We start from the raw sequence: 72089 nt of genomic DNA, 5'->3' as shown, positions 1-72089 counted from the left end.
TTCCTTGCAAGATGGCGCGCTGAAAGCGTGAAATTAGCCAAGAAGCCTGATGAAGTTGAAATGGTAGATAAGTTCGTAAAGAATCTACGACCTATTTACCGCAATGCTCTAAAATACCAGAATTTTAGCTCTTTCAAAGAATTGATAAGAATCGGGATAAAGGTAGAAGATGATGTCATAAGGGCAGAGGCTGAAAAGCCGAAAGGGTACCAAGGGGCATCATCATCTAAGGGCAAGGCCCAAGCAGCGACCCATTTAGATGAAGGCATCAATCTCTTAGAAGGGCAATCGAAGAAACCGCAGCGCCAAACACCTAGGGCATTCACCGATATCGGATGCACTTATACATACGCTCTCCAAAGGCTCATAGCCCAAGGAAAGCTGAAGCCTATTGGTCCAACTCCGGACCCTCCCGCTGATCAACATGGTAAATGGTATAAACCAAATGCCTACTGTGCCTTTCATCAAGGGAAAGGCCATGATACTGAAAGGTGCTATCGACTGAAGCACAAAATTCAAGACATGATCGAGAATGGAACACTCCCGATCCCAACTGTTAAACCCAATAACATCACCAATCCATTTGGCGATCACACTAACTTTGTTTCTGTCGAAGACTGTGTCGATTATTCCCATCTTATCCATAAAAATTGTGGATTGATCTAAATTTTTGCGAAGCCCGAAGAATGAAATTCAAGTCGGGAGTCTCGCTCTAGAATGTACTCCTCTCGTTAACGAAGTTAATAAAGGACGATTCGATTCACCAACCTTCATCACTGGCGTAGATCCTCAGAGGCCTACCTCGGGATGGAGGCAGACCATCAAAGGGATCAAGGACTAGAACCGAGCATCTAAGCTGACAGCTGAACAAGAGAAAGCTCAAGACCAGATTTGAAAATTATGAGTCGGGATCTGTTTTCTTATCTTAGTCAAGTCGAGTCTAGGACTTTCCTTTATTTGAATTTGAGTCGTTTGTTCCACGATGACCTAGGGTGTGTCCTAGGAATCGTTTCTTCGAGTCTGTTAAGCATTTCTCATTCCAATAAAAAAGTTGCAGTTTCGCTTCCAAATTTGTCTTGTTTCCAATCCTCAATCATTCTGAAACATGATAAAATGCACAACACACTCAAAGGCATCCCTGGGATGGAAGCAGTCCAGCCTATCGAATTAGAGGTACCTTCTTTAAGGATTCTGTTAGAAAGTCAGGTTCCGGAGGCTGACTGGCTGCAGGCTAGGTATGATTCTTTGGTCATGCTCGACGAGCGACGGTTAAATGCGCTACACCATGTTCAACTCTATCAGAAAAGGATACAAAGAGCATTTAATAAAAAGGTGAAACCTCGAGGAATAAAGGAGGGGGATTTGGTCCTAAAGTCTGTTCGCGCTTTACTACCAATCGACCCGAGGGGAAAGTTCAAGCCGAACTGGGCCGGTCCTTACCTGGTAAAGAAAATGCTATCGGGAGGCGCAGTCAGACTAACAGATCTAGATGGAAACGACTTTGCCAATCCGACGAATTTGGATCAGCTGAAGAAATACTATCCTTAGAACTCACTCTCAATGTCGCGAAATAAAATTTTGAATTGTAGTGCTCGTGAGCGAGTCTAGGCCGCGGCATTTTTTGCTTCGCTGCTTTTTGTGCGTTATAAATTGATGATTGTAGCGCGTTTGTTTTGTGGAACTACGAGCTCGATTTGATTCTGTTGACAACAGATACGTAGGCAGCTCTTTATAAGAGTACAACCGACCCTTCCTTTAATAAAATGAAATTTTATGCAGAAACTGGGAATTTTAATAAATAGTAAGTCTTATTTAAAATCGGGCGATGCCCATTACAACCTTCAAAAAAAAAAGAGAAACAGCAAGCAACAAATAAATAGTAGTAGTAAATAATAGATTGGAGTCGAAGGCTCCTACATCTTCCTTTTCCCTTTGCCTTTTGGGTCACTTGGCCGAGGCTCCTGTGGAGGAGGGGTAGTTGCGTTCTGTCTAGCGCACTTCTTAGGAGGGATCATCATTTCCTCCCGAGGGCCCAGCCTATCTTTTGCACTCAAGCGAGGGCCAAGTCTTCCTTCCAAGGCTGAGCCCGAATGTGCTTTTGAACCCAACCGTTTCCACACACCTGACACCTGTGAGTCAGTCTTAGGAGTTTTCTCAGTTTTAGCTTCAGGTCCAGATGCAGACGAAAGATCATTAGCGAAGAAGTCGCGACTGTCTCTGCCTTTGTCATAATATCTGATGTCGACAAGCTCGTCCTTCCGACACAAATCCTTACCTGAACCAGTTTTCTCTTTAAGCCACTTAGTGTATGACGGGGATACCCAAGTAGTCTGAGGGCGCGCGGACACGTACCAAAGACGCCTTTGGTGCCACCTTTCGAGCCAATCATCACATATAGAGGAATTTAGCTCTCTTGCTCGTCCCAATGACCTCACACTTGGGAATTGTTTATCTACGACCCATCTGACGCAGGACGCGGTCAGAATAAATGTGAATAGACCTCTCTAAACCCAGTAGTTGCAAACGTCTGGTCTTATCATCTTCCGGAAAGATAGTAAAAGATTTGAGGCGAAGCCAAGGCATGAACCAGCAAAGGGGGCGACCTCCCCCTTATGTCAGCTTGTTTCGCCAATAGGCAAGGTCATTTTGATGCTCGTCTTCGTACCGTTTGGCACGCATAGTCAGCATACGGGCGAGGTACGAGTTTGGCTCACGAGGCGGGGCAAAGAGCCAAAATCTCTCACAAAGCCACACCTGAAAAAAAAAAAAAAAAGAGGAGAAAAAAAAAGAAGAAAAAACGTGAAAAAAAAAAAAAAAAAAAAAAAAAAAAAAAAAAAAAAAAAAAAAAAATGAAAAAAAAGACAAAATCGTGGCAGAATACAGCAAACTCGTGGCAGAATACAGCAAAATCGTGGCAGAATGCAACAAAATCGTGGCAAATCATAGATAAGTCGTGGCAATAACACAAGAATTGTGGTAAAAACATCAAGAACGCGAAATCAAGAGGATAGATTTTGTTACCTGCAATAGAAGGGAACTGTTAGGTTCATATACCTATTATTAGACTCCTCTAATAGTGAACTAATTAACTTGTTAATTATTTGTTCTTTAGATCTAGTGCATGCATAACAAAATGAAAGATTTATAAGAAAAACAATGTTCCTTACATTGTTAGTTGGTTCGAAAATTTGGGCACAAGTAAGGTCACCTTCCTTCACTTGTTCTTGAGCTTATAATGATGGATGATCCTCCTAAGACTCCAAGTTTAGAAGCCACTCCAATAAATTGCACCCAAGATGAAACCCAAAAATCTCTACTAATATTAACTAGATATGTAGTAGAAATATTACCTTAATAATACTAATATTCTTATATTACTACTTCTAGTAATAGATTTGGTATATTAGTATTTGTTGAGAGTTTGAATGAATTTTGCATGTGAGGAATTTTAGAGAGAAACAACTTAAACTAGCAAAACAAGCAAGTGAAAATAAGCAACCAAAAATGCCCATTTATGGTGCCAAAAACCGGTGGCCTTCTCAAGCCACAAGGGAATCTTTTTCCCTTTGTTTTATTCACTTTGTTTTTGCTTTTGGTAGATTGTAGGATGTAGGTGTAAGATGTAGTATGCAATGCTAGTATGTAGTGTCTCTTTCACACATTAACTAACAACAACATAAGACAAAAGAGCATCTTTGCTCATCTCATATTTGGCCGAAATATTGGTCTTTTATGGACCACTTTTGCCTTTTGTCATTTGTCCCACAAATGCTTATAAGTCTTATGTTTAACAATCTTACATATTTAATTATTAATGTAATCATTTAACACTTAAATATTACAATTAATAATATAATATACACTCCACTTTTGAGTAGTATACTACCATTATATCAACATATAATGGGTCCCTTAATTACTAGTTAGTTAAAATTACAACTTCTTGTAACTTTAAATAACTAATTACCTCTACCTCAAAACTTATATTAATACCTCAACTAATTTAGTAATATAACACTTAATTACTAAATTTAATCTTTATTTAATCACATTAAAATAAGACGCAAAATTGCACTCCCATAATTAAGGAATTAATTAATCAGACGCATACAATTAATTAAATATCTATTTGGGCTTCATCCTATAGGTGTGACCTAAAGGGATCAACCGACCACCACCGTCACACGACAGTAATGTCAAACTCTAGTTAGCCAATCATTACCGATTAATGACGATTATCGATCGTATAAAGAATCATCCCTCACGTATTCTTAATTTGAGATTTAATTATGATATTTAAATCATGTGATCGCACTATTGTTGAGGACACATTTCCCAACAATCTCCCACTTGTCCTCGACAAGTGTGCGTCACCAATTCTCTTGTCCTATTACAATCTCCCACTCAATGCAAGGTGTCTTGCAGTCGTACTTGCATTTGATCATATCTTGAGTGGTTTCCTCGATCCGGAGATTAAGCGTCGGACCGGAATTATCTATCATAGATACCTTCCGAGCGTGGCCACGCATTTCCGGTTAACTACTCCTCGAGTGGCCTTGAGATTTCAAACAACCCCGACAAGGGGTGGACAATTCCTATCGCCCTATTCCCTTCGTTCACCCACAGTCCATCATAACCCAAAATATACCCAGTTTGACCTCATTTACGAAATCGTAGAGTATAAATCAAAGCTAATCGTAAATTGTGCCAACTTGGGCGAATAGTCTCTAGTCAAAAGAATTGACTCATAAGAATACTATAGTAGCTCTTGCCACGACCAGGCTTTATGAATTACGAGAACTCTATAAGCGGTCATCGCTCGACAGATTGTCCCATACTGATCGCCTATGTGATCGACTAGTCATCCCATATGACTCTATGGCACTTGAACTTGCCATCAATCGCATCACACTCTAGTCACTTCGAGACGTCACCTCATATAAGTAACTAGGGGCCAATACCATGTCAATCCAGTTCACTTTAATGGGGTTCAATTTGTCTCTACAACCCATTCGGATACGACAAAGTAGCGGGTGAGTTAAAACTCAAACGATAAATGTGATTATCACATATGAATAGTCAATACACTATTACTACTTCATATTCTATAATCTTTAGTGTATTATTAACACTAATTAAAATGCAATACAAGCTTGGCAAGTGGATATACCCGATATCCATATATTCCAACTTTATTAATTGCTATTTCCTTTCATTCAATGTCATCTCTTATGACATGAATTTCTCTAAGTATATGTCTAGACTTCATACTAGACCTGAGCTCTTTAACTTGAAAGAAGCTCCCACTGTTATCGCATAACTTGTGATAAAGTCATTTGTTGAGGGATTCACCCTTAATCCCTATGTTGACCATTTTATCACAATTTACTTAGATTCCTTTTGTAGTATTTGCAATGCGCGAAATTTAAAACACCTTTCTTAGTTTCTTTCTCCTTTGTCAATAAGACATCCTAGGATTTCAACAAATCCGTTTTGGTTTGGAAACTAAAGTTTGTGTATCCCATCAACACCTAACTTAGTTTATCATCCAAACATGTGAACGACTCCTTCCCTAATTCTTCTCAAGAATCTCAAGGATGTTCTATAAGGCTCTCACAAACCATATCATGGGAATTATCTTGTTATTGACTTATTATGCCCTAGGCATATTTTTCATCACAAAGACATGCGTCTGTTGGCATACATAATCGTTCTAATGGCGGAAACATTAGCAATCGATTTCATGTAATCAACAACTTAATGGGTTCAGTGAACGACTATGATTCCATCATAGTAATTCCACTTTCATCATCATGAATAAGCCATTCAACCTTGTTGATGTTACAACAGATACGAAAGATCTTATCCTCATAAGACTCTCAACTCTATGCCAATATACTCTCACATAGATTCTGTAATCTAACGTATATTGCACCCTTTCCTAGTCTCCCAATCACTCTTGCCAGAAGAGAGCATTGGTACATTATTCTCAATAATTAATATGTCATCAACATATAAGACATGGAAAAACAATTCTAGCTCCCACTTAACTTCATGTATATCATGATTCTTCAATCATGTGAATGAAACAATTCACTATAATCACATGAATGAAAAGTATAATCCTTTAATGCTAGCTTAAAACCAACTTGTGATCACTTAAGATAGCTACGCATAATATGTTAGGATTCTTAGATCTTAATCTAAGGTTTTGTGTTTGAAACACTTCCTTCTCTAAATTCCCATTTTAGAAAAGCGAATTTTTATTTGCCATTCTTCATTAAAATGAAATGCGGCAATTCCTAACACAATTTGTCTTGATCAACATCTTTATGTAAATCTTATGCATTTGTGTACTCTAAAGCTCTATTTCCCATTAAAGAGACCCTCACTTTAATGTAAATCTACTCATGAGCAACAATTTTCGGATTGTAATGCTTCGGCTCGTATGTAACAAGGTCATGATACTATCACTTTCACAAAGTAATATTTTTGAACAATAAGACATGTGCGATAAACTCCCACTGAACTATGCTCTCATACTATCTTCATAGATAATAGTTCAATACCAACTCCCACTCTATAATTCAATTACTTTCACAAAGTAACATTTCAACTATAAGAGATGTTTGTGACGATTCAATCTACTCCCACTCTATCTCTCAGAAATATATCAATATTCATGAGAGATAGCTTTGTGAGTCACAAACATATATATTTAACGGAGTATTAGGAGTTTATCTAGACTATGTATTAGCTTTCAATGGGCCATCCTAACATGGCAGCTAGATAATATACGAGTCTTATCCATGTCATCTGTTTAATAGACTCTCTATTCTATGTATCTCATGGTTGACCATCCAATTAGAATTACTTGTCCGTTTTGGATTGCAAATTCCCAAAATTGAGTTCATCAACTCAAACCGACTCATATTAGTTTGATCTTATGGGTAGTGACGCTAGGTCATAATCCATCTTTAATAAATCAAATTTATTACTTAGATCTTTGCCACTACGATTGGGTCGTAATGCTTAGAACTTTATTCAATTGGTTCTCTACGTCATTTTAGAAATTTCTCAAATCTCTCAAATGCTTCACCTTTTATTTGATCAAGTAAAATATACCCTTATCTACTTGAATCATTGGTAAAAGTGACGAAGTAGTCATAAATTCCCCTTCCGGTGATGCTCATTTGAACACATACATCGGCATGTATTAGTCTCAACAAATCACTTGCTTGTGTCCCTTTACCTCTAAAGGAAGTACAAATTATATTGCAAAGGAGACAAGATTCGCATATTCCATATGATTGAAAATCAAATGGTCTAATAATTCTAGTCGACACTAGCATTTTAATGCGTTTCTCATTTACGTAACCTAATTGAAAAATCAAATGTACAAATCATTTGGATTACTTGTTATGAGTCTTTTGGTGCGTATTATGTAGATATCTTTACATGAGTTGGAACTGTCTAAAACTTGTGTATCATAAAGATAAGTGACATGGCTCACATCCACGTCTATTTTCAATAAAATACAATAATTGTCTTTGAGGACAAAATATAGATCATTTCATGTCTCACATGGAAATAATGTTTTAGACTAAGTGGGAACATAATAACAATTATGTAAATCATAACTCAAAGCTATTAGCAAAAACAAGTATATAAATTTCTCTTGAAGTGGCGGCTACCCGAGCTCCAATTCATTGTCGGAGATTCATATCACTCTTGTTTAGCTTTTCCTCATTTCCAAGTCCCACTTGGAGTAATAAGTCCAACTTGATATCTTCCAAATACTTGGGGCAATTTCGCCTCCAATGGCCCATGACATTTAAAATAATGATATTCATGGTAGGATTGGATACCCATCTTGGTTTTGTGGTAGTCTCACTATCAACTTCCAATTCACAATCGGATTTGGGTTTCTCACATATCTTTGCTCTTCCTTTACTAACACCAATACTACTTTCATTTGCAAGGACACTCTTGCTAGAACTCCCACTTAATTTGATATTACTTCTTGTTTCATCAAACAAGGATATCTTGGAATCTATGAGATTCCCCTCATATGAACCTCTTACCTGAGAGGTAGGCATGAGTATGAGGTGTAGAAGTAGTAAAAAGACAAAGATTCCCATCTTCACCAATGCTAAAGCGTAGTACTCTAATCGGGTCGTTGATATACGAGAAGCATTTTTCATAGAATGATTGGAGCCAAGAATTAATGGTGATCGGTGTATGATTATCAGATGATATTGGAGTTGTCATTGCAATTGATAAAACAAATTTGACTACAAAATAGGAAATGAAGGAATTAATTATCATCTATCGTTTTAATAATACTCGTAAATTTAACTACAAGCATTGCATTTATATAGTGACCTCCACCCAACTACATAAATGATTCCGAGATCCAAATTCATATCAACTCGGGCACGGTGAGCCGATTCATCCCTTATTAATATAACTCGGTGGATTAACTCTTTAATCGATTCTACTTTTAGAACTCTCGGTCGATAAAAATTACTCTAATTCTCATCTTTAGCCCGGAACACATGCGACTACGGTCAACAATACTTCCGTTGAGCTCAATCCAAATTTCGATGTAATAACTTTTTACTACCCCACTTCGCCAACGTAACAAGGTTTGTATTACGGTGAAGCCGGATTAACTCCCTTGTGAAATTGGTACTTCATGGGTTTCTACTATTTGGTAAGGCTTTTTCTCAATTTTTAATATGTGAGAGGTCTTGTCAATTTATTATCTATCACGTTTTAAGTGAACTAAAGCGGTGAACTACGATAATTATAATTGACACGGTCGATGACTCGATATGAAATGCATGTGTTGTTATGGCGATTTGGCAATGCATGCAACATATTAAAAGAAATGCAAAGCAATAAATAAAATTCCTAGTATGGCCTTCCTAAAATAGAAAATCAAATAATCTATTACATATTCGGAAACCAACTCCTTTGGTCCCTTGAATCTTCAAATGGCACGCCTCCCAAGACACCGTCTTTGTCGGATCACCCTTCCGAATGGCACCGTCTTTGAAGATGCTCCATAATTACAAATAATAATAAAAATACAAAGCTATTCCTATTATACATTTGTAAAATGGAAAAACTACTGAAAATAAAATAAAAGTGATTCGAGATCACATTAAATTACAACCGTATCAATATTCCCTTTCATTACGGGTAATATTGATTAAAACTAAGGCCATACTAAGATAAAAATTACATAATTCAAAATTATATAAATAAAATACATTCAACAATTGAAATATGCAGCATTATAATATGTACCTATCATGCAAAATGATATGCCAAATCGCCCCATTTAACTTATGTCGACATATAACCCGGTTTTCATGGAAATACGTGATAATAACCTTTTAAAATCACTAATTAATACTTAAATCACATCTAAGCTCAAGTTAATTATCCTAACACATTTTAGGACTCAAAATTCAGTCAACACTAAATTTTTGACAATAATTCAACTTGATTTAAGTTTATGCTCATTTTTGACCTTAAAATCATTATTTATATGAAATAAATCCAAATTAATTCATAAAAGTTTCAAAATTTGAATTTTAAATTTTTGAACATTCTGGAATAATTCCATGACCCTCATAATATCAAAAAATATGGTTAAAATTTTCGAATTAAGTTTGAGAAAATATAGTTGCATTTTATCGGTTTTATCTCATAAAATACATAAAGTATCCGAAAATTAAACCAATAATTTTTACAACTTTATATCTGATTAGTGGGATATTTATGCAACTTAAAATAATTTTCTCAAGCCATGCAATATGTTTTAGCTAATTTTTGCTAAAATAGTCACTATTTATGCCATTTTTACTCAAAAATCCATAAATCATGCTAAAGAAGATATTTAAATCTAAAAATTTACATACTCTCTGTAAATCTTGCATGTGACATCATATTAAAAGATCATGGCTTAATTCGAAATTTAACTAATTTTAACCATTTTACCTCTTTTAATCCATTTTTATCTCATAAAAATCATAAATCATGCAAAATTAATCAAATTAACTCGTCCTTTTACATACAACTTGTAAAATATGCATGTGAGGTCATATAAATGTTCCAAGGTCAGAAACGAAATTTAACTATTTTTAGCATTTTAATTCCCATTTTAGTCGTAAAAATGTAATAAAATGACCAAAAATCCTTAAAATGAGCAATAAATTTCCATGAATCATAAAAATGACCTAAAAACATTTTAGGACCAGAATATATAACATGCATGGTGATTTCGTGGCTTATACTTATAAATCACAAATTTTTAAGTTTTATATGTTAACCTTTTAACTCGGAAAAACAATAACCGATTATGCATGCAACATCCTATGCTCTGATACCACTTGTTAGGTTCATATACCTATTATTAGACTCCTCTAATAGTGAACTAATTAACTTGTTAATTATTTGTTCTTTAGATCTAGTGCATGCATAACAAAATGAAAGATTTATAAGAAAAACAATGTTCCTTACATTGTTAGTTGGTTCGAAAATTTGGGCACAAGTAAGGTCACCTTCCTTCACTTGTTCTTGAGCTTATAATGATGGATGATCCTCCTAAGACTCCAAGTTTAGAAGCCACTCCAATAAATTTGCGCCCAAGATGAAACCCAAAAATCTCTACTAATATTAACTAGATATGTAGTAGAAATATTACCTTAATAATACTAATATTCTTATATTACTACTTCTAGTAATAGATTTGGTATATTAGTATTTGTTGAGAGTTTGAATGAATTTTGCATGTGAGGAATTTTAGAGAGAAACAACTTAAACTAGCAAAACAAGCAAGTGAAAATAAGCAACCAAAAATGCCCATTTATGGTGCCAAAAACCGGTGGCCTTCTCAAGCCACAAGGGAATCTTTTTCCCTTTGTTTTATTCACTTTGTTTTTGCTTTTGGTAGATTGTAGGATGTAGGTGTAAGATGTAGTATGCAATGCTAGTATGTAGTGTCTCTTTCACACATTAACTAACAACAACATAAGACAAAAGAGCATCTTTGCTCATCTCATATTTGGCCGAAATATTGGTCTTTTATGGACCACTTTTGCCTTTTGTCATTTGTCCCACAAATGCTTATAAGTCTTATGTTTAACAATCTTACATATTTAATTATTAATGTAATCATTTAACACTTAAATATTACAATTAATAATATAATATACACTCCACTTTTTGAGTAGTATACTACCATTATATCAACATATAATGGGTCCCTTAATTACTAGTTAGTTAAAATTACAACTTCTTGTAACTTTAAATAACTAATTACCTCTACCTCAAAACTTATATTAATACCTCAACTAATTTAGTAATATAACACTTAATTACTAAATTTAATCTTTATTTAATCACATTAAAATAAGACGCAAAATTGCACTCCCATAATTAAGGAATTAATTAATCAGACGCATACAATTAATTAAATATCTATTTGGGCTTCATCCTATAGGTGTGACCTAAAGGGATCAACTGACCACCACCGTCACACGACAGTAATGTCAAACTCTAGTTAGCCAATCATTACCGATTAATGACGGTCAGTCGACTGTATAAAGAATCATCCCTCACGTATTCTTAATTTGAGATTTAATTATGATATTTAAATCATGTGATCGCACTATTGTTGAGGACACATTTCCCAACAGGAACATCCCGACCAATCAGCACCAAGGTTCATTTTCTTAGCATCTAAACCCCTGATGGTTTCAGCAAGAATAATCCAGGAAGGGTTATGTCCCGTCTCCATCTGAGACACGATAGACAAAAGCTTCGCTTGTCCTACACAAGTTGTCTTGTTCATCCTACCTTCGAAAACATAAAGATGTAACATGATCAATCCAAACGCCCTGCGGCAGTATGCTGGCAGTGAAATATTGTTTCGCAAGATGCAAAATTTCCGATGAATAGCAAGAAGGTTGACTTCGTCACCAGTAACTATCTCCTCCGACTCCGTCCTGGAAAGGCCAAGACAGTCTAGATACGTTCCACGCCACCCCGAATGAAATTTTGGTATAGCCGGTATGGCCTCAGCATCCCATCCTCCCAGGGCAGAAAACTCTTCGGGTAAAGGGCAGATCTCCCCCTCAGGAAAAGCAAAGACATGGTTACAAGGATCCCAATAGCTAAGGCAGTGTTCCAACAACGCAGGTTGAAGGCGGATCTGGCGCAAGGGAAGTAATTGCGCCAGTTGAGCGGTCTTTAATTCTTGTCTCTCCGCACCAGTGAAGTCTGTCTCCCACGCTCGCATAGGACTCGCTAGATTATTCATAATGATTTATGTTATTTGCACCAGTTTGGGGAAAGCAGAATAAATTTGGCAATACAACTCTTCCTTATATATAGAAAGTATAAGGGAAGGAAACACCTAGGGTGACACCCCTAGGGTGCCGTTTTTTGAGCCGTGTGGGCCTTGGGCTGCGCGCCTCTTAGCCCCCCCGATCCACACCGAGTCTTTGGCACGATGCATCGGGTTTTCACTCATCCATCGCATTTTGGGGAGCGCCAGAACGGCCAATTTACATTTCTACCCTCAACAAGTCAATAATTGAATTAAAACCCGTGCACACTTACGGTTTTATTTTCCTTTTTTGTTTTACGGTAGCGGGCTACGCCCACGTTGTTTACGAGTCATACAGAGTGTCTGTGTCGTATTTCATGCTCACCCATCAAGGTTTGATTTCAAAAATTTCAAAATGCCGAAAATTTCAAAATTTCAAAATTCCAAAAACTTTTTGCGAATTATGGATAGATGATCCAAGTAGTGGAATCTTTTCGGGTCGATGACCCCAATCTTTGGAAATTCAAAATTTCAAATTCAATTTTTGAAGGGTCGATGGCCCAACATACCAAGTGATGTCAAATTTAAACTTCGGGTCGATGGCCCAATTATTCAAAATTTTCAAATTCAATTTTCGGGTCGATGACCCAATCTTTCAAATAATCCAATTTTAAGATCGATGATCCAAATGTGCTTATGTGATGATTATTGCTAGTACGTTTTTGTGTTTCAAATATAGCAAGATATGCTTCAACTGGGGGCTCTAAAGTCTTCGACTTTAGAGCCATTGCAAACTGGGTGCTCTGAAGCCGTTGGCTTCAGAGACCATTATCAAGATGAATAGGATGACATCCACTCAGAATTCAATTCAATACAAGAGTATGAGACGGAAGAATTCCGTAGCTGAAAGCAAATGATGAAAGCGGCGGCAACCTCCTCGGAAAGTCCCGTCCCATTTGGACACCTGCCAGCAGATGATAAGCTTTGGGCAAGTGTCAACAGATGAATTTCGGACAAGTGCCAGCAGATGATAAATTTTGGGCAAATGTCAGCAGATGATGAATTTTGGACAAATGCCAGCAGATGATAAACTTTGGGCATGTGTCAGCAGTTGCCGAACTATGACGTGGGTTTGATTCCGTCAGAAACGGATACGTAGGCGCCTAAGGATAAGGCTCAATCCACCATTTATGCAATTTATGGGTCGACGACCAACGATGATAATTCGACGCAACAGAAGCAAGAGTCAATCCCCGACGAAGTTTCAGGTATGATCTCTTCTTATGGCTGGCCAGCTTATATACGCAAGTCTAATGGACTATAAACGACCCGCAGAATCCTCAGGTCGAGAGGGACCTGGGGTATACTTTGACTTTCGCCTTGTCCAAGCCTCAGTCAAAGTGGGGGCTCTGTAGATACCCGTATCCGTCGATATTGGAATTTATAGAGAACCCGACAAACACCCGATAATGATAGGACACATGTATTCTTTAGTTGTCATTGTCATTATTTGGGTTCGTTTTACGATGTAGAATGAGCGTTGTCGATGGAGTATTTTAATATAAATGATATTTAAATTAAAGTCTTTTTTAAGGTGATTTCAATTTATTTTATTTTATTTTGAATTTATTTTCTTGAGTTTATTTTATTGAAAATAAAATAAATAATTGATTTGAAAAATCATTTTATGAGTATATTTGATTTGAAAAGTCATTTATTTTAATGTGTTAATCGATTTGAAAAATCGATTTAAAAATCGAAAAGCTCGTTTTAAACACGTGTTTTGGAGCTCGTTTATAGCTCGGTTTTTTAGCCCGTTTTCTTTACGAGTTGGCACGAATCTCGAGTACACTAACCAACCTAAGCCTCTACCCATCCAACCCCAGTTCGAACCCCATATCCACGGCCCAAATCCCATCCCAAACACCCCCCAAACAGCCCGCATACACAAAGCAGCCCCCCTGTTTCGCAGCTCAAACCCGAGTCCAAAACCCGCTCCAAACACCACCAAAACCCGTGCCCATTAACCCTAACCCATACCCTAATATCATACCCATATTAACTTACCTTAACCACCAAGAAAACCCCCATACAAACCCTAGAAAACCCCACCAAAGCTGCTGGACAGCAGCTATGCTCAAGGGAGCCCGTCTGCCTCTCCTCCCTTTTACCCTACTTTAACTCCTTATAAATACGACCCCTTCACCATACATTCATTCCTCTAAGTTCTCCATACATACAACCGTCACTTACAAGCTTTAAACTCCAGAAACAAACCTTAATTGCCTCTCAAAAACCCTCCACAAAACCGACTTACAAACTGAAACAGTTTGTGTGTCCTCTTCGAAAAACAATTCGTTCCTCCTTCAAACCTCCATCAAAATTCGAGTTTCTTGTTCCTAATTAACCATACAACATCCATCTACACATTAGACAAAGATTTACGAGCCAAATTGCCCTTGAGAGTACACGAATTCCCTCGAAAAAAGAGTGTTATACACTCTGTTTTTGCTTTTTCCTTTCTGTCGACCAGTTCTGTTTGTGCTCGTTTTTCGTGCCCAATAACTCAAAACGAGCAGGGATTGTTTTAAGATCTATGTTCTCCTCTCTTTCTAGTTTTCAAAACATCTTTTAAATCGAATTTTCATCGTGAAACGAGAGAGAAATCGCTGTTTGAAAGTTGCTGTCCAGATTCGATAAAAACGTGTTGTTTGCTTTGTTTCTTCGTCGACGACGGCCTCTCGAGATAAAATCTACCATCGATTACGACCCAAGACGGTGTCAACGATACATGTAGGTTGAGGGTGCATCAAATCCTCTTCTTTCTCCCTTTTATTTCGTTTTTTATGTTTGTTTTTTTGTAGTTTGTTTTTGTTTATCGTTTTTGTTTATCGATTGTTCTAATTAACTACGAAACTAGTTTAGTCCGAGTATGAGTTAAAGTACCACCATGAACACCCGCGTTGACTTGAGATGGGAAAGAAACCGCTACATCAGTCGGTCGTACACCCCCGTCTCATTTACATATCCTCGTGTTCAAGGTAGGACATAAATAAAACGAACTTCTAACGTCGCTCCTCGTTTTTGACCCTTTGTTTGTTTCGGCCGATTCGACACACCCTAGGACCATTTACATGTTAGTATGACCTCTGATTGTTAACATATAACTCATTTAGATGACATTAGATCAATTTGATAACCTAATTAGACACATTAGGGTACATCGACGTAGCTTTAAAAATCAACTAACAATTCTGTAACTTAATTGAATACATCTCTCTCTTTCACCTAATTTCTCGCTAGTATAAGAGTGCGTGATTAGCACCTTCTTATTAACACTCGATGAGTTAAATTAATTAGCAAACTTGACCTAATTGGACCCCTTTAGGCCGTGTAGAATGCGCGTTTGCAAGGTATCTTTTCAAATCGATCAACGTCGTTTCTAACTTGTTTTCTAGCCCGCTTTCGAACTTGTTTCGCAATCAATCGATCTAACTAATGAACCTGACCTAGGACTTAGGGTTGGACGTGGCTTTAGGCCGTAAGGCTTGGCCGTGTCCTTTGGTTTTTTCTTGTTTCGTTTGTTTTACAACGTTCGTTCTTTATTTGTTTTGTCGCTTGTAATTTATCGTTTGTTATCGAGTTGAAATTTTCGAGTTAGCTTTCTTTTATCGAGTCAAAACCTTAGTCTTGTTTGGTTAGATGGTTGTGCCCCAATGCATGTAGGAGCGTAGTAAATCGCATGTTGTTTAAAGCAACATGGCCCGATTTATGCTAATGCATGCTTTGGTGTGTGACCCAATGTCTAATTCGATAAGATTAAGTGAAAGCACACATTACGAGGAGTGACCCAAGGCCGTGAGTCATGTAAGTCGTGGGCCACCCCTTTGTGCACGTTTCCCAAGGCCGAATTGGCCGTGTAATGTGTCGTGTACGGTTTTGTGTATAGCGTTGTATTTTAGATCGAGTTGTACCTTTAATTTATCGTTGTGTCGGCATGAAATGCCTGGGTTGTAATAGGATAGATCCCAACGGCTCCCCCATTCCCATCAAGCCTTGTTTGTTTCGCTTATATGTTGTTAGATCAATCAACCCACATGCTAAATTACAACTTTGACAAAGTTATTTTAGTTGCATCTAAATCGACATAGAAACTTCACATGTTAGGGTTTTAAAACGATGTTTGCATATCATATATCGTAGTAGCTATGACCTTGTTTGAAATCCGATACTTGACTTAGTAGAGGCCGTTATCGACGGGCGGGGTTAGGTGTCCTTATGGGCTTCCTAACACGTACCCTCACCCCTTACTCAAGATCTATGGTTTGTGGATCCGTCTAAATACCATTGGATTACGAGAGTCATTCAAATCGAGTGATATAGGGTACAAGTCTTTATCTTTAATCACTCATAGTCGATTGGCTTTATGCTTTTCGATGAAAGGTGTAAAGTTGACTTGAACGGTTCCAAGTTCCCAAAAAACTTGGTGGCGACTCTAATTTGTCTTAATTCGATTCGAAAGAACCTCGAGTCGATTATGCCTAGTGTGGATCCCGCGGACGCAGTTCCCGAGGGCTTTGTCCACAGATTGAAGAAGTTGGAAATTAAAAGAACTGAAGAGAAAGATTATTAAAGAGAGAAAATGAGGAGAAATTGCTTTGTTGAGTTCAACTTAATGAAGCACGCAGGTATTTATAATGAAGAAGATTAGGGTTTCAGCCGCAAAAGAAGTGGATAATCATTAAGGAAGTTGCAGTAAATATCACACGTGTCATCAACTGCAGTAAAATAGCCGTTACAGGAAACTGACTAGGCAAAACTTAACCGTTGGGTAATCTTCCTAAAAATAAAGTTATCTCCTCATTTTTTTGTCCTGGCACACTGCAAATAAGGAGATAAGGGGCAATTGTTAGGCCTGGAAATCCGCAGACCTTCCTGGTCAGTATCTCATCTAAACCCGACTGTCAGGCTGTCAGGGTGCCAGGCTATCAGGGCACATGAAGATAGGCGCCAGGCTATGGAGAGGACAACGGTTAAAATATCAGGATGATATTAGACCATATACGCGTGTTATAAAGGAATTATATACGCAGCATTAAGTATGAAGATTTCGCAGTAAATGCAATAATTAAGGGAGGAATAATTGGCAATTATTACTGGTAATAATGGAGAATAATCTGCATTTAATACCGTATCAAGCAGCCGTTCAGGGAAGAAGCCTATATAAAGAATACTTTGAAGATATTGGAGGCATATGGTACACACACAAGAAGAAGCATACGCAATACATAGAGAGAAATAAGCATTGTTATAATCATATAATTATTCTCCCAAATTACATAGTGAAATACTCTCCTGGCTTGGTGCCCGTGGTTTTTTCCCATTCAAGGGTTTTCCACGTACAAAATTACTTGTCTTATTATTGTTGTTGTTATTTCATTTACAGCTTATTATTGTACCCTGACGACTTGACCAACAGACTATCTAGAGCTAGTTAACCTTACACAACTCTACCCTGACCTGATTTCGCCTTGCGCAAAATCCACACAAAACAGTGTGTAATGCGGATTTTTGATCATTAATGAGAATTCTTACATTTTATCAAAAAAAAAATATCAAGAGGAAGGCTTAATTTCAGTTACCCAAGATGAAAATTCGAAGTATTGACAAAACCATACATAACTTTGAAAACAAAGGAAGGAAATTGAGTTAAAACCTTACCTTAAATTGGTTTATGGCAAGTGAGGACAAGTACACTACCAAGAATTCACCCAAAAGCTTGAGAAAGAAAGGGTATGGAGTTTTAGAGAGAAGGAGATAAGAAGATGGGAGGCGGAAATAAGGAAGAATGGGATGAAAATAGGGTTTTTGTATAACCCGCTTAAGTCCCGATAAAACAGTACTCGGCCGAGTATTGGGCATACTCGGCCGAGTGTTGACTACTCGGTCGAGTATTCCTACTGCTCGGTCGAGTTTTCAAGGACATTAGCGATTTTAATTGTCACAAAATAGACACTCGGTCGAGCACCTTCATACTCGGCCGATTATCGTCTACTCGGTCGAGTACAAATTTCTACTCGGTCGAGTTTTCAAAAATGAAGACGGAATTGAATTTTCTTTGTTCCTGCAAAATAAATAGCATAGTTCGGAGTTCCGTACAATCGGCTCGTCACTGTTAGAGCTTATCCTACCACATAAACACACATCCACACGAATTTTGTACATCCATTACCAATTCGATCATCATTTCTACCTTCATTCCTCACTTTGCTATGAAACGATTACATTACACCTTTAAGCATACTTAGCAATTAATTACTGTACCTGCAAGGTTTAGCTCCTATACTACATCATCACACATTCCGCTAGTCACAAGGTATACACCTTAACCACATTTACAAGACAACAATCATCACACAACGCAACCATCGTCAAACAAATTAATTGACTTACCTCTGGTCACACATTGCAACAATCCAATCACCCACTCTAAACTTTTCCACACACACCTTGACACACATTATCATAAACACAGATGCACACGACAACCATCACTAAGCAATCAACGACTCTTACCTGCTACCCCTTTTTCCCGTGCTTGGCTTAAGCTCGATGGGGCCATGATTTTGAAATGAGGGCGCCTACTCACCCAAAATCTAGCATCGGCAGGGGCTCCCAACGCACATACACCAGGTTCATTTTAATTGACACCCTACATTTATTAGATTCATTGGTTCAGGTTCCAAAATCGTCGGCTCTGATACCACTTTGTAACACCCCCGCACACCAGGATGCCTTACCAAGGACCATTCCAGTGTATGGAGGTGTCACCATCTCGGTTTCCCGAGGAAGTAGATCAAATTAGACAACAAAAGAACATTTATAAAATATTAATGTACCTTATACAATACGACTCTATACAAACTCTTTATACAAAAGATAAAGACCACAACAACTCATGTTACAACACTTCTAGACTGGTAGCGTGATAACTCGGTCCCTCCAATCCTAGCAGCCACAAGCACAGTACCTGCTAAGCCCACTGCTCACCATCCCCGAATGGATCACCGCAGATACCACAAAAAAACACGGGGTCAGTACCGACTAATCAAATGTAAAGCAAATAAACAATGTAACCAGCTGATCATCCTTTAACCCAGTCTCCCGAACTCGCACAGTAACCGACTACACACGGAAGTGTGTAGCCCTGCCAGATTACCCATCCCAACAGGTAATCCTCGCCGCCAGTGGGTGACCGCAGCCCATCCCACCTAGTCCAGCTCATCAACGAGCGACTAACAATCCCTGTCCCTTAATATGCACATCCCCTCCCGTGGCGGGTTCCACGGGGGGCGAACTAGGGTGTGAAGCCACTCCCGCAAGTGACTCCACCACAAACACAACACACACAGCATCACAGCTGTCACAACACCTCCACACCCACACCGTCACAACAACGCCCGGACACTGATGATCATCAGATAACAATAATTATGAAACAATAACAATCTCAATCAATTAACAGTACTGAGTAGGGAAACCCTACCTCATCAAAAACCATGAAAGACATCCATATACAGCCAAGCAGGACTCCAATATGCATCCTACAACGATAACCACTTCCTATTACACAACTATCCTCAATAAACTACCTAAAAGAAACACAAGGCAGAGACTTACCTAACAAAGCGCATCGACGGCGACATAGACGACCACCATTTACGCCATCCTTCCTAAGCGAATCCCGTCCTTCCCATGGTGGAGGTTTAGGCTATATGTATGAGGGTGTGTATAAATGGGGTGATAGGAGAGGTAGGTAGGCTAGGGTTAGAGAAAGAGGAACTGTCGAAGAAATGGCAAATGAAATGAATCTCGCGAACTTGCGTTTTATATTAACGCGTCGACAGCAGCCATACTCGGTCGCGTACTGGAGTACTCGGCCGAGTAGGCTCTACTCGGTCGAGTATAGGTGATACTCGACCGAGTAGCCTCTGCTAGGTCGAGTAAGCAATCCTATAAAGCTCATGTTATAAGCCTGATCCCTCACCCATTCATCCCTACTGTCTGTCTTGGTCAACAGGGTCGATCAACAGAGTCCTTGAATATCCTGGGTATTACAGTAATGACCATTAAGTTTCACTCATCCAGTTGGACCTGCTATAATTATAACCAATTACTGACACCACGGAAGATTGCATTAAATAACCAAGCATATATACGTATAGGACTTATGACAGCTACGACACCTTCTTGTCATTACGTCATCATTCACACATCATGTATATATATATATATATATATGTGTGTGTGTGTGTGTGTGTGTGTGTGTGTGTGTGTGTGTGTGTGTGTGTGTGTGTGTGTTTATATATCGAATTTCAGCACCTTGAACAAGATAAGAGCCTTCATGTTGACCAGGGCAATGTGACAAAACATTCATATTTTGACATATTATCCAAGCACATACATACATGTAACATGACCGTAGTCCATTCTTGGACAATTGGTTACGCTAAGCGTCACTATGAGGCACCCACACACTTTGACACACCAATAATCAGATAGATCTGATGGTTCGAAAAATATCAAACATAAAAGGTTACTGTAACAGTAACATTCGGCCGAGTATGAGTGACTACTCGGTCGAGTATAATAGTATACTCGGCCGAGTAAGCTTTACTCAGTCGAGTAGTGTCTTTACTCGGTCGAGTTTAAACAGGCAGAGAGCTTTCTGAGGCACTTCAACACAATGCATCCTCGAATTCACCTGCAACCAAACTTACTACCACCATACTAAACATAACCAACTCAAACGAGTCACTACACAATAAGCTAAATAAGTAATGGCCTTATGGCCGAGTACAGTCATCCAACAGTAAGAAATAAATCCGGAAAGTAAACATCCAACAGAAAAGAAACAAATCCAGGAAATACAACAAAAGGATCAATTGCTAGGACCCTCCTCCATGTTCTGATCACCACCTCCACCAGAAGTACCTGCACCCGAGCTACCTGCTCCCGGAAAACCTGCTGCTGCTGAGTAGTCCCCTCCTAGCTGGCTGCCGTAGTTGGCTCCCCACGGTCCCGCGAGGTAGCCAAACTCGGTCTCCTCAGGTGGTCTCCAAAAACCGGGATCAACTCCGTAGCTGTGGAAGACTCGTGTGTCCACTCCAGGTCCTCTCCATCAAACAGGCTGCGCTAGCTGTGCCCTTATGCCCTGATTAAGGGCCATCTCGTGCATGTTGCGGAGCACCAAAGTAGTGGAGATCCGCTCAGACAAGTCACTCGGCTGCATCCTAGGGTCATGCACCATGGGGTAAGGCGAGTACTGGTGAGAGTAGAAGTCAGGGGCAGAGTAAGAGGGCTCAAGTTCGACCGAGTCTGCCCTAGACTGCCTAACCCTACGGCGCTCACGAGGTGGGGGAGGTGCCTGCTGTCCCTCAGGTACCGTGACAGGCTCAGGTAGATCCAAGAGAATGGTAGGTCAATCAGATAGGTCTGGGGCTCAGGTCTAGGTATAGCACAGGGTTCCCACTCGGCCAAGTGGTCGACAATAGGGAGATGGGCAGGGTCATGAAGTACCATCCACATAGATCCCATCACCCTCCAGGCATAAAACCCGTCATCCATCTTCCTCAACCATCTGTTCTGACGTCAATACTGAGCGTCCATGGTAGGAACGGTCTCAACATACTCATCCCCCTCTGGAGGTGGGGCCTCAAAATCAGCCAGACGCTGAGCTAGGCGGGTCACTATGGCCCCGCAAGCAACATGTTGGGTCTCAGACTGTGCCATGCGCTCCAGACTAGAGCACACTATCCCCGGAGCGCTATAATAAAACGGCTTCCTACGGTGCAAGTTAAGGTAAGACATAAGCAACATGACATCATGAGAATTAAGCTTGCTAACATCATCTCTCGCATACAACAAACAAGTCATCATCCTCAGGAACATACGAAGGAAAACATGCTGCACATCATTGATCAGCATAGCACTGGCACTAGGGCAGGTCGGCCAGTCAAGAAAGGAAGATAGAGAGGGGCACCACTATTCTTGGCCACGTCACTATCGTATCCCGTCCCGTCCTCCTCCAAACCCAGATGACCCGCAAACTCATCCAAAGTCAGCTCGTGATCCTCATTCATGAGGCGGAAGGAGACGGTCTTCCCCTTCGCATCATACTCGTAAGAGCTCAAGAACTCTAAGGTCGGGTGGGGGTAGGACTTCTTCCTTAAATGGTATAACCCCTCCATTCCCAAAATCTCAAATATGTGAATTATGTCTCCCTTAATCCCCAAGGTCTCTAAAATCTCGGGGTTCACACACCGAGTAGGTCGGAAAGGACGCTTCATCAAGGCTACAAAGGCCTTGCGCTACTTGAAATCAGAGAAAACTACCGATGGATATGCCTCCACCGGTGGAACCACGGGCTCATTGCTAGACTGACCCGTCTCAAGTTGAACATTTGGACGGGTCCTCTTGTTGGTTAGACCTCTGGTTTTCACCATACTGCAAAGAGACAAGCTTTAACAAGGGAATTGACACACTAACAATTTTGCAAAAGATGGACTGTTTTTCAATTGTATACAATTTTGAGACGAACTTTTAAGACAAATTTTCTCATCCAAACACCAAATACTTTACTTAAAACATCGTTACCGACATCCAAAAGCTTGAAACCGAATGATAATCAAACAAAAGATGAGGTATTTCGATTTTAGCAACCCCAAAACTCAAAAATCCAATTTAAACCCTGAAATTGCTCTGGTAACGGTATAGTCGAGGTATATATACAATTAAATCCAAGGAATAACAAGAAGAAGACTTAATTTCAGTTACTCGTGATGGAATTTCGAAAAAATTGACAAAATCATACCATAACTTTGAAAACAAAGGAAGAAATTGAGTTAAAACCTTACCTTGAATTGATTTGTGGCAAGTAAGAACAAGTTGACCACCAAGAATTAACCCAAAGAGCTTAAGGAAGGGGAAGTATGGAGTTTTAGAGAGAAGAAGAAGAAGAGATGGGAGGCGGAAATAAGAAAAGAAGGGACGAAAATAGGGTTTTTGTATAACCTGGATGAGTCCCGATAAAGCAGTACTCGGTCGAGTACTGGGTATACTCGGTCGAGTATTCTATATACTCGGTCGAGTTTTCAAGAGCAGTAGCAATTTTGATTTTCCACAAATGAGCATTCGGTCGAGCACCTTCATACTCGGCCGAGTGTGGTCTACTCGGTCGAGTACGAATTTCTATTCGGTCGAGTGTCTAAGAGCTGAGATGAAATCTGAATTTTTAATGTTCCTGCAAAACAAATAGCATAGTTCGGAGTTCCGTGCAAACGGCTCGTCACTGTTAGAGCTTACTTCAATCACATAAACACGTATCAACACGAATTTTTTTTGCACATCCATTACCAATTCGATCATCATTTCTACTTACATTCCTTACTTTTCTATAAGAACAACTTACATGTCACCCTTAAGCATATGTAACAATTAACTATTGCACCCGCAAAGTTTAACTCATATACCACATTATTACACATTCCACTGATCATATTGTACTCACCTTAAACTAAACGTTTACAAGATAGCAATCATCACATAACGCAGCCATTGTCAAACAAATTATTTGACTTTCCCCTTGTCACACATTTCAGCAAACCACTTCACCGACTCTAGGCTTTTCCACGCACGTTGATACACATTATTCTAACCACAGATGCACACAACAACCATCATTAAGCAACAACTCTTACTAACTACCCTTTTTTCCCGTGTCTGGCTTAAGCACGATGGGGCCATGATTTTGAAATGAGGGCGCCTACTCACCCAAAATCCAGCATCGGCTGGGGCTCCCAACGCACATACACCAGGTTCATTTTAGTTGACACCCTACATTCATTAGATTCATTAGTTCAGGTTCCAAAATCGTCGTCTCTGATACCACTTTGTAACACCCCCGTACACCAGGATGCCTTACCAAGGACCATCCCAGTATATGGAGGTGTTACCATCTCGGTTACCCGAGGTAGTAGATCAAATACACAATAAAAGAACATTAACAATACATTATCGTACTCTTTACAACTCGATACAAAACTAACTACAAGTGATTAAAGAGACTACTATAACTCGTAACGCTGCACTTCTAAACCGATAGCGTGATGACTCGATCCCTCCAAGCCCAGCAGCTACAACCAACTGTACCTGCTCAGCCAACTGCTCACCATCCCCGAATGGATCACAGCAGATTTTTCAAAACAACAACGGGGTCAGTACTGTATAATCAATAAAGATAAACAAACAATGTAATCAGCTGATCATTCTCCACAGTAACCGACTACACACTGGAGTGTGTAGCCCTGCCAGATTACCCATCGCAACAGGTAATCCACTCTGCCAGTGGGGGACCGCAGCCCATCCCCATCAAGTCCAGCTCCTCAACGAGCGACTAACAATCCCTGTCCCTTAATGTGCACATTGTAACACCCCGCGCTTTCCTTATATTTTAAATAAATTTTTAAGTAATTTTTATTAAATAATTATTATTTAAAGCTTATTTTCATAAAATATCGTCATAGCCGTGTAACGGTAATAATAGTGTAGATTTTAATAATATTATTCTCCGTCTCGAGTTATAGTAGACTTGGGACGAAAATTCTAGTGGATACCGACTCATTTTGAGTTATTGGGCTTAACTTGACTCATGGGCATTTTCTCTCCTCTTTCCTCTACACTAACCCCCAACTAAACCCTCACAACTTCATCTCCCTCATTCTAATTTCTGAAATTTCCCCAACAACCACTCCACCATTGTTAAACCCTTGCTCTCAACCCTAAAACCACCATAACTCACTCAATTCTTCACCAATCTCGTTCCTTTTCGCGCCATTCTCTTCCTTTTCTCATTTCCCTTCTTTCTAAGTAAGAAAGTTGCCATCTTTTCCTCTATTTCGAAATTCTCATCTTACAAGGATGTGGATTCTTGACTTAATACCTTTATTTTTGTGTTTAGGGGAGAACTTGGACAACCCGGAGGAGGATAGCTACATCATTGACGAGTCTTTAGAAGATTGAAGTGCAAAAAGGTAACGGTGATGGGTTACTCGACTTTTATGTTAAAATTGTGTGGTTTTATGTAGTTATAATCTCATATGAATGTTAAAAGTTGTATCTTTCATGATTGGTGCTAATTTGGATGTTGTATATCATGCTTGTTTGCAATTCTCACATGTTTGGATGAAAATCTCATGCTACATCTCTTGAATCCGAAATTACCCATTCACATGCTCAAATATGTTGTTTTTCCGAGTTAGAATCATGCTAGGATACGTAAACAATTGATGGGAAATGATTTTTGTTGATTTCAAATGGTTTGGAAGTGTTTTGCCTTGAACCCATGTGTATGTACTCCCGGCCGGTCGACCGGCAGCCGGTGTTCTGCCCGGCTGGGAGATCCCTGTAAGTTTTTGGACATAATTTCGTAAGCCTGTATTCCCAGCCGGGTGACCGGCTGGGAGTACACTGAAGGTTTTAGGTGATTTTGAAATTTGACCGTATTCCCACCGGTGGCCCGAAATGGTCTCTTGGCCGGTGGGAGTTTCTGTAAGATTTTTGTGAAATTGGGATTTGGCTTGCACTCCCAGCCGGTGGGCAGCAATGGTCCACCAACCCATTTGGGAGCGCACTGTAAGTTTTATTAAATTTCTGATTTTGGCATGTTGTCCCAGCCGGTGGCCCGGCGGCCGGTACACCACCCGGCTGGGAGTCCCCTGTTTGCTCTATTTCACTTGCGACTTCTAATAATGATTGAGTTATGCATGTATCTTCTTTCCTATCGATAATTGGTTACTTTAAGACTCATTAATGTTATGAACATGCAAAATGGTTATGGTTCTTGTTCGGACCCGAGTGTGACGTTTTACATTGTGAGACTACTCGACATTCCCTATTTATTTGCCCTCGGACATTGGGTCACGGTTAGGTGCCAGTGTTTCCGAGTTGGGCTATTTTTCCTTCCGCCTCTTCGGACCGGGGGTCACGGTTAGGTGACAAGGTTCCGCTTGAGGTTACTCGACTTTGGGCACGGTTAGGTGTACCATATTTCGAGTCTTGGATACGATTTGGTATCGTTTGTCGAATCGGGTGTCGTCCATCCCGAGAGTCTGGCCAGGTTTAGACTAGGACCGTATTATGATCGTCGTCCTACCAAGAGGTTGGAGTCTAGAGGGTTGTCTTGTTTGAGTCTATACTTTGTAATTGTCTTACATTTGAGTCGGGTTGATATGTGACAGTTTGACCTAATAATTCTTCTCTCGTTTGTGCTTTACCATTCCTATTTTCTTGTGCCCACTAATCATGATTTTCTTATTACCGTAAGTATTTATTCTTATGCTTGTTTATTTAATTAAATTCCTAATTATTTGTATTTTGACATATTGTGGCTGGGAGAACCCTGAGTTACTCCCCACTGACTGTGGCTTTCATATTTATTATGAATGACAGGTTGGTGATGAAGCTTAAGTGGGGAAGACCGTGTGAGCTAGCGAGTTCTTACCTCGGACCTTATTAGTTATTACATAATAGACTCACCTACTTTTCGAATCTATGTTAATTCGTGGGATATCTTTTCCCCAATAAATAGACTTGTTTTGTAAACTTAAACTTAACTGTCTAAACTTATTTATCGTGTTGGTGATGCCTCGCGTTGGACTTCTTTAGAAGCCTTAAAAGTTTTCAAAAAAATCGTGTTTCCGCCACGATTTACTAGTTACTTTTAGTTACCTCAACGAGGGGTGTCACAATTGGTATCAGAGCATGTATTGCTCCCGACGCACACACGTATACCCCAACTTAAATTTCAACTTGACCTTGAATAATGAATGAGAGATGGGTAGAATTAAGGACCTAAGTTGGTAGCCTTTTTGTGTATGTTTGGTGATAGGTTCTAACTTGTTTGCTTTTGTGCAAAAAAAAGATGGTACGACCAACCAATGTGGAAAATGCTATCTTGCAAGCCCTCACCCAAGTGCTTGCTAATCAACAAAATGCTCAACCCGCTCCCCCTACACAAGAAGCCAACCGTCAAGGAAGTTATGCTTGGATTGCAAGTCAACTAGCAAGGAACAAGGCTGAGACCTATGGTGGTGAAGTAGATCCCGTTGCTCTCTCGGAGTGGTTTCGTGATATGGAGAAGAACTTCTCTCTCTTTGATGCCCGAGAGGAGGACAAGGTGAGGTTAGCCTCTCACTTTCTTGTGAAGGAAGCCGATAGGTGGTGGACTTTGACCGGTCCTACCGCTACTCAAGACCCCAACTTTGATTGGAGCCGCTTCAAGTCACTTGTGGAAACCCGCTTCTACCCTAAGGAGCTCAAGCAACAAAGGTTGAAGGATTTCATGGAATTCAAGCAAGAGAAGCTATCAATTCAAGCCTACACCGACAAGTTTAATGAACTTGCTCATTATGCCTCCAAGTTCGTGAAAGATGAAGAGGATCGTGTCTACTTCTACAAGAACAAGTTGAACCCTAAGGTGGAAAGCATGGTGAGAAGAAGCTCAACTACCTTTGTGGAAGTTTATGATGATGCTATTTGGGCCGAAAGCTCTTTGAAGGCCATTGAAGAAGATTCCAAATCCCACTCCTCTTCTCATTCTTACCGTTCTAACTTTCATGGCAATAGGCCATTTGTACCTTCTGCTTCCAACTATGCCAATAAGAGGAGGTTTGTGCCAAGGATGCAAGACCATGGAGGACAAGGACCAAGAGTTCAAGAACCTAGAGGACAAGTTCCCACACCAACTAATGAACTTGAGAAGGACCGTAAGTGCTACCATTGTAGACAAGCTGCACACCCCGGAGTTGGATGCTATGGCAAGCCCTTGACTTGCTTTCATTGTAAGAAGCCCGGACATCGTGTTGCCGATTGCCCCGAGAAGAAGAATGCTCCTACTCCAAATGCTAGGCCAAGAGGAACTATCTTTGTCATGAGTCGAGCCGAAGCCGCCGCTCATCCCGATATCATCACGGGTATGTTCTCAATTTTTGATCAACCTTGCCTCATTTTATTTGATACCGGCGCATCTTTATCTTTTATATCTTCCAAATTTTCCGAAAAGCTAGCCATTGAACCTATTCCTAGTGAGGAAACCTCTATATCCTTACCTTCCGGGGAAATGTTCTCTTGTTCCCTCACTTTCTCCGACATTCCTATCTCTATTTCGGGAACCTTGTTCCCCGCTAACCTACTTCGTTTTCCCCTTGAGGAATTCGATGTAATTTTGGGTATGGATTGGTTGTCAAAGTATGATGCAAGATTCGAGTGTAGAGACCAAAAGATTCGCCTCAAGAGTCCGCTTGGCACTCGTGTGTCTTATAGAGGAGTCCGTTCCCAAGAAGGTGTGAAGCTGATTTCCGCTTTGAAGTTGATGAGTATGAGGAGGAAAGGTTACCAAATCTTTCTTTGTGTGGTGACTTCTACCTCCCCTCCCTTACCAAAGATCGAAGAAGTGCCCGTGGTTTGTGAGTTCGCCGATGTCTTTCCCGAAGAGTTGCCCGGAATTCCTCCCGAGCGTGATGTTGAGTTCTCTATCGACCTTGTACCCGGAACCGGTCCGATTGCTAAAGCCCCGTACCGTATGGCGCCAACCGAGTTGAAGGAGTTGAGAAAGCAACTCGATGACATGATCGAGAAAGGATTTATTAGACCTAGTGCCTCGCCTTGGGGTGCTCCCGTTCTCTTTGTGAAGAAGAAAGATGGATCCATGAGACTTTGCATTGACTACCGTGAGCTTAACCGTGTTACCATCAAGAACAAGTATCCTCTACCAAGGATTGAAGATTTGTTTGATCAACTCAAAGGTGCTTCTACTTTCTCCAAGATTGATTTGAGATCCGGTTACCATCAAATTCCCGTTCGTGAGTCCGATATCCCTAAGACCGCCTTTAGCACGAGATATGGACATTTCGAGTTTAAGGTGATGCCCTTTGGTTTAACCAATGCCCCTTCTATCTTCATGGACCAAATGAACCGGACCTTTAGTGAGTTCTTAGACAAGTGTGTTGTGGTCTTCATTGACGATATCCTCATCTTTTCCAAGTCCGAAGAAGAGCATGCCGATCACCTTCGTATCATTTTGGAGATCCTCCGTCGACAAAAGTGGTTTGCCAAATTCTCCAAATGTGAATTTTGGTTGTCTAAGGTGTCTTTTCTAGGCCATGTTATATCTAAGGATGGTGTCATGGTAGACCCTTCGAAGATTGAAGCCGTGATCGAGTGGAAGAGTCCAACCGATGTTGGTGAGATCCGTAGTTTCTTGGGTTTGGCGGGTTACTACCGTCGCTTTGTGAAAGATTTTTCCAAGCTCGCTAGACCGATGACTCAACTTTTGAAGAAAGAGACCAAGTTTGTGTGGACCGAAGTTTGTGAAAGTGCATTCCAAGAGTTGAAGAAGAGGTTGACTACCGCCCCCGTGTTGACCTTGCCCGAGGATGGAGTTGATTTTGATGTGTTTTGTGATGCTTCTAAGATGGGTTTGGGTTGTGTTCTCATAAAAAAAAAATAGAAGAGTTGTTGCCTATGCTTCGCGACAATTGAGAGTTCATGAGGTGAACTATCCCACTCATGATTTGGAATTAGCCGCCATCGTTCATGCTTTGAAGATGTGGAGACACTACCTCATTGGAGTCCATTGTCGTATCTACACCGACCATAAGAGTTTGAGGTACATCTTCACCCAAAAGGATTTGAATATGAGACAACGACGATGGTTGGAATTGGTGAATGATTACGACATGGAGTTGTTGTATCATGAAGGAAAGGCAAATGTGGTTGCCGATGCCCTTAGTAGGAAGTCTACTCATCCCTTGAGTGCTATTCGTGTGCTCCCCGATGACCTTTGTGCCGAGTTTCGTAAGTTAAGTCTGCAACTTGTGGAGAGTGGTTTTGATTATCTTGGTGCTATGGTTGCCGAGCCCGTTCTTCACCGTGAGATTCTAGATAGCCTTGTGGACGATGCTACCTTTAAAAGTTTTCAAGCCAAGCTTCTTGAAGGGAAAGCTAAGGATTGTGAGATTGATGCTAGAGGTTACCTTCGTTACCGAGGACGCATGTATGTGCCCGATGCCGTTGACTTGAGGAAGAGAGTTCTAGATGAAGCTCATCTATCACCTTATTCGATTCACCCCGGAGGAGACAAGATGTATAAGGATTTGAAGCTTCAGTTTTGGTGGCCTAACATGAAGAATGACATTGTGTCATATGTTGGAAGGTGTCTTACTTGTCAACAAGTGAAGATTGAGCATAAGAGACCCGGTGGTTTGCTACAACCATTGGATGTTCCTTTATGGAAGTGGGAGTCCATTTCCATGGATTTTGTGATGGCTTTGCCTAAGACCGTTGGTGGAAAGGATGTCGTATGGGTTGTTGTGGATAGGTTGACCAAGTGTGCTAGGTTCATCCCTATCAAAGAAACTTGGAGTTTAGACCGTCTTGCTAGTGCTTATGTTGATGAGATCGTTCGTTACCATGGTGTTCCTAAGGAAATCGTTTCGGATCGTGACCCGAGGTTTTGTTCAAGATTTTGGAAAGCTTTGCAAGATGCTATGGGTAGTAAGTTGTTGATGAGTACCGCTTTTCATGCCGCTACCAATGGACAATCCGAGAGGACAATTCAAACTCTGGAAGACTTGTTGCGTGCTTGTGCCCTTGATTTTCATTCTAGTTGGGAGAAGAGCTTACCTTTGGTGGAATTTTCTTACAACAATAGTTATCATGCTTCTATCAAGATGGCCCCTTATGAAGCCCTTTATGGAAGGAAATGCCGAAGTCCGATTTGTTGGGATCAAGCAAGTGATGTTCGTGACCTAGGACCCGACAAGTTAGCCGAGACGATTGATCAAGTGAAGCTCATCCGTGAAAGAATGAAAGCCGCCCAAGATCGACAGAAGTCTTATGCCGATGTTCGCCGTCGACCCTTGGAGTTTGAAGTTGGAGATAAAGTATTCTTGAAAGTGTCCCTGATGAAAGGAGTAAAGAGATTTGGAGTCAAAGGGAAGTTGAGTCCAAAGTACATTGGACCTTATGAAGTGATAAAGAGGATTGGTGCCGTGGCTTATAAGTTGGATTTGCCCCCGAGTTTGGGTAAAGTTCATGATGTCTTTCATGTTTCTCAACTTAGGAAATACATTAGCGACTCTAGTCATGTGTTGCAAAATGAGATTCCCGAGCTTGAGCCTAGTCTTTCTTTCGAGGAGAGACCGATTCGTATCTTGGATAAGAAGGAGAAGAAGCTAAGGAGTAAAGTGGTGCCCTTGGTGAAGGTTTTGTGGAAGTGTGGTGATGTAGAAGAAGAGACTTGGGAGCCGGAAGCTTCCATGCGTGTCAAGTACCCTAGTTTGTTTTCTTAAGGTAATACCCTTTCGTTTCAAGTTTCGAGGGCGAAACTTTTTAAAAGGTGGGATGATTGTAACACCCCGCGCTTTCCTTATATTTTAAATAAATTTTTAAGTAATTTTTATTAAATAATTATTATTTAAAGCTTATTTTCATAAAATATCGTCATATAGTGTAACGGTAATAATAGTGTAGATTTTAATAATATTATTCTCCGTCTCGAGTTATAGTAGACTTGGGACGAAAATTCTAGTGGATACCGACTCATTTTGAGTTATTGGGCTTAACTTGACTCATGGGCCTTTTCTCTCCTCTTTCCTCTACACTAACCCCCAACTAAACCCTCACAACTTCATCTCCCTCATTCTAATTTCTGAAATTTCCCCAACAACCACTCCACCATTGTTAAACCCTTGCTCTCAACCCTAAAACCACCATAACTCACTCAATTCTTCACCAATCTCGTTCCTTTTCGCGCCATACTCTTCCTTTTCTCATTTCCCTTCTTTCTAAGTAAGAAAGTTGTCATCTTTTCCTCTATTTCGAAATTCTCATCTTACAAGGATGTGGATTCTTGACTTAATACCTTTATTTTTGTGTTTAGGGGAGAACTTGGACAACCCGGAGGAGGATAGCTACATCATTGACGAGTCTTTAGAAGATTGAAGTGCAAAAAGGTAACGGTGATGGGTTACTCGACTTTTATGTTAAAATTGTGTGGTTTTATGTAGTTATAATCTCATATGAATGTTAAAAGTTGTATCTTTCATGATTGGTGCTAATTTGGATGTTGTATATCATGCTTGTTTGCAATTCTCACATGTTTGGATGAAAATCTCATGCTACATCTCTTGAATCCGAAATTACCCATTCACATGCTCAAATATGTTGTTTTTCCGAGTTAGAATCATGCTAGGATACGTAAACAATTGATGGGAAATGATTTTTGTTGATTTCAAATGGTTTGGAAGTGTTTTGCCTTGAACCCGTGTGTATGTACTCCCGGCCGGTCGACCGACAGCCGGTGTTCTGCCCGGCTGGGAGATCCCTGTAAGTTTTTGGACATAATTTCGTAAGCCTGTATTCCCAGCCGGGTGACCGGCAGCCGGTCTACTGACCGGCTGGGAGTACACTGAAGGTTTTAGGTGATTTTGAAATTTGACCGTATTCCCAATGGTGGAGCATGGTCTCTTGACCTATTTGGGAGTTTCCTGTAAGATTTTTGTGAAATTGGGATTTGGCTTGCATTCCCAGCCGGTGGGCCGGCAGCCGGTCCACCAACCGGCAAGGAGCGCACTGTAAGTTTTATTAAATTTCTGATTTTGGCATGTTGTCCCAGCCGGTGGCCCGGCGGCCGGTACACCATCCGGCTGGGAGTCCCATGTTTGCTCTATTTCACTTGCGACTTCTAATAATGATTGAGTTATGCATGTATCTTCTTTCCTATCGATAATTGGTTACTTTAAGACTCATTAATGTTATGAACATGCAAAATGGTTATGGTTCTTGTTCGGACCCGAGTGTGACGTTTTACATTGTGAGACTACTCGACATTCCCTATTTATTTGCCCTCGGACATTGGGTCACGGTTAGGTGCCAGTGTTTCCGAGTTGGGCTATTTTTCCTTCCGCCTCTTCGGACCGAGGGTCACGGTTAGGTGACAAGGTTCCGCTTGAGGTTACTCGACTTCCGGGCACGGTTAGGTGTACCATATTTCGAGTCTTGGATACGATTTGGTATCGTTTGTCGAATCGGGTGTCGTCCATCCCGAGAGTCTGGCCAGGTTTAGACTAGGACCGTATTATGATCGTCGTCCTACCAAGAGGTTGGAGTCTAGAGGGTTGTCTTGTTTGAGTCTATACTTTGTAATTGTCTTACATTTGAGTCGGGTTGATATGTGACAGTTTGACCTAATAATTCTTCTCTCGTTTGTGCTTTACCATTCCTATTTTCTTGTGCCCACTAATCATGATTTTCTTATTACCGTAAGTATTTATTCTTATGCTTGTTTATTTAATTAAATTCCTAATTATTTGTATTTTGACATATTGTGGCTGGGAGAACCCTGAGTTACTCCCCACTGACTGTGGCTTTCATATTTATTATGAATGACAGGTTGGTGATGAAGCTTAAGTGGGGAAGACCGTGTGAGCTAGCGAGTTCTTACCTCGGACCTTATTAGTTATTACATAATAGACTCACCTACTTTTCGAATCTATGTTAATTCGTGGGATATCTTTTCCCCAATAAATAGACTTGTTTTGTAAACTTAAACTTAACTGTCTAAACTTATTTATCGTGTTGGTGATGCCTCGCGTTGGACTTCTTTAGAAGCCTTAAAAGTTTTCAAAAAAATCGTGTTTCCGCCACGATTTACTAGTTACTTTTAGTTACCTCAACGAGGGGTGTCAAAGTCCCCTCCCGTGACGGGTTCCACGGAGGGCGAACTAGGGTGTGAAGTCACTCCCGCAAGTGACTCCACCACAATCACACACACCACAGCATCACAGCTGTTACAACACCACAACCGTCACAACACAACCACATCACCACCGTCACCACAACACCCATACTCCGATGATCAGCAGATAACAACAATTACAAAACAAACACAATCTCAAATCAATTAACATTAACCGAGTAGGGAAACCCTACCTCGTCGCAAGCCATGAAAAGCATCCACACAGCCAAGCAAGACTCCAATATGCATCCTACGGCGATAGTCATCCCCTATTATACAACTATCTTCAATAACCTACTAGAAGACACAAGGCAGAGACTTACCTAATGATGCGAATCAACGATGACACGGACGACGACCACGGACGCAACCTTTCTAAGCGAATCCCGTCTTTCCCATGGTGGAGATGTAGGCTATATATATGAGAGTGTATGGAGGTAGGGGTGATAGGAGAGAGAGTGGCAGGCTAGGGTTAGAGAAAGAGGAACTGTCGAGAAAATGAGAAATGAAATGAATCTCGCGAACTTGCGTTTTATATTAACACGTCGTCAAGGACCATACTCGGTCGAGTACTGGAGTACTCGGCCGAGTAGGCTCTACTCGGTCGAGTATAGACGATACTCGGCCGAGTAGCCTCTGCTAGGTCGAGTAATCAATCCTATAAGGTTCATGTTCCAATCTTAGTCTCTCACCCATTCCTCCCTAAGGTCTTTCTTGGTCAACAGGGTCGGTCAACATAGTCCCTAAATATCCTGGCTATTACAGAGACAGTCCCTTGATCTTCCACTAGTCAGTAAAACAGATCGTTTTCCCATTCCCTATCAGTAAGTTACTCCCATCTCTAAACACCCACATCGCCTTCATAAGACTTCTCCAAACTTATGACGGCTCATTGCCTTCAGTTTTAATTTTTTTGTTTTTTTTTTCAAATGAGCACACTATATCACGGGTGAGAATCGAACCCCCAACTTCATGGTTGAGGGTAACCGGGTAAGAGAGCTCTTACCACTTGAGCTAACTCTTGTTCTCTTTGTAGATTCAATATGTAGGCACACATATAACTACAATTCTTTTTAGTAAACTAGGGAAGTTAATGACCCTCTGCATTGACGTTTCATTTGAGTTCTGAACAAATTCATCAACGAGAGGAACTTACATACTCTTTTGTTTTGTACTCCCTCCCTTCCACTTTTATTATCCAGTAATTTCCAAAATTTATTCCAAATTAATTGCCCTCTTTCTAAATTTGGTATGTTAAATGGATGGACTACCAGAGTACCACTATTTCCCCTAATCTTTTACCATTCCCCCTATCAAAATGACCATGTCCTCATTTTTCTTAATCAAAGGGGTAGAATAGTAATTTTACCCACATTTCTTAAATCTTCCCAAAATGGAAAGTAGGGCAATAAAAGTGGAATGGAGGGAGCATTACACAAGTTGTCATACAAACTCACGTCTTGAAGAAGTCGAAAGTGAAATAGGTATCCCCAAAAATGCTCTTGTTTATAGGATTTCAGATAAATACAAGTAATGCACCTCATACCAGAGATGACCATCAAATTTTAAATAGAATGGAGAACCCTTGAAGACACATGCTCCGCAATGGCCAAGCTTGAAGTCAGGCCTGGTGATTCAATGCCGAATAGATTCACAAGTCCACGCACTCCATGAACATCTTGCCCCTGGTTGAGGAAATTACAAGCTTGATGAGTTCTAGAAGACAAAAGTTACATTAACAAAGAAGGATTTCATGATTAATGCGAATCATTAGTGCCTCCTCCATTTCTTTATGTTTTTTTCTTTTTGACTTCTGAAGTTATTAAAGTCTCAAATATTTACTCATCAATATAGCAAAAAAATAAAGCCACAATATGTTTTCATTGCATATCTAAGAACATTTCACAAAAAATTCTTTTAACAAAAAGATTAATATGTAACACACAAAAAGTCTTATGTTTTGGTCTTGGAGTCCATGTAACGTCAAATGAGAAGAATGGGTAGACAAGAGTATGTAGAAAAGTGAGACTGACCTGTATTACAAAATCACAAGGGGTCATCCCAGCACCAGTGATTTTGGGTCGTATGCCAGAGTAACCTGGCTCCAGAGATCCTTCCTTCAGATTAGGATAATACTTTCTTATTTCTGCATAAAATCTCTCTGCACGTTGAGGGCATATAGAGTACTCGAATCTGTAAGAAATAAATACAATCAATCTTATTGTTTATCGATGAAAGTGGGTGTTTTTGTTTCCACCTTGGTGCGTGAATGTTGGACCGATTCTACTTGCGCATCGCGATGATAGACAAAATTCACTTTGACCTAAGGTATAACAACATTCTGACTCCCGGAAGATTTCAAGCATGATAACATTACCAAAAACTAATTCGATGCTTAGTAACAAGTGTAATTTGGATGAACTGTGGTTGCGTAACACTTAGGGTAACTAAAGCGGTACACAACACAAAACTCATGTCACCAAAATGCTTTATGTAATTGGTTTTAAATATCGGTCTCGACAGCAGTACGCGACCGAGTTATAAAAGGTTTGCAGGTCACCTAGACCGCATTTACAACATTTTGAGGCGATATTGGATGCATTTAGCGAGATTAGACCACGACTGTAACCGGAACGATATTTAATAGTATGGTCAAACTGAACCTCAAGGAACCAAACAGAGTACACCAAAGTGAAAATAGTTCAAAAGTCAGGACAATAAAGTGAAAAAAATATTCATTGATCCATTGCAGACAGAAAAGACAGAGAGAAGATACCTATTTAAGAAGCTTGCAATATCAGGAACGCCATTAATCCATTCAACGTCAGGCCCGAACTTGACCTGGCCATCTAAGTCTAGAGTTACATGCACCCCAACTCCACCATCTTCTGGTAATGGATATATCAAACGCTGAAAAGGAGCCATTTTAGTGTTCGACAAAGAAAAGTAATGACCCCGGGCATAATAGGCATTAGGAATGAAGGAGCTATTGAGGCCAATGAATCTCTTTGCAAGTGTTATTGCAGCCAGACCAGCAGAGTTTATCACAACCTTGGGGAGAAGTATAAGATCAGGAAGCAAAGGAACTTCCTCATTCATGTTCTCTAGATTCTGGCTTTCAGTCACACTAAGTGCAATTTCATTTCCTAGTAATTGGCCTCCAAGGACTGTGGTATTGTAAGAAAATGTAGCACCGTTGTTTTCAGCTTCTCCCTGAACTCAAAGTGTGGTGATAGCCTGTCATTTTACGTCATTAATGTCGAAAAATTACTGATTTAAAGAACATGTGTGGTGGAAAAGTCGCATTCTACAGAAATTACGACATTATGTTTTTATGGTCAGTTGGTCACCATCCTGTGAAACAATTTATGTTTTCATGGTTTATTGGTCACCCCTTATGAACCAATCTTTCTCCTACTCTTAATCCAAATACAGAAACTTTTCTGCGTATGCACCATCCGTTTTAGTTTAGATTTGAACTAAGTAGACCCACCCAAATATAGAGAAGTAAATGAGCACAAAATTAGATTTAATGGGATCTCTAATATAAATAAATAAAAATAGTAATTTAAATTTTATTCAGTATTTATTGAGACATATAAAAGTTGAATTAAAACTCAGTATACTAACTGTGCCTTAATGGTAGATCAAGTAAACTAAATAAATGATACGACAGAAGGATGGGTATCAATCGATCAAAGACACGTCTATGTAACACACACGGGTAGACAAGTGCTATGACATGAGCTAACATATTACCATCCCTCTGAATAAAAGACCAAATAACATTTTCAAACGACAAACATAACTTGAAAATATCTTTGGAAGATCTAATAATAAATGGAAAGACAAAAACATTTTTTTTTCTCCAAAAAAAATTGAGCTGGAATCCACCTTGACATTCCCCTTGGCATTGATTTCAAGTCCAACTAATTTCCCTCCTCTTTCATTTTTAGAGTCAGAGGGTCAGGAATTTACGTCATTTATTCCTGGCTCCACCTTAACCTACCTATAAACATGGTCATACCAACACAATTGAAGGCATACCAGTAATGAGAGCATCAGAGTATGGCTATCCACAATTCCTGAGACAGGCGAAAATAGAGCTTTAACACAATATAGCTCGGGCTCCATTCGCGTTGCTGTAGAAGCCTCTATCATCCTCAGGCTATCAACCCCATTCTCAATGCCACGTGCTAATATTTCGTTTAATTTTGGAATCTCTGATTCACTAGTAGCAACAACAAGTTTACCAACCTGTTTGTGCGGAACATCTCGCTCAGAACAATACCTGTACATCAATTCTCTTCCTTTGACACAAAACTTTGCCTGAAAAAAAAAACAAAAACAAATACATATGTTACACAGTTTTTCAGATTCCAAAGTGGTGGAATATATACATTTCCCATGTCTCAAAGCCAGGCTTCAATCATAAGAGAGTTTTAGCACAACTTTGTAGCTAATAGTGGTCTTATATTGTTTACAATGTGTCAAAACTTGACATAGAAAATATTATTTCCAACCTATGTTACACCGACACTTCACTATGACCGTGTGTTCTGTGTATGACACTCCGATTCCAACATGACACAACACTTCTACTCTCAAGATTAAGCCAAAAACATGGACCTTTTTTTTCAAAAAATAGGTGCACCTTATACCAACACTGTGTCTTGACTGACACTTTCACCGAGACAAGCTTACTAAGTCCAGACATGCCGCATAGTTAGTAGATCAAGCATGTAGCTGTGGAAAAACTCGTACTTTAGAAGAACGTAACCCATGAGATATGTTTACCACCATTTTTAGCCCAAAGTAAATGGAAATCATACAGCCGTAAATTAACTACAGAAGACCTTGCTATATTAGATGTTCAATAGTTACAATAATAAACAAACTTTTGCCAATTACCTGTTGTAACACCCCAAGAGATGATTCTGGGCTTGGCTGCGGTCAGCCTTCGGGCACAACGAGGACGTTGGACGTTGTGTTATTTAAGTGGGGGAGTTTGTAACACCCCAACAGATGATTGAAAGAAATTTGTCCCACATGGGGAAAATATGGAGCTTGTGATATGCTTATAAGGGCTTCCACCCACCACTTAGTAACAAGGCCTTGTGCTTTTGGGTTTAAGTGAGGACAAGTAATGGGCCTTACTTTTGCCACTAAGACCAAGGGGAGGAGAGGGGACCATTTTTAGTTATTGTTTCAGGATCCAGTGTACCAAATTGTTCACACATTTAAACAGTCCCAAAATAGAATGATAAACAAATGAGCACGACAACCCCAAAATGAAATTGATAAATAAATGACCGGATGGGATGGAGTATTTACAGATTTTGACTTTTCCCCTACATCATATCTATAAGCTATAACTTCATAGCATATGTCACATTTCCTCATCTATACTTATGCATATAGTTGCTTCTACTTCAACAAATCAGTCTGAAAAACGAACTAGTACTAGACAATTCATGTATACGCATGAAAATTTCTCGGACTTCTGCAACACAAGTGGCGACTAATCAGTATACTAGTCTCAAAGATTAATGAGTCGGAAAACATTGAATGATCATCTACCTTCTACAGACTACAGTTCTGATCAACCAACACTTTCCATTTTCATCAAGCCTACTGACAAATACAAATTCTACAACACTCACAAATACACAACACGCTGCGGTTGCCAATTGCATTCTACGATACTGTCTAATAACTACTCAAGTTCGATGAAGCACAGTTCATAAATCACATATCCAAATCTGAAACTACATATACATGCCACCGCATAATGGATTTTTGTACTGAAATGATAATTTTAACAACTTTAAGGGTGTGTTTGGATTGAAGTATTTGGAGGGAAAAGAAAGGGAGGGAGAGTAGGGGATTTAAAATCCCTTATTTGAATAGCAAATGAAGGTGGAGGGAAATGGAGGGGGAGAGATTTGGAGGGATCCAATTTCCCTCTTCCAAGCCTAATCAAAATCTCTCCACAATAGGCAAGGTTTGGAGGAAAATTGTATCCAAACAACCACACTCCATTCCCCATCCCCTTCCCTTCTCTCCCTTCCCCTTCCCTCCTTCCCCCTCCCCTCCCTTTCTCTCCACTTTTGCTATCCAAACACACCCTAAGGGTGTGTTTGGATTGAAGGATTTGGAGAGAAAAGAAAGGGAGGGAGGGTAGGAATTTAAAATCCCTTGTTTGGATAGCAAATGAGGGTGGAGGGAAATGAAGGGGAAAAGATTTGGAGGGATCCATTCTCCCTCCTCCAAGGCAAATTAAAATCTCTCCACAATAGGCGAGATTTGGAGGGAATTGTAGCCAAACACCCACCTCCCCATCTCCCCTCCCCCTCCCTTCCCTTCCCTCCCTTTCTCTTCCCTCCTTTCCCCTCCCCTCCCTTTCCCTTCATTTTTCATATCCAAACACACCCTAAAGCACAGTTCCAAATAAGAATGCACAAGGACCAACCAGGCATTCCATGTAAAAACACACCTTAACCCTTAACAGCCAAGTTGACTAAAAAAATGTATGTTAAATTCAACAAATGATGCCATGAAATTCAAAAGTATAAACTTTACCAACTAAACTAGTCGACATTTACGAACAAGGAAATCATAAAAGCGGGGCAAAAAAGAGTAAAAGAATGAGAGAGACCTTGAAAGAATTAGGAGGATGATAAATGCCAGCATGAATGACTTGACTATTGCGAGAGCTAGTACCAGTGCCGAAAGTATTAGAAGAATCAAGGACCAAAACTTGTCTACCCTTTAAAGATAATTCTCTTGCAATTGCAATTCCAACAATCCCAGCTCCAATTACCACACAATCAACCTTCTCCTTTGGTATTGAATTTGATTCCATGCTACTCATCAATCGTTTTACTGGAGGGATGATGATTTTGCTGCTTTTTACGGATTTCAGGAATGTTGTTATTCTCACTGATTTACGCATTTTGTCTTCTTCATTCAACTGCTGCTCTCTGCTAATCCCCACCTCTTCACTGTTTTACTAGTTTCAAGTTCACAAATTCTCATTAACTATCCGTCTATAGTTTCCTCTCACAAATTAAAGTGTGTAATGCAAATGGGTGGGAAATGGATACCTCCACCTACATTACCCACTTTAATTTGTGATAGAGACACTATCCGTCTATAGCTATAGAATCTCCGTCTATAATGAGACGGACTGTTTCAAGTTTGAGCCAAAAATTTCTTTTTCTCTTCCTTTTTTATGACCGAAATTCTTTCTAGTAGCCCTTTAAAGTTTTCACGTTTTTCGATGAACATCAATTATGGCTTTTAAATTCATCCATGAATTAAGTTGAAGACATTGAGTGAGATAATTAAGGAGTCGTTTGGTTCACCATGGGAAGATACAATTACCGGGAAGATTAAATTCATGTGAAGTTGAAAATCATGTGAATTGTAGAAATCTTGTTTGGTTGGATGTGGGAACTTGAATTTATGTGGGAACTCCCACTTACCTAGGGGGGCTAGGTAAGTGACTTCCTACATTATGTAGGAATTGGAGTTCCATAGGAAGTTCTACTCCCCATGAATTGGGCAACCAAACAAACGTTCATTTAGCTACTTCCCATGATTTTCCAATTCCTATGAATTTGGAAGGCAATCAAACAACCCCTAAGTTGAAGATATCGACTTTCAAACCATCTTTTGCCTATAAGCTTTGAAATTTTGAAGGATAAGCCGCAAAAATTGTAATACCTGGATATTTTTGGACCCCCAAAGAAACTTTGGTATGAGTGAGAGAACCGTCAGGTTTAATGAGTCTACTCGGGAGTGAAGTATGACTATAGGGTGAACCGAGTATAATCAATGTTCGCCTACAAAAGGGTCGTCTTAAAACTATCATAACTTGAGATCTAGACTTGGTATTGATGTGATTCCAATTGGAGGTGATAGCTTGTTCTCTTATGATTTCAAGGTAGGTCACACGCCCAAAATGACCAAGAAACGAGTGAGATATGACGTTTTACGAAAACTGGTCATTGCTAAGAACTGTGTTGCACTCGACCGAGTGGACTCGCCACTCGATCGAGTGGCGCTGAATCAGAACACGGGATAAAGAAATCTTATCCACTTATCCTCATTCATTCTATCTTCTTCTTTTTCACTCCAAATGCTCTCCGTTCTCTCTAAATCCCTCACAAACACTCTTATATGGGATTCAAGCTTACTTTTGTTCATCCTTTTCCTTCCCCCCTCGACATTTATAAGTTAAGATCTACCCTTATTTAATTAGTTTCAACCCTAACTTTTGGGGGTTTTGTGTTGGGTAATTAATTAGTAATTAGTATAGGTAATATGGGTAATTAGTGGGTAGTAATAAGGGGTTTTGGTAGTTTATAATGTGTAGGATGTATTTATGATAGTATTACATGATTTGTATAGGATTAAGACGATCTTGCGAGACGGAATCATGTGGGATTCGAGGTGCTTGTGAAGAATGCTAAAAGGTAGGTTTATCCTACTCAGTTTCAATATTTTGTGTGCATATTTATGTCTCTTGCATCATCATTTTTATATATGAATCGATTGGGATAACATGTTGTTATTTGAGGAAGTTTTATCCATGATATGTTGGGATTGAGTTCATGATGAGTCATATAATTGGTGTTGTGTTGCATTTTCCATGTATGGTCATTGTTGTGTTGTGTTGGAGATCATTGGTGGTGTTACTTGGTTATTGAGGAGATGTAAGATGGTTGGGAGACCGTCTTACGCTTGAGTCACCTCTTGGAGCTTCCCACTCCAAGAGGAATGTGCACATTAATGACTTGAGTACGGAGGGACTCGTGTGGTTGAGACACGACGTCTGGAACGGGATCAGGTTGGCTTCCGGACTCGGTACATCTGGGCGTGTCCCGTTACCTATTTGTGGTTGTTGGTATGTCTGGGCGTGTCCCGGTACCAGTGTGGTTATCGGTATGTCTGGGCGTGTCCCGGTACCGTGGAGGTTGTGGGTACATGTGGGCGTGTCCCGGTACCGGAGTGGTTGTTGTTTGATAGCGTCTCATTCATGTTATAGTTATGTTGCATATTCACAAACTTTGAGTTGAGTCAAACTGTATTCATTTATTGAAATTGACGTTTGTGTGTCTGTGTAATTGTCACCTATTTTCGGGGTGGCCTGTGTCGATCCATATAATATTTCTGATCATATGGGGAGCAGGTTGAGTACAGGTTTTGCTTGTTGACGTGATCGGAATTTGGGTCACGCCTTGGACTCGGAGTCGAGTAGCATAGCATTGATGACATAGATAGTAGTCGACTTGTAATTTGTATAGTTCACTTTATTCATTTGTTTACATTATGTAATCAATAAACTTGTTATAAATTTAATGAAGTTTCTTAATTGTAATCATTCCGATTTCACTGCCTCGGGAAACCGAGATGTTGCATACTCACACACTTTGCTTTGCTTTCATTTTTTTTTACGCTTCCTTTCGTTAAGAAGTTTAGATTGCATATCTCAACCTCAACCCAAATTGTGACACTAAGACATAGCTATTTACGACCGATAAGTCAATACGATACCCGTCCTTTGAGATCAGACCTTTACTTACCGCTCTACTAAGAGTAGTTTGTTGAGAATATAAATATTGTTTGATTGAGAGCGTAGATGACACGTTTCATCTCGACATCAAAATGGCGCCGTTGCCGGGGACGGTGTACAATTGAGTTGTTATCATTTGTTGTTTTTAGTTGTGTCTTTCTTAACCTTAGGGAAGTCAATCTCCTCAAGGTAGTTTTAATTGTTTTCTAGTTGTTTAATTATTGCATGTCTAGGAGATCAGAAGGCGGCCTTTTGCTTATTGATCCCGAAATCGAGCGAACCTTGACAAATATTAGAAGAACCGTTAGAGGTACTTCAATAATTGTGGGTATTGAAGAACTCGTGGACATTGGTATCATCCAAACGAATAGTGTTGAGTTTACCAACCCTTTTGCAAGACAAGGAAAGGATAATCCAATTCCAAACCAACCACAAAATCAACCTACAATGCCTAAATTTTCATCTCATTCTGTACCAACCGAGGAGAACCTACCAAATGGTACTCCAAAACCACCCCACTTGACCGGTAATTTCATTGCCAAATCCACATTCATACAATTAGTTGAAAGAAGTCAATTTGGAGGGATGCCTAGTGAGGATCCTCATCGACACATGGAGACTTTTTGTGACTATTGTGATGCAATTTCCCAAACGGGGGTAACACAAGATCAAATTCGATGGGTATTGTTTCCTTTTTCCTTGATTTGAACTGAAAAGAAATGGTTGAAGAGCCAAGACAAGGCCACTCTTGGAATTGATTCATGGAAGAAGTTAGCACTTGCCTTTTACAAGAAGTTTTACCCTCCGAAGAAAACCAACATGTTAAGAACCCAAATCACCGGGTTCAAGCAAAGGGATGAAGAGTCTCTATACGAGGCACGGGAAAGATTCAAAGATACATGTCGCTCTTGTCCTCATCATGGGTTAAGCGAATGGTTTCTAGTCCAACAATTTTGGAATGGGTTGTATGAAGACTCAAGGAATTTGCTCAACATGGGTTCTAATGGAAGATTCACCGAGGTAGATGATAATCAAACTTGGGCTAAGATAGAGGAGATGGCGGTTCACAACTCTCAATATTGTAGGCGAAGAAAAACTACTAGGGGAGGGAGACATGAAGTTTACTCCGTCACACAATTGAGTGCCGATTTGGGTGCCCAATTATGCTCCCATATTGACACAATGAACTTGAAATTTGACAAGGCCATAGCCAAGATGAATGAGGCTTCTCAATCACCCAAACAACATCAACAAGTCAATGCCATGGTGTCAACATCTTCTATTCTAAATGGAGTATGTGAGAATTGTGGAACTTTGGGACATGATCAACAAGAGTGTAGGGACGCAAATGAGCAAGTGAATGCTTTCCAAGCATACAAGAATGGCACTCCTTACTCCAACTTTTACAATGAAAACACCAAATTTCACCCAAACTTTTCATATAAAAGCCGAAATGTTCAAAATCCTCAACCAACATACACCCCACCTCTAATGAGAAATCCTACTCAGAGACCCTTTTTCAACCAAAACCAAGGATTCCAAAACCAACCCTCTTACAATCAATCCAATGACCAAGCTTTTGATGTTCAAAAAGCGATCCTTCAAATGCAAAAGAACCAACAAGACTTCTTCGCTCAAATGCAAAGAGATAGCCAAGCCAAATACACTACCATCAACAATATCCTTGCTCATACCAAGATGTTGGAAACACAAATGACCCAATTGGCCTCTTCGAGTTCCCAAAGGTAAAAAGGACAATTACCTCCCAAAGGTAATCCTCCTACAAGGCATGAAACCATCAATGCCATTCACTTGAGGAGTGGTAAACGATATGAGGGTGTAGATACCCAGTATCTGTCGAGTCTCCAACAAACACCCGATGATTATCGGACTACAATGATACGTGCATTTTATATAGTCCTTTTAGGCCTTTTTATGCGCGTATTTCTATGCTATCCTCGTGGTTTTATGCTACGAAATGCCCCGAATATGCTACTTTTGTTTGTTTTGTTCTATTTGCAGGAATGGACCAGAAAGTAGTGAAATCAAGCCTTTTACCGTCCGTTTTGCATGCATTTAGAGGAAAAGTGATTTTGGAGCGGAAATGTAGCTGTCTCGGGATGCGTGAAGCCGTTTCGGGAGCTAAAAAGACAAGTCAAAGCTGAAACTAACGGAATAAGTGGCTGCTGAAGTTAAAGTCATTCGATCGAGTGGTTTTCTGGTCGATCGAATGCTTTTATTTGGTAGAACACCTCGATCGAACACTTTCCTTGGTCGATCGAATAGTTTCATTTTAGAGGTTGCTCGATCGAGTAGATTTTCTACTCGATCGAGTGGTTTGAGTTCAGTTTTGCTCGATCGAGTGGTTTCAAATCACTCGATCGAGTGGAATCGCTTATGGGCTCGGGCTTTTTGTTTTATTTTGTAATTAGGTTAAATAAAACTCGTCTCCTCTATAAATAGGACGACGACTAACACTAAAAACATACGGGAGAACACATCTGGGACTCCGTTCCCTGATACTTTTCTTTGCTCTTTCACTGTTATACATTCCTTTCATTCTTTTCATCCCGGATGCTTTTCTCTGTAACTCTTTCTTCCCTTTTTCCCTTTTCTCTCTTTTACTTAATGTTTATTCCTCTTTCTCTTGCTTTTACTCTTTCTTTATTTATGTCTAGCTAATTTCTCCTGCTAGGATTAGGGGATTCGATGGACCGATGTTAATTGTTAATTAGGTTTATAGATTGTCGTTGTTGTTTCTGTCTAGGTTGTTAATCGCTGCTTTAATTGTATCCTGCTGATTGAATCGATGCAATTAGCCTTTTTAATTTTGGTAAGCCTTGACCTAGACCGGAAGGTTAGAAGGGGTGAGACCCGCAGTGAACAATAAAATGCTTTAGTGAGGGCGGAAGCTAAGCTAATAGTATTTTAGGGCAAATTGAGACCGGAAGGAGATATTCGTTGCCCCTTAGACCGACACATCGACTGATATGTGACCTTAACTGCAATTAATTGACGTTCGTTGATGAACCGACATCCTAGTTTCCTCTTTCTTCTGTTAATTTCCTCTTAGCCTTATTTCTCTTACCTTTAATCTTGTTTAGTTTAGTCAAACAACTCAAAACCCCCACTGTGACCTTAGACAGACCGAGTAGACAAGTAGATAGTGACCGCCTCCCTGTGGAGATCGACCCTACTTACCGCTGACTTCTGTTAGTTGTACTTAGGTATTTTATTTTTGGTACCTGACGACGGTATCAAATTTTGGCGCCGTTGCCGGGGAGGCAACTACTGTATTTACCTATTTTATTTTGTCTATCTTTAGCCTCAAGGGTTTATCCCTTGAGGCCGTTCTCATCTTTTTCTTTAGTGCTGTTTTGATAGGTCCTATAGGTCCTACCTAGACAGTTCTAGGTAAAAGATCGTCAAAGAGAAGGCTTGAGTACCTTTGACCCGTCACCTATGTTCCATTATATAGCGCAACAGGTGATTTACTGCAGGAGATGTGGTGCTGTTGGGCACAATGCAGCTTTTTGCTCAGCTGAAAATGACGAGGTTTATGCGTTTAAGCAACGCAGACGAGCTAATCAAGCAGTTGTAATTGCGCCGCCACATCTACCTTATCAACGAGGCTACCAACAGCCTCCATTTATCTGGCCACCGCGACAAGAAGCTCCCCCTCCTGATAAGCGGAAAGATGAGATTGCGGAGCTCAAATCTTTGATCAAGACACTTGCATTCAAAAAGCAAGAGTATGATAGACATACGTACGCTCAAATCGATGAGCTTGAGTCTCAAATAGCTCAGCTAGCCGCTGAGACGACCTTTAGGCACGTGGAGAGTGGTCTTTCCCAGGGAGGACTCGAGTTGCCTATCGTTGCTGATAGTTTATATGACTCGGAGTACGAAAATCTATCCGAAAATGAAGCGAGTTATGAAGATTTCTGCGATGCACTGCAAAGATCACTCGATCGAGCTAGTAATAGTGCTCGATCGAGTGGATTACCGGAGAAAACGTTCGATCGAACATATTCCATCACTCGATCGAACTGCTGCTTAGAGGAAGTACTCGATCGAGCTGTTTTATGCACTCGATCGAGTGAAAATCATGAGGAAAGCCTTCGATCGAGTGATAATTCCACTCGATCGACTGATTTGGCCAGAGAGAGCAATGCAACGTCACTTGGGCTCGTTCTAGATGACGATTTTGATGATGATAATGGTTACGGTGAATCGCCCCTTTTCAAGGCCGAGCTGGATGCGCTTGAGGCTGCGATTTACGGGACGGAATCCACTGATGAGGGTGACGAGAAGGTAGTTGAGTCAGTGATTGCTCCTAGCACGGAAGAGGTAATACATTCTTTTATCAATAATTCCGACTTTGAGAGAAACCAACCCGAGGTAGTAAACGATAATTTTATTATTGTTTGTTTAAATAGTACATTGCCTCATTTAACTTATGCTTTCGCATCTTAATGTTAAACCCCCTCCCAGTTGGACAAGTAATTTAATGGTTTTTCACCATTCTTTTTTTTTTTTTTTTTTGGTGGAATGTTAATTTCATTAATTAAACATGTAACAATTACAACTCATTTTCACCACCTTACAAAATACTCCAACCCGTTACTCCTCCAAACATCACTCAGATAACAACTAACACATCAATTAAATCTACTACACCAATCGTTATCTAAACTATGTGGGACAGAACAAATCTTCATTTTAGCTCTTACTGTGACCTGTTGCTGAACCCGTCTAAACAACACTCTTGGATGCCAAACCAGCTGCTCCACTCGACACTGATTTCTCATACTCCATATCTGATATATCAGAGCCACTACGACCATATGAATCAACTTCTTTTTCAAAGAGAGACCTATACTTGATCTAAAGACCACGAATACGAGTCCCCGATGGTATTGTCTTATCGGCCAGTCATTGATCAAAGCCAAACACAGCTGACTATATTTGCATTCAAAGAATAAATGTTCTACAGTCTCAGATTCCTCACCACATAACTCGCAATCTCCATCAGTGATTACTCCAAATCTCACCAGTCTAGCTTTTGTAAGTAACCTACCCCGTGCACACGACCAAGCAATGAAAGAGTGTTTAGGCCAATTCATTCTATTCCAAATAACAGGGTACCACTCCACCTTCTCATGCTCACCCACCAACCATCTATATCCTCCATCAGGCCTATAAGCATTTCCAGTAGGCTCCCAGATGCCTGCCTCATAACCTGGCTTCAACTTCTCCTTCACTTTACAGATTTGCCTCCAAGTCCAACTGGTATTAGCATTAGGAATATACTCAAACCAGTCCTGTTGTTTCATATAAACATGATGCACCCAACGTATACATAGATGATCCTCTTTACATGCCATCCACCATGTATATTTGCCTATTAAAGCAGTATTCCAAGCCAAACAATTAAGAACCCCCAAACCACCTTGCTTCTGATCCTGACAAACTTTCTCCCAAGACACAGCAGGTGCTTTATGGTATTGGTCAACACCCTCCCATAAGTAATTTCTACATATGCTCTCTATCTTCCTGATAATACCCTTAGGTATAATAAAGATCCTGGCCCAGTAGGAGTGTAACTGAGATAGGACAGACTTGACTAGGACTAGCCTACCTGCATAGCTAAGCTTCCTAGACCCCCAACCTCTGATTCTATCCACCATCCTTTCCACCAGTTTAGAGCAATCCCCAATAGATATTCTCTTATATGATATAGGAATGCCAAGATACCTAAAAGGGAAATTGCCCACCCTGAAACCAGACATCTTCATAATCATCTGTAACTCTTCCCCTCTGATCCCATTACAATATATTTCAGACATGTCCCTGTTCATCTCCAGACCTGATGCAACTGAAAATGTAAGAAAAGCTCTCAAAATAACCTGCACAGATTCCTTGTCTCCCCTACAGAATAGCAGCAGATCATCTGCAAAACATAGGTGACACAGTTTAAGTTGCCTGCACAATGGATGGAACCTGAACTCCCTCCTGTCCACAACCACATCCAGTATACGAGAGTAATACTCCATACAAATTGTGAAAATTAAAGGAGACATAGGGTCCCCTTGTCTAATGCCTCTTTTACCCTCAAAGTACCCAAAAGTATTCCCATTCAGTGCTAGAGTATACATAGGGGTCGAAATGCACTCCATGATTAACACAACCATCTTCTCAGGGAATCCCAAAGCACATAGCATTTGCTCAATGAACGTCCATTCTATTGAGTCATATGCTTTCCTCAAATCAACCTTCATAAGACACCTAGGGGAGCATGCCTTCCTGTTGTAAAGCCTTACCAGATCCTGACATATCAAAATATTGTCCACAATTTCTCTCCCTTTAATAAACGCACTCTGGTCAGGACTGATTATATCAGGGAGCACATCAGCCACTCTATTGCAGATGAGTTTTGTAATGCACTTATACAGCACTTTACAACACGCTATTGGTCTAAAATCAACCACTGATTTAGGTCTAGCCTTCTTTGGAATCAAAGTTATCACAGTAGCATTAACTTGTCTGAGTAACTTACCAGTCCTAAACACCTCCTTCACTGCCTTACACACATCAGCCCCCACAATAGCATAGGCATCTCGAAAAAACTGGCTTGTGTACCCATCAGGGCCTGGGGATTTAGTAGCTGGTATAGAAAACAGAGCTGTTTTAATTTCCTCATCAGTTACCTCTTGCATCATTTTTTGTTTCTGCACATCATTGAGAACCCTCCCACGTTGAACTGTAGGAAAATGAACCCTCTTCACTGCTTTATTAGTCCCCAAGAGCTTCTTGTAATAGTCTAAGAAAGCCCCTTCAATCCCTCTTTCTTCCACACACTGATTCCCATCAGTGTCCTTTATAGCATAGACCTTGTTTAAGATCCTTCTACTTTTAATAGCACTATGGAAGTAGTGAGTATTATCATCACCTTCTTCCATCCACTGAGTTTTGGCCTTCTAAGCTAAATACGCATTCCTAGCCTTATCCATAGCTTGGTACAGGAGACCAGCTTTCTTTTCTTGCCTCAAAAGTTCTCTATTAGTCACATCCTTTTGCAAGGCAAGCTGAATATTTTCCAGATTCACTTTAGCAATCCTGGCAGATGCTTCCACATTTGCAAAAGCTTCCCTATTAATAGACTTCAACCCCTGCTTCAAAATCTTCAGTTTCCTAGCCACTTGAAACATTGTAATTCCACTAATATTATGGTCCCAAACTTGTGCCACAGTAGTTAGGAACTTCTCATCACTCCCCCACATATTGAAATACTTAAAACTCATTTTCCTCCTATTATGCTGCCTCCAAATATCCATAACACAAGGGTTATGATCAAACAATCCCTCAGGCAGAAAAGTAGTGCTAGTATCTGGAAATGCCATAAGCCATTCCAAATTCACCAGAACCCTATCAATTCTACTGAACCTTCTCCCATCCTCCTCTTGCTTATTACTCCAAGTATAGAAAGCTCCTTGTGCAGGAATATCAGCAATCCCACACTTCTCAGTACACTCCAGAAATCTTCTAACTTCTCCTTCAGTCACAACTGAGCCAATTCTCTCATCATAGGCAAGGACATTATTAAAGTCCCCACAAACTATCCATGGCTCAGAAATGGCCCTGTGCATATTCTCTAGAGATTCCCATAGAGGAATTCTTTCCCCAATTCTATTAAAACCATAGACAAAAGACATAAACCACCAACCCAGTAGGCCTATATCCAATCCTGCAATGAATGACCTGTGCTTCAGTCCTAACAACATCCACCTGAAACACACTGTCATCCCAAATCACCCAAATTCTCCCCCCTTCACATATACTATTATTAGTGACTAAAGACCATTTATTACGAAGTCCCTCATGAACTTTATTAATTGAACAGCTACGCACTCTAGTTTCCATCAAACCAGCTAAACCTATATTATTATTATGCAGATACCACCTAATGTCTCTCTGCTTATTCAGGCTATTACACCCCCTTACATTCCAAAAACCTAGGTTAGCCATGATCCAATGAGACTTCAGTAGAACTCTCTCCCCCACCACCTTCAGGAGACTTAAGTGCAGCAATAAACATTTTCTGTATCCCTTCCCTAGCAGTAGCAGCCTCTTGTCTATTCAGTCTAGTGAGCAACCTCGTGGAAGTAGAGAAAACTCTGTTACCCCCTGGATTTGGAGTAACCAAAGAGACCCCTATCCCAGTATGAGCAGGAGTATTCACTACCTCAACAGTACCAATAGTTTGCACTGTGGGAATCTCAGGGAATTACTGGGGATTCAATATGAAACCAGTTTCTGCAGGCTGAACAGGTACCTAGGTAACTTGTTTAGGTCGCCAGATTTGCTTCTTTTTGGCTTGTTGTCTCTCCTGTCTAATCTCTTTCCTCCTGCAATTTTTGGTCTCATGACTCAGACCCTTACATTCATCACATCTGATAGGTCTCCATTCATAATGAACTATTTGATGCTGAGTAACATCCAATTCATCAACAAACCTGATAGATTCTGGCAATTTTTGTCCAATTTTAACTTTAACCATGATCCTCGCTGTTGGGGTTGGTGTCCTTAACAGTTAGTGCAAGGACTTATAAACCTCTAAAAGGATCAAAGGGCATACTTTGGTATTATTATCAGTTGATCCACGTTTATCAATAACGGTTGGCTTGCTAGATAAGTTTGACGTTATTGTCATACAGATGGCGGTGATCAACTGGTCCCTAAAAGTCACACCTATAGGATACGTTCGAGAGATGTGACGGTATGAAAATACTGTCATGTAGATGCCAAAATTGACTAACCAGTTAGTCCGAGTTATTTGACTAGTAATTAGTCAAATATGTGATGTTGAGATATTATATTTAATACGGATTAAATATCATGGGCTAAGGCGAATTTGATTAAGTTAATTCGTAAAATTACATATACGTGATTTATATTTAATTAAATGTATATTAAAAATAATTATACAATACTGTTTTGTCGGACACGTATTAATAATTCAGCTAACCCGTATTATTAGCTGATGCCTTAATTTCCGATAACCGATAACAGTTTATAATACAAACCCGTCATATACATTTTAGTATTTAACGAACCGGACCTCGAGTTAAAACCAAGAGGAAGTGGAAGCCCACTTCCCCTTGTGGGTCACGGTTTTGGCCGAAATAGGAGAACAAAAGGAGACCTCTCCTTCGTTAAACCTAATCATCATTTGAAACAAAAAATTAGGGTTTTGAAGAGTATTCTTCTCGAAAAACCGGAGATCTCTCATCTCGACAAAACTCACATCAGTTCTCCCTATATTGCAAGGCAATCGGAGAACACTGTTCTAGCACAAGGGCATATCTCGGACAAAGTCTTGGGTGTAACGATTAGGAGGAAATCGCTTTGATTTTACATTTCTTTACGCCGCAATTTAAAGGACCCGAGGTTATTTCTTGTTCCTTATCGTTTCTATTGTTTTTATGTTTTATGACGATATTCGCATGTTTAAATTTACGTTATAGTCCTGCAATTAAAGGGGTAGTATACGGATATTAACCCACAAGTGGTATCAGAGCGAGGCCACGTGAATTTTTCATGTGTTTTTCATAAAACGATTTTTGAAACGATGATTTTGTGCTTCAAAAACCGTGCCCAGTATACACGGCAGAAATTGTTTGAAACCGTGTCATGTATTACGCGATAATTTCATCTTTTTCGTTTTGTTTTTCTGCATATTGTTGTTTTATACAGAGATTATAACAATATGTCATGTTTTGTCAATTGTCAAATTTGTTTTAATGCGTTTTTGATCGAATTTGCATTTGATCTTGTCTCGAAATATGTTTTCACGAGGGTTTTGAATTTTCCAGAGATTTTTTTGCACTCGATCGACCATGTTTTTAATCGATCGAGTGGCTTTTCTGTATAATTTTTGCTCGATCGAGTCCCTGCTGTACTCGATCGACCCTGTTCCAAAACTTTTTGCTCGATCGAGTCCTTGTTGTACTCGATCGACCTGCTTTTAAAACCCCTCTGCTCGATCGAGTTGTCCTCGTACTCGATCGAGCAGATTTGCTGATAAAGGTACTCGATCGACCTCCAGTTTAGTCGATCGAGTACTCCCTGATTAGCATACCTCTCGATCGACTTGCAGTTCAGTCGATCGAGCCCTCCTGTCCCTCGATCGAGCACTTATGTCCCTGGATCGAGGGATTTCGTCTTTAACAGCTTTGAAATTTTGTTTCTTTTGATTTAAATTTTCTTATGGCTTCAATATGTACTTTATACGGATATAGTACACTCGCTTAATAGTGAATCGGTTCACTCACGTACCATATAGTTGTTTTAAAGCGTCTTTAAAATGACGGATTATAATGGATTAAAATTAAATGATAGAAGCGGTTTTATCACATGAATTTTAATCATTAAAAGGTGGTTTGGATAAATTTAACATAATTACGGAATTATGTCGCGAATGAATTTGTTTTTAGTTGATGCATTTTTATTTATCGTTAATTTATGAATGCCGTGAATGCCTTTTAATTACGTATTTAATTTTACAAGCGGTTGTAACTTAGTGTGGCCTTAGTAGAACGTGTTACCGTAATGATGGAACACGGTCTTGGTTGTATTTTGAGATCTTGTATCTCCGTTTTGGATTTTTCACTTGTAATTACAGTTTTAATTAGAATGTAAATAGGTTTATATTTTGTAATTCTAATTGTAATTTTTGAGAAGACCAAAGATGGAGACCGATGCTCACTCCCGCTACTTGGATCAAGATGGAACATCAAGACAAGCTTTTCGGGTCCAACGGTGGATTCCAAAGTTGTATTATGTTCTTTTACTAGGATAGGCCACACTAGGAAATTTTTATTTACGTTTTTGCATTCCTTTATTTATTTTTGCTACGATAATATGCATCATATTCCGCCTAAAAACCAAACCACCTAATTTATTGCATGAAAAACCGACACATATAGAGGTCACGAGTTAGTTTTCATTGACATTCTCATGTCACACGTTTTAAGCCATCATCCAAATAAATTCATTCACGACAGGCGCTAGTTATTCGTTCACTTAAAATGAATTATAATTTTGTTGATGGGATCTTCCTCGTATAAACTAAAATTGAGAACAGTCTTTATAGGTCAAACTCCAATGAGTCCCTTCTTCGTCGGTAGGCATACTATGACCCCTTCTACGTCGGGTAAGTTGGAACCGATTGACCTATTTTATCTCAACACTATGGTCACTAAACGATCCCGTGATCATGGTGGACTATAGATAGGATTTACAGAAATCTATCGACCAAGAGTTCTTTCGGAAGAATTAGCTAAACAGTTGGCTTATCAATTTACGTAAATTGAGTCTTGGGATCACTTGTATCTTTCTTGAGGGAGATCAATTATGCAAGTGCGAGAGTCTACATGTTTAAAATGAATTTTAAAATAGACTTAAATCACCTCGATGAGTTGCTTATTTCGTTTTGTTTTTCTTTCTTTTTCAGAGTGTAGATCACGTTTTTAATCGCTAAACAACAAATGGCTGGTTCAAGTGATAACCCAATGCCAAGTGCCACATTGGACCGTGAGTCCTGGCTTCGGATCTTCATGAGTCGGATGAATCGGTCTACTCGATCAAGAATGATGGATCCAACTTCGCTGGATCGGGAGGCAAGATTACGGAATGCCGCGCGCCGATTTAAAAGCTCGGATATCCGCTTGAGCCCATGCCGTTAAACCCAGGCCCCACGGCTGGAATTAACGAAATCGACAAGTATAACGATTTCGCTTTAGAAGCGGGTGCGGTAAAGAACGTACTTATTTTTGCAATGGAACCCAATTTGCAGAAACGCTTCATAGCCCAAGGTGCAAACAAGATTTTCACCACGCTCACTAAGGAATTCTCGAAAGCACCGAGAATCGTGACCTATGAGCATACCACTCGCTTCTTTGATGCGAGACTCCGAAAAGGGCCAACCGGTTAGCCCACACATTCTCAAAGATGATTGAGAATGTCGAGAAGTCGGAGACCTTTAATCGTAACATCAGCGAGAATATTGTTATCGACCGTATTCTTCATTCACTCCACGATGGTTATTCGCAATTCAGAGCGAATTACTATATGAATGATTTGAAGAAAACTCCGCATGAATCGCACTCCCTTCTCGCATGCACCGAGAAGGACATGAAGTTCAGTGGGAGTTCGAAACAGGATGTCCTCGTTGTGTCAAACAAAGGGAAAGTTAAGGGCAAAGCTCCGGCAAACCTAACAGTAGGTAAGGCGAAGTTCAAGAAGTCGGGTTCAGGTAAGAGTGGTCCTGGTGAGTCGAGTAACTCATCAGGCATGACAAAGAGCAAGAGTGAAAACATGGAATGCCACCATTGCCACATGACTGGGCATTGGAGACGCACATGTCCTGTTTATCATGAGGACTTAAAGGCAGGTCGTGTTAAACCTGTTGGTATGTCTTCTCTCTCTTCTACTTTTATTCATATGATTGAGATTAACCACGCAAGTTACGGAACTTGGGTACTTGATACTGGTTGTGGTTCTCATCTGTGTAATCATGTGCGGGGGCTCCGAAACATCGAACCCCTCGTAAAGGGTGAGGTGGACTGCGTGTCGGGAATGGAGCAAGAGTAGCCGCCATCTCCAAGGGGACATATGTGATCCAGCTTCCTAGCGGATTCGAGTTGTCATTATATGATCGCTATTATGTACCTAGTCTTTCCAAAAACATTATTTCAGTTTATGCGCTTGATAAACTTGGTTTTTCATTTGTAATAGAAAACAATGCTTGCATTTTCTCATTACACGATATGATTTATGACAAGGCAGTCTCCATGAACGGAATTTATGTTTTAGATCAGACCACGGAAATATTACACGTAATGAATAAAAAGTTAAAGGTTGGTGACAAAGATCAAACGTATCTATGGTAATCGCCGTATGGGACACATTAATGAGAAACGCGTAAAAAACGGCTCTCATCAAACATGGAGCTATCTCGGCCTTTGATTTTCAATCATTTGGCACGTGTGAATCATGTCTCATCGGTAAGATGACTCGGATTTCCTTCAAAGGTGTTGGAATGCGCTGCTGCCGACCTATTAGGACTCATACACACGGATGTATGTGGACCTATGTCAATCACCGCACGAGAAGGCTATAGGTATTTCATCACTTTCACGGACGATTTGAGTAGATATGGCTATGTCTACTTAATGAAGCACAAAAGTGAATCCTTTGAGAAATTCAAAGAATACCAGAATAGGTACGGTAACCTATTAGGTAGAAAGATTAAAACACTACGTTCGGATCGTGGTGGCGAGTATCTTTCTCACGAGTTTGATCAACACCTCAAAGATTGTGGGATTGCCTTACGATTAACTCCACCTGGAACACCTCGGTTGAATGGTGTGTCCGAACGGAGAAATCGAACACTACTTGATATGGTTCGATCCATGATGAGTCACACGGTTTTACCTGATTCATTATGGGGTTATGCTCTTTTGTCAGCCGCTCTAATACTTAACCGAAGTCCGTCTAAAGCTGTTGACAAGACTCCATATGAACTATGGAAGGAACGGTCCCTAACTTGTCCTTTATACGGGTTTGGGGGTGCGAGGCTTATGTCAAGTGGAGACCGAAGATAAGCTCGCCCGTGATCGGTCAAGACATACTTTATAGGTTATCCTAAAGGATCACGTGGTCATTACTTCTATTCGCCAACCGAACAACGTGTTTTTGTTGCGGCTAGTGCGACATTCTTAGAGAAGGAATTTCTCGAGAATGCAAAGAGTGATAGAACCTTCGACCTGTCGGAGATTCCAGAACCAAATACCGAGCAACTATTGGAGGAACCTATTCCTTCAATCCCGGCTGCGGTTAACATTCCTGAGGAACCTAGGAGGTCGGGAAGAGTCTCTATTCCTCCGGACAGATACATTGGTATGGTCGAGGAACATGACATAGATGACGTTCTACTCTTAACGAGTAGTGAACCCGCAACCTATAAAGGTGCCATGACCAGATTCGACTCGAAGCTATGGCTTGAGGCCATGCAATCCGAGATGGACTCCATGTATGAGAACAACGTGTGGGATCTTGTTGACTTACGTGCTAAGGTTCGTCCCCTTCAATGCAAATGGCTTTACAAGATAAAGCATTCTGTGGAAGGTCAACAAGATATCTACAAAGCACGACTAGTTGCTAAAGGTTTCACCCAAGTGCCAGGTTTGCACTACGATGAGATTTTTGCACCCGTAGTCATCTTTGCGTTCCATTCGGATTATCTTAGCGATCGCCGCTTTTCATGACTATGAAATTTGGCAAATGGATGTGAAAACCGCCTTCTTAAACGGCTTTTTGGAGGAAGAGTTGTACATGGTACAACCCGAAGGTTTCATCGATCCGAACATCCTAAGAAAGTGTGCAAGCTTAAGCGTTCCATTTATGGACTTAAGCAAGCATCAAGGAGTTGGAATCATCGCTTCGACCAAGTGATAAAAGACAATGGATTTACTCGATCGGTCGAGGAACCATGTCTATATATCAAGTCGAGTGGGAGCAAGATTGTCTTCCTAATATTGTATGTTGACGACATACTCCCGATTGGGAATGACATACCTCTCTTAACTTCGGTGAAAGTATGGTTGAAAAACCATTTCCGGATGAAAGATCTGGGAGAGGCACAAAGAATTCTAGGCATCCGTATCTATCGAGATAGATCACGACGGATGTTATCTCTCGATCAGAGTCTTACATAGACAAAGTCCTAGAGAGATTCAAAGATGACGAACTCCAAGAAGGGGTTTCTTCCTATGGCTCCGTGGGTGCATTTGAGCCGATCTCGTGCACCGAGACACCGGAAGAGAAAGAGCGCATGACACGGATTCCTTATGCTTCGGCTATAGGATCAATCATGTATGCCATGATATGCACACGTCCGGACGTGGCATATGCATTGAGTATGACAAGTCGATTCCAACAACATCCAGGTGAACCACATTGGCTGGTTGTCAAGAACATTCTTAAGTACCTACGGAGGACTAAAGATTGGGCATTGACTTATGGAGGCTCTCAAACGCTATGCGCAACCGATTCTACGCAGATGCTAGCTTCCAAACGGATCGAGATGACTCGAAATCTCGGTCTGGATTCGTTTTTACTCTTAATGGCGCTGCAGATCAGTGGAAGAGTTCAAACAAATGTTACAGCAGATTCTACGATCGAGTCCGAGTACTATGCCGCGTCTGAAGCTACAAAGGAAGCGATATGGATGCGTCAATTCTTACATGGGCTCTCTGTAGTGCCTAGTTCGAATGACCCGATCACCATCTATTGCGACAATAGTGGTGCCATCTTCCAAGCTAAGGAGCCTAAGTCTAGCAACAAATCTAGACATGTACAACGGAAAGCTCATCTAATCCGGGATTACGTGGAGCAAAAGACAGTAGTGATAGAAAAGATTGCTACAGATGATAACATAGCAGATCCTCTCACTAAAGCATTACGACAAGATAAGCATGAAGGGCACGTTAATTCCATGGGAATTAAACGTGTTCCTAAGTTGTAGTACTCTTTTATGGATTAGATTCATTCGCTTTTGTACTCTATACAACATCATCGTTTTGATATTTTATATATTTTGTTTTTCATGTGGAATTGTACGACAATTTTGAACACCACAAAGTGAACTGAACAAACATCATATCTTGTTAGTCCTTAATTGCCCACATGAGTGATAACTCGCAATTATTTCGTGACGTTGGTTGATGGTGGGTTCAACGAGCCATAAGTCAACGGGTTGGTGACCAATCACAGAGGCGATTTATACGGATACTTCGTAGGACACAATTGTGACATCGACGTGGAGTCCTAAATGTTTTATAACATTCGTTGCCCGGTCGTGGATAGGACTTCCATGGTGATCCTAAGAGTCGATTCTTTGACTATCGACTGTCTCTTGAGACTACGGCAGATTTTGGGTGACTTTGGTTTCTTTCTCACGGTCATCCGTAACAGGGGGCCAAGTAGATTTTTTTCGGGTCATTTCATCCGTGCTTAGATCGGAAGGAGTCGAGTTGAAGGAAATATTCAGCCTTTATCGGGTACTCGATATTTCTCAGGGCCACTCGAGGAGTCAGAATCGAAATGCATGGCCATGCTCGGATACGGATTCGTTTTATCGGTTAAGTTACTCTCTAGTCGGGGAAACCACTCTAGATACAGATCGATTGTAAAATACGACCTTTGTGGATCCAGATCTGCAAATTGTTTTACATTGAGTGGGAGAAATTTTAAATGAATATGAGAATCGGTTATCGCACGTACACTTGTACGGACAAGTGGGAGTCTGTTGGAGTTTGTGTCCTCCAGTTAGTGCGGATAACGTCATTGCACATACACTTGTACGGACAAGTGGGAGCTTGTTGGGGTTGGTGTCCTTAACAGTTAGTGCAAGGACTTATAAACCTCTAAAAGGATCAAAGGGCATACTTTGGTATTATTATCAGTTGATCCACGTTTATCAATAACGGTTGGCTTGCTAGATAAGTTTGACGTTATTGTCATACAGATGGCGGTGATCAACTGGTCCCTAAAAGTCACACCTATAGGATACGTTCGAGAGATGTGACGGTATGAAAATACTGTCATGTAGATGCCAAAATTGACTAACCAGTTAGTCCGAGTTATTTGACTAGTAATTAGTCAAATATGTGATGTTGAGATATTATATTTAATACGGATTAAATATCATGGGCTAAGGCGAATTAATTAACTGAGTTAATTCGTAAAATTAAATATACGTGATTTATATTTAATTAAATGTATATTAAAAATAATTATACAATTTTGTTTTGTCGGACACGTATTAATAATTCACTAACCCGTATTATTAGCCGATGCCTTAATTTCCGATAACCGATAACAGTTTATAATACAAACCCGTCATATACATTTTAGTATTTAACGAACCGGACCTCGAGTTAAAACCAAGAGGAAGTGGAAGCCCACTTCCCCTTGTGGGTCACGGTTTTGGCCGAAATAGGAGAACAAAAGGAGACCTCCTCCTTCTGTTAAACCTAATCATCATTTGAAACAAAAATTAGGGTTTTGAAGAGTATTCTTTCTCGAAAAACCCGAGATCTCTCATCTCGAAAAAACTCACATCAGTTCTCCCTATATTGCAAGGCAATCGGAGAACACTGTTCTAGCACAAGGGCATATCTCGGACAAAGTCTTGGGTGTAACGATTAGGAGGAAATCTGCTTTGATTTCTGTTCTTTACGCCGCAATTTAAAGGACCCGAGGTTATTTCTTGTTCCTTATCGTTTCTATTGTTTTTATGTTTTATGACGATATTCGCATGTTTAAATTTACGTTATAGTCCTGCAATTAAAGGGGTAGTATACGGATATTAACCCACACTCGCAAAACCCAGAAAGGTTTTCTCCCGAGTATCAATATCCAACCTAACAGGTTCTCCAACCAAACCCGCAATCTTCAGCAGTGCAGGCCCCCAGAATTTAAGGTCCAACCCATACAGTCGAATCCATATAGGAACAGTATCCTGGTCTTCCTTAACCAATTTCGCAGTCGGGGTCCATTCCTTGACAATTACAGGTTTATTGTCAAAAAATAGAGGACCCGTCTGCAACACCATCTTCTTCCTTTCCACAGTTATAAAACGCACAAGGAAGACGCCATTAGACTTAAATGCAATTTTATCAATAACCTCCTTATCCCAAACTCTTTTAACAAACGCATCCACAACACTACGAGGCGGATTTGCCCCCAAAATATAACAATAGACAGCATTAGACCAATACTCAAGCTCAGATTGAACATCAGCGGAAGTTAATTGAAGCATACCAGTTTCTGAGTGCCCCTTACTCCCCACTTCAGTCCATTCCCCGTCATCATCCTCAAGCTCTTCTTCAATAGATTCCAATTCCGATGACATACTGAACGAGCTTAATCTTGCTTCAGTATCGACAGCCTCCGCCGCTACAACGATCTGCTCATTCGTAGATTCCATAGAAGTAGTAGTTTTTGAAGAAAAATAAGATGGTTTACTAGATAATTTGCTTTTACGTAGAGATTTGTTAATTATTGATTTATTTTGTTTTAGAATAACCATTGTTAATCTCCCACAATCATAAACCCTAATCTTAACATCTCTCTACTTTCATAAGGAGGGTATAATGAATGGCTGTTTTTTTTTACAGCCGAATGAATGGCTGTTTTTCACCATTCTTGTCATCATAAATTTGGTAATCTGAAACGTTTTTCAAATTTATTATTAATTGCTCCCGAGCTCCTTTATTTTGTTGATAAATTTAGGAGCTGTCATAGGAAATTTGTTAGGCTTAAACGATTGTACATTTTATTTTCCTATGTCATTATTCTACTGTGGTGCTACTTACAATTTTGTGTAGCACATGCGCAGCTGTTTGATCGGTTGCTGCGCGCTTTGAGCTGTTTTGACCAGGCTAATTAGAGAGGCTCGAAGAAAAGAAGGTTGAGCTGGGACCTAACTGAAACTAGCGCTACCCGGGAGGCAACTTGGAGATTTTATCTTTAGTTGTTTTTCGAACATTTCATTTTATTTCAGTTTTGCGCTGTAATAATTGGTTTTTATGCCATAGACTATATCGGTTACGCTTGTTTTAATAGTTTTGCGGGCTGTTATGTTGCGTCTTTGCAGGAATATATTGAGAATGGCTCGATCGAGTGCTTTTTCTACTCGATCGAACACTTTTGCTGCTAATTTTACTCGATCGAACACACCATCCTTTTGATCGAGTATCTGCCAAAGATGAACCCTCGTTCGAGTGCCCTATTTCTTCGATCGATCAGTTTTAGATGTCCATTGCTTGGATTAGCTTCCTGTGACGATGTTCGGAGCTGTTTGCGACCTCCCACGTTGCTGGCTGGTTTGGGGAGGTCCCTTATTCGCGTAATCTTGTAAGATTTCCGCATCTATACTCTTTCTCTTTTAGTTTGCATTTCCTTTCCATGTTTTGAGTACAATGAGGGCATTGTACGGTTTGATTTGGAGAGGTTATGCATCCATATCTGTGTCTGCATGTTGTTTTTATTGCATTTCTGTTGTCACGTTTAATTTCTGTATGCATTGTTGTTTATTTTCATAAAAATAAAAAAATCTCATAAAAATTCAAAAAAAAAATTCAAAAAATTCACGTTTATTTTAGCATGTAGGTTGAGTCGGAACGGTAAGATTTCAATGATGAAATTGCACTACAACTGTCTTTTTGCTTAAGCCTTGCATAGTTTAATATCTTTTTAGCTTTGTCTTTTGCATATCTACGAGTTTATGTTAAAATTTAGCTGAACGAATAGACTTGACCTGATAATTTTGGCAAACTACTTATAATTTCTAAGGTTTTAGAGCTTATAAACTGGTGTCATTTATGACCAGTTTCATGTAGGATTGTGAGTAGTATACTCCTTGCATAACATGTGTCATCAATTTGCACGTATATGAAATTCAATTGCTTTTTGCCTTCATACATTTGGGTTAGTGGTTGGTGTCACATGCAGGGAGGCGCTTGCATTTCCCCTTTCTTTCATATTTACCCATTTAACTCCACAATAGTCAAATTTGCCTGTTGACCCTTAACTACATTCCAAATTTAGTCTGCCTTGTCAAGCTAGTCAGTGTATGTTTTGCGGTATATTGTTTATTGTGCCGAGTTTAGCTCGTTTTGTTTTGATTTGGAGTTGGTAATTTATGAAGAAAAGGAGGATGAAAAAAGAAAAAATAATAAAAAAAACGTGAAAAAAGAAAAAATGAAAAAAAAATGTGATTGAAGAATTCGAAAAAAAAAAGAGAAATGGTGAAGAAAGAAACCGAGAAATAGAAAAGAAAGAAAAAGATGTTGTTTGATGAGACGGTTTCGCTCCTATGCTTTATTTACATTTATTGAGGAGTATTTTCAGTTCGGTTTGGTGAGTTTGTGCCAAATGAAGGGCATTGTGCTTACTTTTATAATTGAGTTGGAAACGGATGTTGTTATATGGTATTGTTTAGGTACTAGCTTGGCCGCCTATACCTCCACATTCCCATAAATTTTTATCCTTTTCCTACCCATTGCCTCACTTTACCATATTTATGTAAGCCCTCGGCTGTGACGGACCTTGTTTGGTTGGAATGTGTGTACGGTAGCTAGAATTGTCTATCATATTAGTTGCATGCATGTTTATGTGGGTCGTAGTTTAGGTGAGCGACTTTATTTCTTTCTCTCATACATATATATGTTCACCCTTTTCTTCATGAGAGAAGAGTGACCCGTGAGAGTCCATCATTAAAGGTCTTGCAAGGTCGACGGTTCAACTATTTTATAAACATCCTATAACTCGTTTGCATTTGACTGCTTTGCTATAAGTGTTAGTTTGCTTGCATTAAATGTGTTTAAGTGGGCAGTTGTAGCTAGCTCTGAGTTATCTTTTCCGCTCCATTAGTTTGCATTTAGTTTACTCGAGGACGAGTAAAGGTTTGGTTTGGGGAGATTTGATACGTGCATTTTATATAGTCCTTTTAGGCCTTTTTATGCGCGTATTTCTATGCCATCCTCGTGGTTTTATGCTACGAAATGCCCCGAATATGCTACTTTTGTTTGTTTTATTCTATTTGCAGGATTGGACCAGAAAGTAGTGAAATCAAGTCTTTTATCGTCCGTTTTGCCTGCATTTAGAGGAAGAGTGATTTTGGAGCGGAAATGTAGCTGTCTCGGGATGCGTGAAGCCGTTTCGGGAGCTAAAAAGACAAGTCAAAGCTGAAACTAACGGAATAAGTGGCTGCTGAAGTCAAAGTCATTCGATCGAGTGGTTTTCTGGTCGATCGAATGCTTTTATTTGGTAGAATACCTCGATCGAACACTTTCCTTGGTCGATCGAATAGTTTCATTTTAGGGGTTGCTCGATCGAGTAGATTTTCTACTCGATCGAGTGGTTTGAGTTCAGTTTTGCTCGATCGAGTGGTTTCAAATCACTCGATCGAGTGGAATAGCTTATGGGCTCGGGCTTTTTGTTTTATTTTGTAAGTAGGTTAAATAAAACTCGTCTCCTCTATAAATAGGACGACGACTAACACTAAAAACATACGGGAGAACACATCTGGGACTCCGTTCCCTGATACTTTTCTTTGCTCTTTCACTGTTATACATTCCTTTCATTCTTTTCATCCCGGATGCTTTTCTCTGTAACTCTTTCTTCCCTTTTTCCCCTTTCTCTCTTTTACTTAATGTTTATTCCTCTTTCTCTTGCTTTTACTCTTTCTTTATTTATGTCTAGCTAATTTCTCCTGCTAGGATTAGGGGATTCGATGGACCGATGTTAATTGTTAATTAGGTTTATAGATTGTCGTTGTTGTTTTTGTCTAGGTTGTTAATCACTGCTTTAATTGTATTTTGCTGATTGAATCGATGCAATTAGCCTTTTTAATTTTGGTAAGCCTTGACCTAGACCGGAAGGTTGGAAGGGGTGAGACCCGCAGTGAACAATAAAATGCTTTAGTGAGGGCGGAAGCTAAGCTAATAGTATTTTAGAGCGAATTGAGACCAGATGGAGATATTCGTTGCCCCTTAGACCGACACATCGACTGATCTATGACCTTAACTGAAATTAATTGACGTTCGTTGATGAATCGACATCCTAGTTTCCTCTTTCTTCTGTTAATTTCCTCTTAGCCTTATTTTTCTTACCTTTAATCTTGTTTAGTTTAGTCAAACAACTCAAAACCCCCACTGTGACCTTAGACAGACCGAGTAGACAAGTAGATAGTGACCGCCTCCCTGTGGAGATCGACCCTACTTACCGCTGACTTCTGTTAGTTGTACTTAGGTATTTTATTTTTGGTACCTGACGACGGTATCAAATTTTGGCGCCGTTGCCGGGGAGGCAACTACTGTATTTACCTGTTTTATTTTGTCTATCTTTAGCCTCAAGGGTTTATCCCTTGAGGCCGTTCTCATCTTTTTATTTAGTGCTGTTTTGATAGGTCCTATAGGTCCTACCTAGACAGTTCTAGGTAAAAGATCGTCAAAGAGAAGGCTTGAGTACCTTTGACCCGTCACCTATGTTCCATTATATAGCGCAGCAGGTGATTTACTGCGGGAGATGTGGTGCTGCTGGGCACAATGCAACTTTTTGCTCAGCTGAAAATGACGAGGTTTATGCGTTTAAGCAACGCAGACGAGCTAATCAAGCAGTTGTAATTGTGCCGCCACATCTACCTTATCAACGAGGCTACCAACAGCCTCCATTTATCTAGCCACCACGACAAGAAGCTCCCCCTCCTGATAAGAGGAAAGAAGAGATTACGGAGCTGAAATCTTTGATCAAGACACTTGCATTCAAAAAGCAAGAGTATGATAGACATACGTACGCTCAAATCGGTGAGCTTGAGTCTCAAATAGCTCAGCTAGCCGCTGAGACGACCTTTAGGCACGCGGAGAGTGGTCTTTCCCAGGGAGGACCCGAGTTGCCTATCGTTGCTGATAGTTTATATGACTCCGGAGTACGAAGATCTATCCGAAAATGAAGCGAGTTATGAAGATTTCTACGATGCACTGCAAAGATCACTCGATCGAGCTAGTAATAGTGCTCGATCGAGTGGATTACCAGAGAAAACGTTCGATCGAACATATTCCATCACTCGATCGAACTGCTGCTTAGAGGAAGTACTCGATCGAGCTGTTTTATGCACTCGATCGAGTGAAAATCATGAGGAAAGCCTTCGATCGAGTGATAATTCCACTCGATCGACTGATTTGGCCAGAGAGAGCAATGCAACGTCACTTGGGCTCGTTCTAGATGACGATTTTGATGATGATAATGGTTACGGTGAATCGCCCCTTTTCAAGGCCGAGCTGGATGCGCTTGAGGCTGCGATTTACGGGACGAACTCCACTGATGAGGGTGACGAGAAGGTAGTTGAGTCAGTGATTGCTCCTAGCACGGAAGAGGTAATACATTCTTTTATCAATAATTCCGACTTTGAGAGAAACCAACCCGAGGTAGTAAACGATAATTTTATTATTGTTTGTTTAAATAGTACATTGCCTCATTTAACTTATGCTTTCGCATCTTAATGCTAAACCCCCTCCCAGTTGGACAAGTAATTTAACGGGTTTTCACCATTCTTGTCATCATAAATTTGGTAATCTGAAACGTTTTCCTAATTTATTATTAATTGCTCCCGAGCTCCTTTATTTTGTTGATAAATTTAGGAGCTGTCATAGGAAATTTGTTAGGCTTAAACGATTGTACATTTTATTTTCCTATGTCATTATTCTACTGTGGTGCTACTTACAATTTTGTGTAGCACATGCGCAGCTGTTTGATCGGTTGCTGCGCGCTTTGAGCTGTTTTGACCAGGCTAATTAGAGAGGCTCGAAGAAAAGAAGGTTGAGCTGGGACCTAACTGAAACTAGCGCTACCCGGGAGGCAACCTGGAGATTTTATCTTTAGTTGTTTTTCGAACATTTCATTTTATTTCAGTTTTGCGCTGTAATAATTGGTTTTTATGCCATAGATTATATCGGTTACGATTGTTTTGTTAGTTTTGCGGGCTGTTATGTTGCGTCTTTGCAGGAATATATTGAGAATGGCTCGATCGAGTGCTTTTTCTACTCGATCGAACACTTTTGCTGCTAATTTTACTCGATCGAACACACCATCCTTTCGATCGAGTATCTGCCAAAGATGAACCCTCGTTCGAGTGCCCTATTTCCTCGATCGAGCAGTTTTAGATGCCCATTGCTTGGATTAGCTTCCTGTGACGATGTTCGGAGCTGTTTGCAACCTCCCATGTTGCTGGCTGGTTTGGGGAGGTCCCTTATTCGCGTAATCTTGTAAGCTTTCCGCATCTATACTCTTTCTCTTTTAGTTTGCATTTCCTTTCCATGTTTTGAGTACAATGAGGGCATTGTACGGTTTGATTTGGAGAGGTTATGCATCCATATCTGTGTCTGCATGTTGTTTTTATTGCATTTCTGTTGTCACGTTTAATTTCTGTATGCATTGTTGTTTATTTTCATAAAAATAAAAAAATCTCATAAAAATTCAAAAAAAAAAAATTCAAAAAATTCACGTTTATTTTAGCATGTAGGTTGAGTCGGAACGGTAAGATTTCAATGATGAAATTGCACTACGACTGTCTTTTTGCTTAAGCCTTGCATAGTTTAATATCTTTTTAGCTTTGTCTTTTGCATATCTACGAGTTTATGTTAAAATTTAGCTGAACGAATAGACTTGACCTGATAATTTTGGCAAACTACTTATAATTTCTAAGGTTTTAGAGCTTATAAACTGGTGTCATTTATGACCAGTTTCATGTAGGATTTTGAGTAGTATACTCCTTGCATAACATGTGTCATCAATTTGCACGTATATGAAATTCAATTGCTTTTTGCCTTCATACATTCGGGTTAGTGGTTGGTGTCACATGCAGGGAGGCGCTTGCATTTCCCCTTTCTTTCATATTTACCCATTTAACTCCACAATAGTCAAATTTGCCTGTTGACCCTTAACTACATTACAAATTTAGTCTGCCTTGTCAAGCTAGTCAGTGTATGTTTTGCGGTATATTGTTTATTGTGCCGAGTTTAGCTCGTTTTGTTTTGATTTGGAGTTGGTAATTTATGAAGAAAAGGAGGATGAAAAAAGAAAAAATAACAAAAAAAAAAAACGTGAAAAAAGAAAAAATGAAAAAAAAATGTGATTGAAGAATTCGAAAAAAAAGAGAAATGGTGAAGAAAGAAACCGAGAAATAGAAAAGAAAGAAAAAGATGTTGTTTGATGAGACGGTTTCGCTCCTATGCTTTATTTACATTTATTGAGGAGTATTTTCAGTTCGGTTTGGTGAGTTTGTGCCAAATGAAGGGCATTGTGCTTATTTTTATAATTGAGTTGGAAACGGATGTTGTTATATGGTATTGTTTAGGTACTAGCTTGGCCGCCTATACCTCCACATTCCCATATATGTTTTGCCTTTTCCTACCCATTGCCTCACTTTACCATATTTATGTAAGCCCTCGGCTGTGACGGACCTTGTTTGGTTGGAATGTGTGTACGGTAGCTAGAATTGTCTATTATATTAGTTGCATGCATGTTTATGTGGGTCGTAGTTTAGGTGAGCGACTTTATTTCTTTCTCTCTTACATATATATGTTCACCCTTTGCTTCATGAGAGAAGAGTGACCCGTGAGAGTCCATCATTAAAGGTCTTGCAAGGTCGACGGTTCAGCTATTTTATAAACATCCTATAACTCGTTTGCATTTGACTGCTTTGCTATAAGTGTTAGTTTGCTTGCATTAAATTGGTTTAAGTGGGCAGTTGTAGCTAGCCCTGAGTTATATTTTCCGCTCCATTAGTTTGCATTTAGTTTACTCGAGGACGAGTAAAGGTTTGGTTTGGGGAGATTTGATACGTGCATTTTATATAGTCCTTTTACGCCTTTTTATGCGCGTATTTCTATGCCATCCTCATGGTTTTATGCTACGAAATGCCCCGAATATGCTACTTTGGTTTGTTTATTCTATTTGCGGGAATGGACCAGAAAGTAGTGAAATCAAGCCTTTTACCGTCCGTTTTGCATGCATTTAGAGGAAGAGTGATTTTGGAGCGGAAATGTAGCTGTCTCGGGATGCGTGAAGCCGTTTCGGGAGCTAAAAAGACAAGTCAAAGCTGAAACTAACGGAATAAGTGGCTGCTGAAGTCAAAGTCATTCGATCGAGTGGTTTTCTGGTCGATCGAATGCTTTTATTTGGTAGAATACCTCGATCGAACACTTTCCTTGGTCGATCGAATAGTTTCATTTTAGGGGTTGCTCGATCGAGTAGATTTTCTACTCGATCGAGTGGTTTGAGTTCAGTTTTGCTCGATCGAGTGGTTTCAAATCACTCGATCTAGTGGAATAGTTTATGGGCTCGGACTTTTTGTTTTATTTTGTAATTAGGTTAAATGAAACTCGTCTCCTCTATAAATAGGACGACGACTAACACTAAAAACATACGGGAGAACACATCTGGGACTCCGTTCCCTGATACTTTTCTTTGCTCTTTCACTGTTATACATTCCTTTCATTCTTTTCATCCTGGATGCTTTTCTCTGTAACTCTTTCATCCCTTTTTCCCTTTTCTCTCTTTTACTTAATGTTTATTCCTCTTTCTCTTGCTTTTACTCTTTCTTTATTTATGTCTAGCTAATTTCTCCTGCTAGGATTAGGGGATTCGATGGACCGATGTTAATTGTTAATTAGGTTTATAGATTGTAGTTGTTGTTTTTGTCTAGGTTGTTAATCACTGCTTTAATTGTATCTTGCTGATTGAATCGATGCGGTTAGCCTTTTTAATTTTGGTAAGCCTTGACCTAGACTGGAAGGTTGGAAGGGGTGAGACCCGCAGTGAATAATAAAATGCTTTAGTGAGGGCGGAAGCTAAGCTAATAGTATTTTAGGGCGAATTGAGACCGGAAGGAGATATTCGTGTCCCCTTAGACCGACACATCGACTGATCTGTGACCTTAACTGCAATTAATTGACGTTCGTTCATGAACCGACATCCTAGTTTCCTCTTTATTTTGTTAATTTCCTCTTAGCCTTATTTCTCTTACCTTTAATCTTGTTTAGTTTAGTCAAACAACTCAAAACCCCCACTGTGACCTTAGACAGACCGAGTAGACAAGTAGATAGTGACCGCCTCCCTGTGGAGATCGACCTTACTTACCGCTGACTTCTGTTAGTTGTACTTAGGTATTTTATTTTTGGTACCTGACGACGGTATCATACAACGTGGTTAGGAATCGCAACATTTAATCGACAGTTTTGTATAACTGTACGTCGGAAAACTCAATACGATTTCGAAAACAAAACATTTCAAAACTCTTCAAAAGTACCTGGAGTGTTTAATGCACGACGACGGGGTCGCAATGACACTAACTACAGTCAAAACCGACACCTGACCAAAAACCGACTCAAAAATTCAAATCCCGACTCCAACAACGAGTCAAACCGAGTCAAACACAAAAAACACACTTTTCAAACTTCCATGTTAATTATTCCCGGAATACTTGAATGGTCAAGTACAAATCATGTCATCCAAAACATAGGATAGAACAAATCATGATTTCAATTGTGTGATAGTGACAAGACAGCTTGAAGACCCGCGAAATGGCTCGCGCCTCTTTGAGTAGCCCATGCGGCCACGTCGCTCAAAACGCACACAACCACCCATTTATCTATAAATACCCACCTTCACACACCATAATCCTCACGCGAGTGTCCGCCCCCTCATCTCTCCCTTAAAATTCTTGACTCGACTTCTTAAGTCACAAACGGACACGTGTTTTCGACCTACCGATCGAAAATACAAGCCTTACACATTGTTTGGTACCGTCATCGTGCATTAAATCACTTGACCGACCACTTCGACCAACTACACCATCACTAAACTATACAAAACACTCTTTTACATTGCTAAAACGGTTTTTAAGCCGAGTTTTCCGACCAAACAAGTTGATACACTTTCGTCGATTTCTCGTCTCAAGCCTAGCATGTAAGTATGAGAGTGGTAAAATCCTCTTCTTTCATGTCTTTCATCTGTTTTATGACTATAACATGCTAAAACATGCATAACATGATTCAAATTTAGGTTAGATGAGCCAAAACCGGATTTTGGCCGGAGACATGGGCTGCTTGCATAGCAGGAGGGCTCGCGCCTCAATCCCCTCTCAGGCCTTAATCCAGCCGTGTTTGATCTCATCTTTCCTTTTTATTTCATTTCTTATTTGTAATCGGTTTTTACCATTTCAAATATTACAAATCATTTTCATGGTAAACTTTTAACCATAAAACATTTTCGCCCTTCGTTCCTCATACCATGATGGTTTAATCCGTGTTTCGGTGATGATATTTGGTTAATCACATTTTAAAAGGTATTTTAAGACCTTTTATTTCATTTTCTTTACACTTCAAAACAAACATATTAGTCACAAATACAAAGTCATCCTTGGTTCCACATACCATGTCGGTCTTAAACCCGAGTATGATGATAAACATTGACTAATTACAAACAAATGAACTTAAAACAATTAGTTCATAATCATTTTTCAAAACTATTCATGTCAAACTTGCGAAACCGAACCCGACATCGAATATCAACAATGCAATGGTGATTATTCAAGTCCCGTTCCTCACATTAACACAAAAGCGGTCCAAACGACCTTTTCAAACCAAGACGGGTTCAAACACCCTCTTTTCAAACCATTT

The 72089-nt window shown here is 40.0% G+C and overlaps 1 protein-coding gene and 1 non-coding gene across 2 annotated transcripts; both read right to left on the bottom strand.

Annotated features, from left to right (window-relative positions):
- Positions 1-35645: 35645 nt before the first annotated feature.
- Positions 35646-41241, bottom strand: LOC141599923 (L-2-hydroxyglutarate dehydrogenase, mitochondrial). The gene is made up of 5 exons (XM_074420050.1): positions 40858-41241; positions 38247-38528; positions 36976-37412; positions 36233-36392; positions 35646-35884 (listed from the first exon to the last, which is right to left on the bottom strand). Exons 1-5 carry the CDS (start codon positions 41152-41154, stop codon positions 35765-35767), a joined length of 1296 nt encoding a protein of 431 aa, XP_074276151.1. The 5' UTR covers positions 41155-41241; the 3' UTR covers positions 35646-35764.
- Positions 41242-44598: 3357 nt separating this feature from the next.
- On the bottom strand, positions 44599-44705 carry LOC141603811 (small nucleolar RNA R71). Its single transcript, XR_012525659.1, has one exon. It is a non-coding gene; the product is annotated as a small nucleolar RNA R71 (small nucleolar RNA).
- Between the last annotated feature and the right edge of the window lie 27384 nt (positions 44706-72089).

This window comes from Silene latifolia, chromosome 9, assembly GCF_048544455.1.
Source record: "Silene latifolia isolate original U9 population chromosome 9, ASM4854445v1, whole genome shotgun sequence".
In the NCBI taxonomy this organism is placed as follows: domain Eukaryota; kingdom Viridiplantae; phylum Streptophyta; class Magnoliopsida; order Caryophyllales; family Caryophyllaceae; genus Silene; species Silene latifolia.
Note: the sequence above shows the minus strand (reverse complement) of the source record. Positions and strands in the feature narration are given on the sequence as shown.

Bases quoted from the DNA above. Each gene is read 5' to 3' on its own strand.
- LOC141599923 (XM_074420050.1), bottom strand. From the start codon at position 41,154: ATGCGTAAATCAGTGAGAATAACAACATTCCTGAAATCCGTAAAAAGC. The intron at 37,413-38,246 runs GTATGCCTTCAA...CTTTGAGTTCAG, and splicing joins CTCTGATGCTCTCATTACTG to GGAGAAGCTGAAAACAACGG. The intron at 35,885-36,232 runs GTCAGTCTCACT...TTCCTCAACCAG, and splicing joins CTTGTGATTTTGTAATACAG to GGGCAAGATGTTCATGGAGT.